General features: G+C 54.3%; 2 protein-coding genes across 8 annotated transcripts in view; one reads left to right on the forward strand and one right to left on the reverse strand.

Annotated features, from left to right (window-relative positions):
* The first annotated feature begins 4,460 nt into the window (after positions 1-4,460).
* Positions 4,461-34,739, forward strand: DHX34 (DExH-box helicase 34). Of its 3 annotated transcripts, none has more exons than XM_047789837.1 (17): positions 4,461-4,521; positions 9,149-10,143; positions 12,478-12,789; positions 14,964-15,218; positions 17,818-17,920; positions 19,380-19,597; positions 23,035-23,209; positions 24,470-24,657; positions 25,349-25,450; positions 26,730-26,969; positions 27,149-27,322; positions 27,614-27,722; positions 28,562-28,668; positions 31,509-31,784; positions 32,487-32,663; positions 32,835-32,973; positions 33,563-34,739. In XM_047789837.1, exons 2-17 carry the CDS (start codon positions 9,439-9,441, stop codon positions 33,694-33,696), a joined length of 3,414 nt encoding a protein of 1,137 aa, XP_047645793.1. In that variant the 5' UTR covers positions 4,461-4,521; positions 9,149-9,438; the 3' UTR covers positions 33,697-34,739. The 3 variants fall into 3 exon arrangements, with proteins under 3 accessions (XP_047645793.1, XP_047645794.1, XP_047645792.1); XM_047789836.1 differs by lacking the exon at positions 4,461-4,521 and adding an exon at positions 5,115-5,137; XM_047789838.1 differs by lacking the exons at positions 4,461-4,521; positions 31,509-31,784; positions 32,487-32,663; positions 32,835-32,973; positions 33,563-34,739 and adding exons at positions 4,950-5,137; positions 30,052-31,081.
* A 13,577-nt stretch (positions 34,740-48,316) lies between these two features.
* MEIS3 (Meis homeobox 3) overlaps positions 48,317-61,090 on the reverse strand; it is a 13,022-nt gene continuing 248 nt past the window's right edge. The window contains exons 1-13 of one of the 5 annotated variants that reach the window (XM_047792118.1): positions 60,769-61,090; positions 58,847-59,028; positions 58,450-58,609; positions 58,303-58,353; positions 56,984-57,034; positions 56,656-56,754; positions 54,055-54,166; positions 53,718-53,866; positions 52,453-52,529; positions 52,167-52,225; positions 51,977-52,060; positions 51,341-51,410; positions 48,317-48,781 (exon numbers count right to left, since the gene is read on the reverse strand). The exon at positions 60,769-61,090 is cut by the window's right edge and continues 246 nt beyond it. In XM_047792118.1, the coding sequence (XP_047648074.1) occupies positions 51,361-51,410; positions 51,977-52,060; positions 52,167-52,225; positions 52,453-52,529; positions 53,718-53,866; positions 54,055-54,166; positions 56,656-56,754; positions 56,984-57,034; positions 58,303-58,353; positions 58,450-58,609; positions 58,847-59,028; positions 60,769-60,780 (1,086 nt within the window). In that variant the 5' untranslated portion in view covers positions 60,781-61,090 and the 3' untranslated portion in view covers positions 48,317-48,781; positions 51,341-51,360. Of the gene's footprint in view, positions 48,782-51,340; positions 51,411-51,976; positions 52,064-52,166; positions 52,226-52,452; positions 52,530-53,245; positions 53,402-53,717; positions 53,867-54,054; positions 54,167-56,655; positions 56,806-56,983; positions 57,035-58,302; positions 58,354-58,449; positions 58,610-58,846; positions 59,029-60,768 lie in introns of those variants that run through there. The other 4 variants (XM_047792117.1, XM_047792115.1, XM_047792114.1 and 1 more) reach the window with 4 other exon arrangements.

A 61,090-nucleotide genomic window follows, 5' to 3' on the forward strand; every position in this document is an offset into this window, starting at 1 on the left:
GGTTCAATCCCTTGCCTTGATCAGTGGGTTAAGGATCTGGCGTTGCCATGAGCTGTGGTGCAGGTCACAGATGCAGCTTGGCTCCGCAGTTGCTGTGGCTGTGGTGTAGGCTGGCAGCTGTAGCTTCGATTAGACCCCTAGCCTGAGCACCTCCATATGCCACAGGTGCGGCCCTAAAAAGACAAAAAATAAATAAAAGCCAACTAAATTTGAGTTTCAGATAAACAACAAGAATATATATATATATTTGCTTTTTAGGGCTGCACCCGCGGCATATGGAGGTGCCCAAGCTAGGGGTCGAACTGGAGCTACAGGTGCTGGCCTACACCACAGCCACAGCCATGCCAGATCCAAGCCACATCTGCGACCTACACCACAGTTCATGGCAACGCCAGACTCCTGACCCACTGCACAAGGACAGGGATCAAACCTGCATCCTTATGGTTCCTTGTCAGATTCGTTTCCACTGCACCATAATGGGAACTAAACATTTGAACAGAATATGTCCCGTGCAATATTTGAAACATACCTATACTAAAAATTATTTGTCTAAAATTCAAATTTAACCAAGCATTTGGTAATTTTGCGCCTCCACCCCACCCCAAATCAGGCAATCCTGTTCTGAACAGAGCCTTGATTTGACTTGGGTTTTGACTGGATCGCCTCGGTTGCTGGTGGAAACTAGTCAATGAGGGAGGAGAACGGAACCCATGAGCTACTGTGATAGAAGAGGCCCTTACGACTCGGATCAGGAGTCACAGCAGAGGAGGAGAGGAGAGGAGAGGATGACAAACGTGACTCTGTTTTGCAGGAAATGTTATATCCAGCCTCCTTTGTTTGATATCTGAGGCTTCTTTCCACCCCCTGGGCACTCTTGGATGCTAGCCACTCAGACCCTCTAGCAGACAGACTAATGACCCCCACGGAGGTCTGCATCCCAGTCCTCGGAAGCTGTGAATATGTGATCTTAGGTGGCAGAAGAACCTCGCAGATGTGTCTGAATTAAGGATCTTGAGGTGGGGAGTTTCCAGAACAGGACTTCCCAGCTCAACTGTAAATTCCCCAAGGGCAACATCCGGGCCACTTTAATTTCTGTCTCTCCTCCACCCATCCCGAGCCTTAGAAAGAGCCAAACTGTATTTGTCTATATCCTGTTTTCTTCTGTCCAGATTCTGAGCTCCCCAACGGTGATGGGGGGATAGGGGTGTCTCTCTCTCTCTCTCTCTATTTACTTTTTTCTTTATCTGATACAGGGACATATAGTAGGTTCTTGACTATATATATATATATATATATATATATATATATATATATATAAACTATATATATATATATGTTGTTTGATATTTTATTCAGAATTTTCATGCAGGAGTTATTAAGACCCAGACTGCCTTGTAAAAAGAATTATGTCCTGGTACCATTTACACAGCTTCATGAAAAGGTGGGAGACATCCTGCCGTGACTCCAATGGGGCTAGCTGCCATTTAGGAGACTTCTTTGCAGATATGTTTAGAAAAGCCTTTTGTGTGCTTTGAAATTTATTTTCCTCTCTTATTATGTCAGCCTTCATTTTTCTTAAGATGAATCAATTTCATGAAAGTTTTTGAATGTGTTTCTGGGGAATTCTCCATAAAAGTCCCTTGATTATTAAAAATAATCTTGCTGGCGTTCCCATTGTGCTGCAGCGGAAATGAATCCAACTAGGAACCATAAGGTTTTGGATTCGATCCCTGGCCTGGCTTAGTGGGTTAAGGATCCGGTGTTGTCATGAGCTGTGGTGTAGGTCGAAGACTCGGCTCAGATCTGGTGTTGCTGTGGCTGCAGTGTAGGCCAGCAACTACAGCTCTGATTAGACCCCCTAGTCTGGGAACTTCCATATGCCGTGGGTGCAGCCCTCAAAAGACAAAGATAAATACATACATACATACATACCCTAAGTAAAATAACTATCTAAAATGAATAATCTTGCTTTTTGTTTATTGTAACGTCCCCTTTTCGTTCTAAGGTTGCTCTTTCGTTTTTGCTTATTTTTAGCCTGGATATGTCATTTTCCTCAAGTTTGCAAAGATCTAGGTCTTACGGTTTTTCCAAGAACTAGTTTCAAGTTTGTTACTCAATCTTAATGTGGGTAGTTTGTTATTTTCTTCCTGATTTCGTATTAGTTGTTTACTTCCTCCAATTTTCCTTTTTAAAAAAGTTGTATTTCTCTTTTGTAAATTTTAACCGAGGTTAGTCAGTTTCTTCTCTTTCTTTGGATTACAACACTTGGATTGGCCTATGTTCAAAGAGTTTCTCAAAGGTTTGAAAATTACATGCAATTCACATGCAACCTCCCAATTCAATGTATGAAAAGGTAACTCAACAGTGCTGAAGACAGGACTCTGGACTCTCTCTTAGCCCTCCTCCTGCATCTTCGCCATCTGAACTGATGGCAACTCCCTATTTCCAGGCACTCCTGCCAAGATCTTTGGGGTCATCCTTGCCACCTCTTTCTCTCATATGCCACACCCAATGTGTCAGCCAATCCCTGCAGGTTCTGCCTTAAAACATCCATCTTCTCTGCCATCATCCTGGCCCAGCTGCCTATTGCAGCTCTCACCTATTGCAGCAGCCTCCTCCCCGGTCCCCTTTTTCTCATCTCGAATCCCATATTCGTTCCCTACTTGGGAGCCAGAGGACTCTGTTAAAATCTAAAGTTCATGGAACTCCGCCCATGGGGTCCCAGTTCACTCAGAGTAGAAACCAAAGCTCTTGCTTTGGTGTGTATGATTTCTGCCCCTCCTTTTCCCCACCTCTTTCCCCACTACTCGTCCATCCTTCATCCAGACGCACAAGCCAGCAGGCCCTTGAACCCTTGAAGGTTTTTTATGTGGGGGGGACTGGGTGCTGTGTGTGAGCAGCATTTGGAAGTTCCCCGGCCAGGGAATGAACCCGAGCCACAGCAGGGACAAGGCAAAATCCTTAATCACTATACCACCAGGGAACTCCCTGAACCCCCCAAGTTTGTAGTCATTTTGGTGGGAGAGACAGATTAAAAGAAATAGGATGTCAAGCAGAACTGCATTCTTTATGGAGAAAAACAAAGCAGGAAAGGGCTAAGGAGTGATTCTATTTAAAGTAGTGTAGTCAGAAGTTCCCATAGTGGCTCAGCAGAAATGAATCCGGACTAGGAACCATGAGGTTTTGGGTTCGATCCCTGGCTTCGCTCAGTGGGTTAAGGATCCTACATTACCATGAGGTCGCAGACTTGGATCCCGCATTGCTGTGGCTGTGGTATAGGCGGGTAGCTGCAGCTCCCACTAGACCCCTAGCCTGGGAACCTCCATATGCCACAGGTGCAACCCTAAAAAGCAAAGAACCCCCCCCCCCAAAAAAAGTAGCATAGTCAGAGAAGACATCTCCCAGAAAATAACATTTGAGCAGAGAGCTGAAAACTGTGGGGCTGCAAGCCATGATAGTCCCTGGGGAGAACATTCTCTGTAGAGGAACCGGTAAACGCAAAGATGACCTCAAGCTAGTGAGGGAGAATATTAACTCAGGTTGTCAGTGTAGGAGCATGGGCTTCCATGCATTCTTTGATATGGCCTTTGATTAACATTTGTGGCCTAAGGGCTCCAAGGAGTAACATCCCACAGGCCTTGTTTACTACAGGGAGTGTACCTATGCCCAGGTGGATTTTAATCCCTAATCCCCTGTGACTCGGGTTACGGGAAGAAAAGGGCAAAGAAACAATGAGATTTATGGGACATTTCCACCCCTAAGGCCCTATTGGACAAGGACTGATATAGGTAATTGAACAAGGCCACTGGGAGAAAGCCACATCTTTCCAGACCCCAGGTTGGTACCCCCCCATCTTCAAGGGATAAAAACCCCTATAGGACAACAGAGAAAGGGGGCTCTTCCCCCCCACTCCCAGCAGCCTGGGAGCTATCTGCTTTCCTTTAATAAACACTTTGCTTGCTTGCTGCGTGTGTGTTCGCGGAGTTCATTCTTCAACTGCACGAACAAGAAGCCAGATTCCTGTATTATCCTTCAGGTATCACTAGGACCTCCAAGATGGAAAGCCGGATAGTCAGGTTGTATCACTTATTAGTGACTTCATAGGGTGAATTATACATTAACAGAATTACGCATTAATAATTACGAACTATAATAAAGAAATCAGGGGAGTGTTTCAATAGTGTTTGGGCTCCAGCCAGCTTCCCAGCTGGGCTAATACCAGGACCTCCGACTGGTCCCGGAGGGGAAGAGGCTCTTCAGGTGAAAGGCATAGCAAACCACCGTGCTGCCTTTCCCCGCCCCAAGACGCTGCAGCGTCCTCCCACGCTCCGCCGAAAGGAAGGCGGGGCCTGAGAGCGCCGGACGCAGGCGCAGACGGATCGCTGGAAGCTGCCCACTGGGTCCTCCCTCTGCGGCGGGGCGGGGCTGGGCTGTGAGGGTGGCGTGCGCAGGCGCAGAACCGGCTTCGGGCGCGTGCAGGGCAGTGGGCGGGAAGTTGAGCAGATCGCTGTGGTTAGTGAGGTGAGCGGTCGAGCGGCTGCGCTGGGTGTTGGTGGTGGCGCCGGGAGTTGGGCTGCGTCCCGGGACAGCTTGGGAACGATGGGAGGGGTAGAGAGAAATCCCGAGATGAGGACGTGTGCCCGATGAGGCCGAACGGCGGGGAGAAGTGGACCGAGATGGAGCCTGAGCGTTCCCTGGGGGTCGGGGAGGCTGAAAGGAGTAGTGTGAGCGGGGCTTAAGTCCTGGGAAAGGAGACGCTAAGGCTTTTTACTAGGAAGCAGCATTTATTCGTGCAGGCACTGGCTCGGTGGATTAGTATCCAGAGGCTGAGCCCCGAACGGCGCTGCCTTACATACCCCGCTTGTTTTTCCGCTACGTCTAAGTTTCTTTGTCCCTCTTACCAGGAATACTCTTACGTTTTAGGCGGACAACTGTAGATGCGCTTGCGCGCAGGGATATAGAAGTACGCATGCGTGTCAGATGGAGGCGGTGCAGCACGGCTCCTTCCCTTTGATCTGGGAGGGCACGGCCCCCTCCCACTACGGTAGAGGCACGAACAGAATCTTCGACACATTGAGGGAGCCAAAGACAGGAAGGTTGAGAGCTGAAAACTAGCGAGGTCCAGAGCAAGAGGCTGGTGGGTCCCAACGAGAGAGGTTCACAGGGACTGCGTGAGGAGTTCCCGTCGTGTCTCTGGTTAAGGAATACGACTAGGAACCATGACGTCGTGGGGTTCTGTCCCTGGCCTCGCTCAGTGGGTTAAGGATCTGCATTGCCGTGAGCTGTGGCGTAAGGTCGTAAACGCGGCTTGGATCTGTTGTGGCTGTGGCTAGGCCGGGGGCTACAGCTCCGATTAGACCCCTAGCCTAGGAACCTCCATATGCCGCGGGAAGCGGCCCTAGAAAAGGCAAAAAGAAAAAAAAAAGACCAAAAGAAATAGAGGGGAATTTCTGTAGTGACTCAGCGGTAACGAACCCCACTAGTGCCCATGAGGACGTGGGTGCAGTTTTTGGCCTCGTTCAGTGGGTTAAGGATCTGGAGTTGCTGTGGTTGTGGTGTAGGCCGGCAGCTGCAGCTGCGACTTGACCCCTAGCCTGGGAACTTCCATATGCCGAGGGCGTGGCTCTAAAAAGAGCAAAAAAAAAAAAAAGAAATAGACCCAAGAGGACGACAGGTTAATGAAGGAAATAGAGACGAATCAGGAGAGGACACTGGGTAATAGAAAGATGGAGCCGGTGAAATAGGGAGAACCTGGCAAGAGCTGACAGAGGGATTGAAAAGAGGCAGCTGAGGGATCTGGGAAAGAAAGCAAGAGATGAGCATGGAGGAAGATAGGTGGGAAATGGGGGATACAGCTAGACGAATGAAGAGAGTAATTCTGAGGATGCAGAGAGCAAGTAGAACCAAGAAAACAGTGTCAGATTGAAAAATGGGGAATTACACTGAAAATTGGAGATAGGAAAATGAAGCCTGAATCCTCAGATTGGAATTGGTCATCTGCCGCTTACCACTTACTGAAACGCTCTCTGGCTCAGATAATGTTAATAGCACCTTCTTTGGGTTGTGAGAAAAGTGTATAGACGTGTGTGTGTGTATATATGCATATAAATACATGAGTGGTTTAGAACAGTATCTGATAGATGGATAAGCTGTAAGTAAATGCTGGCTATTAAAGCTTCAGACAACTGGGAGACAAAATTTTAGGTGGAGAAATGAAGCGGGATGAGGAGATGGTTAGGACGGAGGAGGAGACAGTGATAGAACCCAAAACGGAGAGTCAGGATAAAAAGAAAGTCACACAGAAAGCCAGGCTTCTGGTTCCGAAGAAAACCAGAAAGTCAATTGGAGAACTCAAGCGAGATGGAGTCAAATGGAGGAAAATCAGACTGAAAAAATAGAAGCAGAGTAGGAAAGAATTAGATAAATGAAAAGAGATGGCACCAGGCAGGAAAGGGTAGAGAGAGAAGGGTGATGGGCAAGATGGACCGAAAAAGACCGGAGACCCGAAGAGCCAGACAGGCAAAAAAAGGCAATTGGAGGACACCTCTGAAAGCTGTCAGCCTAGGAAATGCAGACCAAGAGATGGCCAGATGGTCAGTGACAGAGTTACAGAGAAACTGGTAGCTGCAGAAACTCGTTAACAGGCGGCCTAAGAGAACATAGATGCACTTGAGAGCAGCAGGGATGCAGCTCTTTCTGGCCCACGTGCTTGCGCAGGCGGCAGCCTGAGAGGGATGTGCGCCTCCATTTCCTCGTCCCTGTCCTCTTCTGAGAATCTCTGGCCCACCTGCCTTTCAAGGCCTTTTCCTCTCCCTGCCCTCCGATCGGACGCTTCTGGGGCATCACCCAATCCCGGTGTTTACCAGGAAGTGCGATGCAGTCCCCACAGGCTATGCTTTCAGTGGGAAATAGCTTTGCTAGTTCACAGGTTCTTCAGCAGAAGCCCTTGCCTGGCTCTGCTAACACCCGGGGTTGGTCTGGGCCCAGCTCAGAGCTGCTGAGAGCGGGTCTGACCTCCGTTCTGGGACGGCCCTGAGAGCCTGAAGGCTGGGGAGGTGAAAACACGGCTAATCCCAAGGTGAACTGTAGCCTTTTTTTTTGCTTGCTTTCTTTCTTGGCCCCCCCGTGCCTATGGAGTTCCTGGGCTAGGGGTCCAGACCATAGTTGGGACCTATGTCACAGCTGTGGCAACGCTGGATCCTTTGACCCACTGTGCCAGGCCGGGCCAGGGTTCACACCTGCTCCCTGGCACTGCAGAGATGCCACTGATGCCGTTAGGCCACAGCAGGAATTTCACGTTGTGGCCTCTTGAGTGTAATTTTTTTCCAGGTTATATACCCAGGGATCCGCTCACTGTTTTTGCTGGGTTAGTCACCAAGGAGGGAAAGCCCTGGACTTGAGTGCTAGTGATTATGTAGCTTCTCTGTTGGGCTCGGTGATAAACTTGCAGTGTTTTGGGATGAGTATTGTCTCCGTTTTATAGACAAGGAAAAGCCTCAAAGGAGTTAATTTGCCGGTGGTCACACAGCTAGTAAAGGATAAAGCTGAGGAAGTTCCCTTGTGGTACAGCGGAAATGATCCCAACTAGGAAACCTGAGGTTGTGGATTTGATCCTTGGGTTAAGGATCCGATGTTGCCGTGAGCTGTGGTGTAGGTCGCAGATGTGGCTCATATCTGGCGTTGCTGTGGCTGTGGTGTAGGCTGGCAGCTGTAGCTCTGATTCGACCCCTAGCCTGGGAACCTCCATATGCCATGGGTGTGGCCCTAAAAAAGACAAAAAAAATAAAGTCTTTACCGTGGGAGGTTTAGAACCCTTTTAAGATCATAAACAACTTTAAAGCTGAGTGATTGGGGTTCCCTCCAGAAAGTTACACTTAGGTGGGGATGCTTGTTATCACGCAACTGAGAGTTGGAAACCGAACCTTAAGCAAAAAGTCGTTTTCTTGTGTAGCTGTGAGGTCCAGGGTTGGAAGGAAATAAGCCTCCCCCCCGACCCTCTTCCACTGCTCTCTGACCAGTTGCTCAGTGCGCACCCTCATACGTTCCTCATTTTGCCCACGTTTGGGCTTTTCTGTAGGACAGATTTCTAGAAAGACTACTTGCTTCAAGAGCTACTCCAGACAGCTTCAGGTTTATATCATCCTTGCTTAGCCACAGTAGATAAAAGAAGCTTTTTCTCTCTTAGTTACCTAGTGTGAATTCCAGAGAATGGTCCTGATTGGCCCTCTTCGAGTCACATGTCCACTCCTCAGCCCAGTCACTGGTTCAAGGGGGAGTAGGTACCATGATTGGCTGGGGCACCTCTGTCACTGCTCCAGCTTAGAGGAATTCTGTGACTTAAAGGCAGTGGGAACCATGTGGCTTCCAAGAAGGGCTGCTCCACAAAAAAGTGTGTGTTTTTCTAAGAGAAGGGAAGTGCCAGGCAGGTAAAAATAAAACATATGCAGTGCAGCACTTGCAAAATTTTGCACTTAATCTCAAAGGGTTCCCTGGGGTCCTGAAGCTTGGTAGCCCCCAATTAGGAAACTGTGCCTTACTTTTTTCTTTTTCTTTTTTTAGGGCCACACCTGCGGCATATGGAAGTTCCCAGGCTAGGGGTCGAATCTGAGCTGTAGCCACCGGCCCATGCCACAGCCACAGCCACGCCAGATCCGAGCTGCATCTTCGACCTACATCACAGCTCGTGGCAACACCGGATCCCTAACCCAGTGAACGAGGTCAGGGGTTGAACCCTCATCCTCACGGATCCTAGTCGGGTTTGTAACCTGCTGAGCCACAACGGGAGCTCTCTCACTGTTTTCATCATGTCCCACTTGTGTTACTGCCTCTCGTGAGCAGGGAGCAGTTCGTGCTGTTGACCCGCCATGCGACGTCTACTCCTTCAGCTCTCAAGTCAAACGTCCGCTCCGGGGAGCCTTCCCTGATTCCTCAGCGTGGTCAGAGAAGGCTCCCCTAGCCCCCTGGGCTTCCTTTATCACGGCCCCGTCTCTGGATCGTCAGAGTCCAGTGAAGCAGCACGACCCCCGGGGGGAGCTCCGTGTGCTCTTACTCGTTACTGCCCATCTTCCTGGCGCAGCGCTTGCTTGCAGAACAGCAGACGCTCAGCAAACGTTTCTAAAAATGAATGTCTTCTCTTCTCTCCCACAAGCATTCAGGACCTGAAAACCCAGGATGAACTTGTGTCCACCCCAGAGATCACCGCAGGAGTCATGAGATGCTCTGTGTGTCACTGGCTTGACCCGGGCCACTTCCTCCATCCTCACCTGCCCTGATGATGTCCCCCCCGAGGAGGAGGAAATTCGCTCTTTGAAGAGGAAGGGCTTCCTCGTTGCGGGCACTGACCTCTCACTGCAGGAGGCGGGGAATGACAGAGCATATTTGGTTCAGGTGATCAGAGCACAGGCCCATTTTTGGGATCGCACAGGGATCAGCCACAGCATGTCCCTTCCCAGGACAAGGGAGGGCAGGGGTCCCCGAGTCCAACCCCCGACTCCCAGTTGGGAAGAGGCCCGGGAAAGATGGAACTGGCATCATCCAGAGACACGTCGCCTCTTCGAGGATGCCTTCTTCCGGGCTGAGGGTTATATCCGCCAGGGTTCTGAGGAGTGCCAGAAGTTCTGGTCCTTCTTTGAACGCATGCAGAGATTCCAGAGCCTCAAGGCTACCGGGAAGCAGGAGGAAGAGGCGGGGCATCTCAGGCACCGCATCCCGGCGCTGGCCGACCTCCCTCCCACTTACGACCCGCGTTACCGCATCAACCTCTCCATCCTCTGCCCCGACGCCCAGGACGCTCGGGGCCTGGCCGGGAGCCTACCCCCAGAGAGAGTGTCTGAGTTCCGAGGAGCCCTGCTGCACTACCTGGACTTTGGCCAAAAGCAGGCGTTTGCGCGGCTGGCCAGACTGCAGCGTGAGCGCGCTGCACTGCCCATCTCCCAGTACAGGGACCACATCCTGCAGACGCTGAAGGAGCACCAGGTGGTGGTGGTGGCAGGGGACACGGGCTGTGGCAAGTCCACTCAGGTGCCGCAGTACCTGCTGGCCGCTGGCTTCAGTCACGTGGCGTGCACGCAGCCCCGGCGAATCGCCTGCATCTCCCTGGCCAAGCGCGTCGGCTTGGAGAGCCTCAGCCAGTACGGCTCGCAGGTGAGCGGAACCCGGCAGGGCTCCAGCTTCCCCGCGTGACCTTGTGGAGTAGGTTGGTTGCCCTGTGGCCGTGTCGATGCAGAAGGTATAAAAGCACTTACCCTTTGACCCAGCAATGATTCTTCGAGAAATTTATCTGTAGATTGGTCTTGGATGTGGGCCAAATGACAGAGACCCTAACATTACCCAGTATAGTACTGAAGCGGTAAAAAGAATGGGAAATGCTTAAATGTTTATCCATCTTTATTCTAGGCAGGCAGTGCTAATGATTTCTTTTTTCTTTCTTTTTTTTTTTTAGGGCCGATCCCACGGCATATGGAGGTTCCCAGGCTAGGGGTCGAATTGGAGCTACAGCTGCCGGCCTATACCTCAGCCACAGCAATGCGGGATCCGAGCTGCGTCTACGACCCACACCACAGCTCACGGCAACACCGGATCCTTAACCCACTGAGCAAGGCCAGGGATCGAACCCGAAACCTTATAGTTCCTAGTCGGATTCGTTAACCACTGCGCCACGACGGGAACGCCTGTTTTTCTTACTTTTTATAGGTGGAATCCAAAAGTATGTTCTCTTGCTCGCCGCTGCCAAGCGTGGCCTCCATTGCTCGGTGTCGGTTGTGTGCGTCTCGTCCGCAGCACTAGCTCGTGGGGCACCCTGTTCGCTCACAGGTGTCCACTGCAGAGGCCCCACAGGGGCTCGTTGCTTCTGCTGTTGGTGGGCCTTGCGGAGGGTTCCAGTTTGAGGCCCTTGTGGCCCGTTACCCTCCTTGCAGAGCATGCCTTTTGGTGTCCTCTGGTTAAGGGACGAGTTGGGTGTAAGCCTGAGAGTGAGCTTGCTGGGTCGGACCCGGACCAGCCGTGGTTAGTCGCTCTCATTTTAGGTTTTCCAGGGGGCGTGGCATGGTAGCAAATTCGGGTTTGCATTGTGGGCTTTAATTCGTGTTTCCTTCATGGCTAAAGATGTCCAGCCCCTCTCGTGCCTTTATTAGCCGTTTGGAGATCCTCTTTCGTGAAAGGTCTGTCCCAGTCCTTTGCCCATTTTTCTTTGGTGTTTTTGTGTTTTCCTTCCTTTTTTTAATGGCCACACCCTCGGCCTGTGGAAGTTCCTGGGTCAGGGATTGAATCCGAGCCTCATCTGCAAACTACCCAGCAGCTATGGCAACACGGGATCCTTTAACCTACTGCCCTGGGCTGAGGATTGAACCTGTACCTCCACAGCGACCTGAGCTGCTGCACTTGGATTCCTAACCCATTGTGCCACGGAGGGGACTCCTTTGTGTTTTTGCCCTTTTTTTGTGTTTTTTTTTTTTTGCCTTTTCTAGGGCCGCTCCCACAGCATATGGAGGTTCCCAGGCTAGGCGTCCAATCGGAGCTGTAGCTGCCAGCCTACCCAAGAGCCACAGCAACTCGGAATCCGAGCCGCGTCTGCGACCCATACCACAGCTCACAGCAACGCCGGATCCTTAACCTGCTGAGCGAGGCCAGGGATCGAATCCGCAACCTCATGGTTCCTAGTCAGATTCGTTAATCACTGCGCCACGACGGGAACTCCTGTTTTTGCTCTTGATCGCTATGTCTTTATAGAATCTGGATGGGAGTCCTTTGTAGGATTTATGTGTTGCAGGTCTTCTGCTCTGAGTTGCCTTTCGTTTTCTGAATGGTGTCTTTTGCTGATGGTATCTTTTCATTTATATTTAACCCAGTCTGTCATTTTCCTTTCAAGGTTTGTCCTCTTTGGGGTCTGTTTGAGAAATTGTTGCCTGCTTTAAGGTCCTGAAGGTGTGGTTTTTTTCCTAACAGCTTTGGCGTTTAGAGTAATTCATCTAAGTTAGTGTGTGTGTGTGTGGGGGGGGGGGTGAGGTGGGGGTAAAGATGCTTTTTCTGTCACTGGTACTCTTGGGCTATGTCGCCTTGGCTGAGTGACTCCAGTTCCTCGCATGGTCGGGTGAGGATAGTGGTAGTTTTTACACCGTGCGTGTGCTTGTTGTGAAGATGAGATGGTTTGACACCCACACAGCACTTCCGCTAGCGCTTTGCAACAGTGAGGACGCAAAGAAAGGTGAGTCAGTGCTGTTTTAAGTGGTTGGCACCTGGTTCTGTATCTGCCTCGACACGGGTAATTCTCACAGCACCTAGAAGGGAAGAGACATCGAGGAGATGGACTTGCCCAAAGTCCATGGCCCCAGGAGGCAGCAGGGGCATTCGAAGCCAAGCCTGCTGGACGCCAGTCTGATGAGGGCTTTTCGCTCCGATTCTCCGTTTGGGGCGGGCGAGGGGCTGTGGCCCGGCCCAGGGTCCCCTCCTGACCGCGCCCTCCCCTCGCCACCCCCGCAGGTCGGCTACCAGATCCGGTTTGAGAGCACCCGATCGGCGGCCACCAAGATCGTGTTCCTGACGGTGGGGCTGCTGCTGAGGCACGTCCAGCGGGAGCCCACCCTGCCTCAGTACCGGGTCCTCATCGTGGACGAAGTGCACGAGCGGCACCTGCACAACGACTTCCTGCTGGGGGTCCTGCAGCGCCTGCTGCCCCAGCGGCCCGACCTCAAGGTCGTCCTCATGTCCGCCACCGTCAACACCTCGCTCTTCTCCGCCTACTTCAGCCAGGCCCCTGTGGTCCAGGTGCCCGGGAGGCTCTTCCCCATCACGGTCAGTGCCCTACCGCCCCCGGCCCTCCCGCTTGACTCCGGCCGGCCTGGCCTTGTCCCTTCTCTGCTGCTCTGTGTCCCACCCCACCCCCCCTTTTTTTTTGTCTTTTGTCCTTTTAGGGCCACACCTGCGGCATATGGAGGTTCCCAGGCTAGGGTCGAATCGGAGCTGTAGCCACTGGCCTACATCATAGCCACAGCAACGCCAGATCCGAGCCGCATCTGCGACCCACACCACAGCTCACGGCAACGCCGGATCCTTGACCCACTGAGCGAGGCCAGGGATCGAACCCGCTTCCTCACGGAGACAGCATCAGCTCCTTAACCCACTGACCCGCAATGGGAACTCCCTCTTTTTTTAAAGCTTGCCATTTTCTGAGCATTTACAGTGTGCTAGGTAGAGTATTAAGTGCTTGTGAAAGGTGACCCCAAAATGTAAAGGTTAAAAAAACATAGAAATTCATTTTTTCTTACGTGACAGTCTGGTCGGTCCAGGCTGCTGGGCATCTCTGTGCCCCGTGGTCATTCAGGAACCACCTGGGCCATTCCTTTCTCATTGCTCTGCCCTCTCATGGCAGGGCTTCTCGTCCTCAGCACTGTTGACATCTGGGCTGGCTAATTCTGATAACTCCTGGTCACGGGGGCTGCCCTGTGCATTACAGGGTGTTTAAGCAGCATCCCTTGGAAGTGGCAGAGCCTGGGCTTAAGTCCCACCCACAGACACGGCCCTGGCCAGATGGCTTCTGTGTGCCCTTCCAGATCGCCTCTTCCCTTCTTTGCCTTCCTGTCACCCTGGGAGGCGCTCCCGGGCCCCTCCCTTCTGGCCAGTGGGCAAAGGAGAGGCAGTCCTCTCCTTCAGGGTCTCCAGTGGGCTGTGACCCTCGCCCGAAGTCACAGTTGCTTTTGAGACGTCTCTGCACACAGCTTCTCTCCTTTCTGGTTTTGATAACCTCTCCTTCCCCTTGAATTTTGATAACAGCTCTGAAGTTGCCAGCGCCCGGAAGTGCACTGGCCCTTGTGGTTTCTGGGTCTAAATGCTCATCAGTCTATCTTCTAAGTAGATATTTAAAAAAAAAAAGAAAGTGAGGATGCTTTCAGAGAAGTGATTTCTAGGGTTTTAATCCTGGGTCCACGCCTAACAATGTTGCTGTTGTTGTTACACTCCAAACACACAAGAGTGTGCTGCGGCTTCCTGCCGTGGTGCAGAGGGTTAAGAATCCAACAGCAGTGGCTCCGGTTGCTCTGGAGGCATGGGTTCGATCCCTGGCCTGGGAACTTCCATATGCCTCGGGTGCGGCCATTAACAACAACAACAAAAAAGCAAGGGAGTTCCCACTGTGGCTCAGCAGTGATGAACCCGACTAGTTTCCATGAGGACACCGGGAGTTCCCGTTGTGGTGCAGTGGTTAATGAATCCGACTAGGAACCATGAGGTTGCCGGTTCGATCCCTGCCCTTGCTCAGTGGATTAACAATCCAGCATTGCCGTGAGTTGTGGTGTAGGTCACAGACGCGGCTGGGATCCTGAGTGGCTGTGGCTGTGGCGTAGGCTGGCAGCTGTAGCTCCAATTCTACCCATAGCCTGGGAACCTCTATATGCCGCGGGTGCAGCCCTAAAAAGACAATAAATAAATAAATAAATCATAAAAGGAGACCATGTCTCACATCTATTAAAAACAAACCAACAAACAAAAAAAATACATCGCTAGTGTACGGATCAATTTCCACAAATTAAAAACCTTTGTGGAGCCAGCATCAGCTTTAAAAACGTGGAACATTACCGGCACCCCACAAACCTCCCATTTACCTTGATACTTTATTTTATTGTCTTTTTAGGGCTGCACCCAGGGCACATGGAGGTTCCCAGGCCAGGGGTCTCGAATCAGAGCTACAACTGCCCGTCTACACCACAGCTCACGGCAACGCCAGGTCCTTAACCCACTGAGCGAGGCCGGGGATCGAACCTGTGTCCTCATGGGTACTAGTCAGATTCGTTTCCCGCTGAGCCCCCATGGGAACTCTGATGCTTTGTGCTTTTACTCCGTCCTCCTCGAATGTCCCATTAGAGGGGGCCGTCTGCTGCCCGACCGACCTGTGTCTTCTGGGGCCTCCGGCCCCGCTGCTCGGAGCTGGAGTGACAGGGTCTCTGCCCCCACCGGGGGCTGTCTCCTTGCAGGTCGTGTACCAGCCGCAGGAGGCCGAGCCGACGGCATCCACGTCGGAGAAGCTGGACCCACGGCCCTTCATCCGGGTGCTGGAGGCCATCGACAGCAAGTACCCGCCCGAGGAGCGGGGCGACCTCCTGGTCTTCCTCAGCGGCCTGGCGGAGATCAGCGCCGTGCTCGAGGCCGCCCAGGCCCACGCCCGCCGCTCCGGGCGCTGGGTGGTGCTGCCACTGCACAGCACCCTCTCTGTGGCCGCCCAGGACAAGGTGCAGCCCCTGGACGGGGCGGGCGGGGGTCCGGCTGCACCGGCTGGAGGAGGGGACGGGGCTGCCTGGGGGCTGCTCACCTTTGGGGGCTGGGGGGCGACCTTCCTGACGAGGTGGGCAGCATTGAGCTGAGCTTTGCAGGACGAGGAGGATTTTGAGTTGGAGGAGGAGAGGGCGGAAGGCAGTGCAGGTAGGGGGCCAGCCTGAGCAAAGGCCTGGAGGTGGGAAGCTGAGTTCGTGGGGGGAAGGGTGAGGACGTGGCCTGGTTGGAACGGAAGGCCGCTGGGAGAGAGGCCTTTGGGTCAGGGTCTTTTTCTTTTCATTTCTTTTTTGTCTTTTTGGGGACCTGCGGCATATGGAGGTTCCCAGGCTAGGGTTCGAATCGGAGCTACAGCTGCCGGCCTACACCACAGCCACAGCCACACTGGATCTTCAACCCACTGAGTGAGGCCAGGGGTCGAACCTGGGTCCTCATGGATTCATTTCCGCTGAGCCACGATGCGAACTGTCGTATTAACAGACCTCCCCCAAACCTAGCAGCATGTTTGCGTGACGTTCGCTTTCTCGCTTTCTCGCGTCGTGTCTGTTGATCGGGAGCAGCTTAGCCGGCTGGTCCTGGCTCAGGGTCTCTCACGAGGCTGCAGGCAGCTGTCAGCTGTCATCTGAAGGCCTGGCTGGGACCAGAGGGTCCCCCTCTGAGCTGGCGCGCTCACCCGGCTGCCTGTCAGCGGGGGGCCTCTCGGGGTGGGGGGGGTGCTGCATGAGTGTCCTCACAGCATGGTGGAGGGCTCTTCCCAAGACACCAAAGCAGAAGCCACCACGGCTTTTAGGACCTAGCTTTTGGAAAACACAAGCCACTGTTTCATTTTTGCCCTGTTCAGTGAGATGGTGCCAGATAAGGGTGTGAATCCCAGAAGGCCAGACCCCCCCGGGGCCATCCTTGGGGGGCTGACTCCCATCGTCCCCTCGGGCAGAATCCTCTCCGGCCACGCTGGGCTGGCAGTGACTCAAGAAGGAACCTTCGAGCTCCTGCTCCGTGTCTCCCTTGTGCCGTGGGGCCTCGCTGGGACACGGAGCGGAGACGTGTCCTTCCCCCAAACTGCCGGTCTGCGGGCGGAGACAGGCAGATGACGGATGCGTCTGCAGTGGTCAAGGAAAGCCCTGGATGCTCTGAGAGCAGAGGCTTGGTGGGTCAGGAAAGGCTTCCCAGAGGGGACCTGAGGAAGGCCCAGCCTAGGAAGGGGTGGGACGCGTGTCCCCGCTGGAGTGGAGCCCTGGTTTTGTGCTGCGCAGAGTTCTGAGCTCTGTACACACCTTGTCTGTAATCCTCACTGCTGCTTCGCCGCCAGGTGTTGGGCAGCTGCTGTCCCCATTTAACAGATGCAGAAACTGAGTCCTAGGTGCTTGTACCAACTCACATAAGTGGCAGAGCCAGGCTATCGGACCTGATAATTTGGCACCAGAGGTTGGCAGGCTTTGCGTGAAGAAGGCATATTTTCAGTTTTGTGGGCTGCGTGGTCTTTGTCACAGTGGTACTATTACAGTTAGAAAGCAGCCATAGGCTGACCGGGTGAGGTGGTGTTCCATTAAAAAGTGATGTACTGGGAGTTCCCGTTGTGGCTCAGCAGGTTAAGAACCTGAGTCGTATCTGTGAGGATGCGGGTTCGATCCCTGGCCTCTCTCAGTGAGTTAAGGATCTAGCTTTGTTGCAAGCTGCAGCGTAGATCACAGATGTGGCTCTGATCGGGCAATGTGGCCGTGGTGTAGGCCGGCAGCAGCGCTGATTCAGCCCCTAGCCTGGGAACTTCCACATGCCGCAGGTGGGACCCTTAAAAGCAAAAAGAAAAAAACAGACAAAAAAAATTGATTTATAGAAACACCTGGCAGGGTGGATGTGGCCCACGGGCTGTAGTCGCAGATCGCCACTCTTGACCGCTGTGCTTGACTGTCCACTGAGTCTGTGAAAAGGGTGTGTGCAAAGGGCCTGGGGTGCGACAAAGACAGGGCAGCCGGAAGCTACAGTCAGAGTGGCTGTGGGGAGATTGTAAAGGGGAGGTCAGGGGAGATGGCCCTGGAGCAGGGGTGGGTGAGACCAGAGGGGCCTTGAAGACCCAGCAGTGTCTGGGCTTTGTCCTGAGGACACGGGCGGAGGGGGTGGGTCATGGGTGGGTTCTGAGCAAGGTGGGGGCGGTGCCAGTTTGTGCTTTTGCACATCCCTCTGCTGCAGGAGAGGGAGGCCTGGGGGGGATGAGACTAGAGGCCAGAATCCGAGGAGGAAGCTGGAGCAGGATGTGGGTGGGGAAGGAGGGCCTGGAGCAGGGCAGGGCTGTGGGTTCGGGGAGGAGGGAGCGCACTCAGGGCCTGTTGAAGATGATCAGGTGCCAATGGAGGGGCGGGGAGGGAAGACCCAGGACAGGGCAGGCATCTGGGTTGAGGAGGGGACGGGGTGGGGGGCGGGGGGGGTATGGACAAGTTCGGGGGAAGGTGCTGAGGCTGTTTTAGGCATGTGGCTGTGCGGTGCCCGTGGGACATCCAGGAGGCCACTGGGCATAGGAGTCAGGAAGGGCTGTGTCAGTGCCCCCTCTTCACTTTCCCCCAGGTGTTCGACGTGGCCCCCCCTGGAGTCCGGAAATGCATCCTCTCCACCAACATTGCTGAGACCTCGGTCACCATTGACGGGATCCGCTTTGTGGTAGATTCCGGTAAGGGCTGCCCCAGCCCCCAGCCCAGCCATCCCAAGGGCCTAGAGGGAAGCGTGGGCTTTGGAGCTGGGCATCTGCCGTGAGGGAACTCCAGCCCGAACAGGGAGTAGGTCGTGTTTCAGGCTGAGGAGCGATAAATTAAACCTTAATTTCTAATTAAGATGGAAACCCATCTTAATCTTGCTTGGGCTTTTCCACGCTTGCTCCTGCCTCAGGGCCTTTGCACTTGCTGTTGTCAGTGCTGAGAGCGTTTTCCCCAGATACCCACCCGGCTCGCCCCCTCCCCTCAAGTCAGGACCCACGCAGACATCTCCCCACTGGAGGGGCCCACTTGGCCACTTTCAGTCCTCTCCTCTTCCTCCTCCTCCTGCCGCTTCCCTTGTGAAGCTTTATTTTTCCTGCTAGCGTGAGCATTATATTTTATATCTGTTGATCTGTTGTCAGTTAGATTGCGGTCTTTCCAACTAGATTGTTCTCTGGAAAGGCAGCATCCTGTTGTGGTTGGGAGCCACTGGAGCCGCTGGCTGTGTGACCAGGGTCAAGGACACTCCGTACATCAGTCTGCTCATTTGTAAAATGACAGCAACAGCAGCGCCCCCCTCAGGTTGTGAGGATTAAAGGAGTTAATACATGTGGGGGCTGAGGCCGGTACCTGGCACAGGGTGAATGCTCGGTAAATGTTGGCAGTTACTATAATGTACTGAATCAGGTGCCATCAATGAGCAAAGGTGCCGTAATTTTGTTTTTGTCGTTTTTATGGCCTCACCCATGGCATATGGCCGCTCCCAGCCTAGGGGTCACATGGGTGCTACAGCTGCCGGCCGACGCCACAGCCACAGCCATGGCAACACTAGACCTGAGCCGCGTCTGCGACCTGTACCACAGCCCTGGGCAACACCAGATCCTTAACCCACCGAGTGAGGCCAGGGATCAAACCTGCATCCTCGTAGATAGCAGTCGGGTTCGTTACTGCTGAGCTGCAACGGGAACTCCAGATCCCACAATCTTATGCCCCCTTAAGAAAATTGAAAAATACCGTCCTTTAATCGGTGAAATGCCATTGCGTTTAAAGTGCATTTCATTTTCAGAGACAATAAAATGTGACAAAAGTTTGGCTGCGGAACTGGATGGATTCTGGTGGTCCGTTCAGCCCCACGAGCACAGGGGCTTTGGTCACAGTCTGTCCCTAGTGCTTCGTCCCTGCACCGAGCAGGCGCTTCATGATTTTGGTTGGGTGGCCGAACCTCTGAATAAGCAAAGGCTTAAGGAATCAGACGAGCAGCTGTGTGCACGCGGAAACGGGGAGACACGGCCGCGGGAGGGGGGCCTCGGCTGAGCTCTCCATCGCCCCCCAGCGCACAGCGCTAGGTGGAGGTGCCGGCAAAGGGACAGCTGGGGGGAGGGCCAGGTGTGTGCACACACATCCCCTTCTCTCCCTGACCCCTTCTGCCCGCCCCAGGGAAGGTGAAGGAGATGAGCTACGACCCCCAGGCCAAACTGCAGCGGCTGCAGGAGTTCTGGATCAGCCAGGCCAGTGCCGAGCAGCGCAAGGGCCGGGCGGGCCGCACGGGCCCTGGCGTCTGCTTCCGCCTCTACGCTGAATCGGACTATGATGCCTTCGCCCCCTACCCTGTCCCGGAGATTCGGAGGGTGGCCCTGGATTCGTTGGTGCTGCAGGTGAGCAGGGGCAGGGAGGGGACTGTGTCCCTGAGTGCTGCTCTGGGGGGTCCCGGGAGGCGTTGAGCAGGACGCGTCCAGGGTTTCGGGGTCAGGAAGGGCGGGGCTGGCCAGGCCACTGGGGGGAACACGGCCCTTCCACAAGTCCCATCCCATGTCAAGGGGGACACCATTCCCTAAAATCCACAGCCTCACAGAAAGAACCTTGTGACTCAGAAAACCCATCAAGAAGCGGCTTTTCAGGAGTTCCCGTCGTGGCGCAGTGGTTAACGAATCCGACTAGGAACCATGAGGTTGCGGGTTCGGTCCCTGCCCTTGCTCAGTGGGTTAACGAGCCGGCGTTGCCGTGAGCTGTGGTGTAGGTTGCAGACGCAGCTCGGATCCTGCGTTGCTGTGGCTCTGGCGGAGGCCGGTGGCTACAGCTCCGATTCAGCCCCTAGCCTGGGAACCTCCATATGCCGTGGGAGCAGCCCAAGAAATAGCAACAACAACAACAACAAAAGACAAAAAAAAAAAAGAAGCGGCTTTTCAAACCAGAGTTTCTCAGTGCCTCCTAGGTCAGGGGTCCTATCTCGTGGTTAGTTTTGCTGAGAGTAGCTGCTGCGACAGGCAGACCCACTCGTGACAGCCAGCATCAGTGCTGGGGTTGGTGGGCAGTTTCTTTTATTCAGGGACCCGGGCCTTTTCCCTCTGGTTCCATCCTCTCCCAGGTCCACAGGCCTGCTTCCCGTCCTCTCGCCCTGGCGGGGCTCGGTCCGCGGCCGCACCTCCCTGCCGGGGAGGCCAGGAAACCTGGTCTCCGCGCTCAGGAAGGAGTGGAAGAGGAAAGTGGGAACAGCGGGGGGCGTCCGCTGCAGGAGCACAGATGCCCAGGTGTGGGCGTGGCTCAAACCAGCCCCTTTCCCATGGGGGATGCACGCTGGTCGTTTCTGTTCATTTGATTTCCTTTTTAAAAAATGCCATTGACCTGCGTCAAAGTTTCCTGACTCCCATAACCTGCTGTTTGAGAAAATTCCAGCCTGAACAATACAGACAATGTGACATTTCACTGCCGCCCTTGAGATGGGGAGCTTCCAGGTTTGGCTGGTTAAGTCAGTTGGCGATGCCATACAGGATCGGGGCGGGGGGTGGGGTGTAGCTTTCCAACCTCAGTTTAGCAGCAGATCTGCTAACATTGGTGATGATGATGGTAAAAAATACTTACCTGGTACCTCCTATGATCCGGGCTCTATTCTAAGTGCCTAAGTTATGAATATACCCGGTTTGGTCCTCGCCACACCTCTGTGTAATAGGTAACCTTATTCCAAATTATGGATGAGCAAAAGGATGCACAGAGAGGTACAGTAGCCTGATCCATGGGGCACAGGTGGCAAGTGGCAGAGCCCGGATTCCCTCTGAGGCTGCCAGGCTCCGTGCCTGCCTCGTGGATGCCTCCTGGTACCAGAAGCCATGGGCGGCACTGCCTCCTCCTTTGCTGTCTGGCGGCAGAGGCGCTGAATTGCCCCTCTCTGTGGGTCTCATTTTTAAGGCCATGGGAACCTTTTCCAGAAGCCCCTTGGCCGATCTACCATCTTGTTGGCAAAACTGGGTCATGTGTCCACCCTGTGGCCTGTAGCTGTCTGGGGGGCGGGGGGCGGGTGGCATTGTCTGACTGGATTAGAGCAGTGATTGACAACCTCAGCTATGATTTGAATCACTGGAGTGCTTAAAAAAAAGAAAAATACATGCCGTACCCCCCCCCCCCCACACACACACACGCTGCCCCTGCCAGAGCTTCTGATTTAAAGGTCTTTTTTTTTTAGGGCCATGGCATATGGAGGTACCCATGGCATATGGAGGTTCCAGGCTAGGGGTCAAATGGGAGCTGCAGCTGCTGGCCGACACCACAGCTACAGCAACATGGGATCTAAGCCACATCTGCAACCTACACCACAGCTCACGGCAACACCGGATCCTTAACCCACAGACCAAGGCCAGGGATCGAACCTGCAACCTCATGGTTCCTAGTCAGATTCATTTCCGCTGCGCCGCAATGGGGACTTTTTATTTAAAGGTCTTTTAATGAGTGTTCTCATCTCCCAGACAACATGGAGGCTTGATAAGCAGGGAGGAAGTTGGAACGGCTGGTTGCTGGGTGGACACCAGAAACTCTGGTGCCCTCCAGATCAGGGCCAGGGGCAAAGGTCACCTCGCCCAGAGACTTGAGCCGCGCCCCAGACTCTGAGCTTTGTTCTCTGTCTTGTGGTCATGCGAGCCGTCATGCCAGCCTTTCCTTTGTCCACTCGCCAGAGAGGTGCCAGGCCCCGTGATGGGTGTGTTTCACTTCTCTTTCCGCCCCCCCCACCCCCGGCCTGCTGCCCCTCTGCGCCTCGGAATGGATCAGGATGCTTTGGTTGAAAGTGAGAGAAACCCAGGAGTTCCTCTTGAGGCTCAGTGGGCTAAGAACCCGACATAGTGTCCGTGAGGATGCAGGTTTGATCCCTGGCTTCCCTCAGTGGGTTAAGGATCCGGTGTCGCCACAAGCTGCAGTGTAGGTCGCAGATAACGGCTTGGATCCGGTGTGGCTGTGGCTGTGGCGTAGGCTGGCAGCTGCAGCTCCGATTTGACCGTTGGCCTGGGAACCTCCGTATGCCACATGTGCAGCTGTTCAAAAAAAAAAAAAAAAAAAAAATTGAGAGAAACCCAACTCAAACTATTGTAAGCAGAAAAGGGGATTTTATGGATTAGTGTGTCCATATCGGGGCAGGTCTAGGTCTAGCTTAGGAAGAACGAAGGAATTCTCCAGCTGCTGTGGATGGGCTCGCTTCCAGGCAGTGGGAAAAATAACCGCAGCAGCTCTAGGCTTCCGTCCCGACCCCTCCCTGCAGAGAGGGGGCTAAGTGCTTCTCTCCCAGCTCCAGTTCGCGGAGTCCCAGGGAAGGAATCTGATTAGCCCCGCTCCAGCCACGGGCTGGTTCTTCAGTTGCCACACCGGGAGCTGAGGAACCTCAGTCAGCTCAGCTTAGATCATGTGCTGGCCGCGTGGCCAGTCCCTAGGAAGAGTTGCTGGCCGGGCAGACAGACGATGGCTCTCCCCCCGCTCCTGAACACGGGGCCTTGACATTGGGAGTGTTAAAGTATCCCAGGTTGGGGTTCCTGTCGTGGCTCAGCAGATACACATCTGACCAGCATCCGTGAGGGTGCCGGATGCTCAGTGGGTTAAGGATCCGGCATTGCTGTGAGCTGTGCTGTGGGTTGCAGATGCGGCTCGGACCTGGCGTTGCTGTGGCCGTGGTGTGGGCCGGCGGCTGCAGCTCCGATTCGACCCCTGGCCTGGGAAGCTCCCTATGCTGGGGCGGCGGCCCTGAAAAGACAAAGTGTCTGTGAAGTTTATGGCCCCAGTGCTCAGCGCGGCTCACATGTTCCCCATTCCTGACGGGGTGCGGTTCTCATTCCAGATGAAGAGCATGAGTGTGGGGGACCCCCGGACCTTCCCCTTCATCGAGCCGCCACCAGCAGCCAGCTTGGAAACGGCCATCCTCTACCTCCGGGACCAGGGGGCCCTGGACGGCTCCGAGGCCCTCACTCCCATTGGGTCTCTGCTGGCCCAGCTGCCTGTGGACGTCGTGATTGGTGAGGACCCACCTTGGGGTGACCGTGTAGGGTCCTGGGAGTACGTGTGGGACCCCGCTCACTCGCTGGGTGCCTGGGAAGCAAGCCCGTGCTTTGTGTGGGCCCTGTCTCCTCCCTCCCGAGGCCTCTGTGCCAGGCACCGTTCTAGCACCAAGGATACAGCGGTAAACAAAGCAGACACTTCCCTTTTGTGCCCAGCCCCGCCCCGGTGCCCCATCTCTTGCGGTCGTGAGGATGTCAAAACCGCTTTCCTCTTCCTCTTGCTCATGCCCGGGTCATCCGCATCCGTCCCGCAGAGCTTGCTGGCCGAGGCTTGTGCGTCTTGCCCGCTTCTCCTGACTCCAGACCTTGCGGAGCCGAGTTCTACCACCAGGCACCATTTCCCAAGTGGGGGCTCAAGGGAGCCTGGTGCCCGGGTCAATGTCGTCAGAGTCCCTGTCGTTGCAACACACTGGACGGCAGTGTGGGCAGGCAGCTGGATGCTACGGCCCCGAGGGCCGCCCGTGGCTGGGAAAGCGGTTACTTTTGTTTGGGAAGGAAACCGGGCCAGTGCCGGAAGACTCAGACGGGAGGAGAGAGAGAACGTTCTGCGGGCATTTGCTCTGTGTCAGCGGGAGACTCTCTGGCCCTTTTTTCAAAAGTGGCCCGGGAGGTCGGGGCCTCTGGGCACCCCAGTTGTACCAATGAGGAACGTCAAAGGCTGTCGCTCGCTCTCCTGGGGAAGGTACACCCCAGCCAGGCTGGCACGCGGGTCCCCAGGCTCTGCGGCGCAGGAGGCTGGGGTGACGTCGAGCTGGCTGGTTCCCGGCCTGGCCGGCCCAGTCCCCGGTCTTGCTCTGTGCCGGGTCGGGCTCCTCGTGCTTCACAGCTACGGCCCCGTCATCCTCAGAGCAGCGCCCGCCTGCGGCTGGCCCACTTCCCAGCCGGGAAATCAGAGGCACAGAGAGGGGGAGGGACTTGCCCGAGGGGACAGAGCCAGAGGGTTCTGGGACAGCCTTGTCTTCACTGCCACCTTTTCATACAAGGCTAGACGTATAGCAGGAACATTCTGGAAAGGTCAGCAAAGGGAACAGGGAGGCTGAGCTGGACATGTGCCATGCAGGCCGCTGACCTTGGGGCAGGCAGAAGCCATCTTTGTCCCGGTGGGATAGGTCCTGGGTTTGAGTCTGTCCCCCCGGGAGCGAGGCGGGGGGGCGGGACAGGACCCGGGGCTGGGGTGCCGTCAGGCTCCGGGAGGCTCAGCGCGGCGTCCGCCCGCAGGGAAGATGCTAGTCCTGGGCTCCGTGTTGCACCTGGCGGAGCCCGTGCTCACCATCGCGGCCGCCCTCAGCGTCCAGTCGCCCTTCATCCGCAGCACCCGGAGCAACCCCAAGTGTGCCTGGCGGGCCCTGGAGAGTGACCACGGCGACCCCTTCACGCTCTTCAACGTCTTCAATAACTGGGTGCAGGTAGGTTGGCGGCAGCCCCCCTCCCGAGTCTGGCTGTGGTTCCGAGGCTGCGGCTCCTCCCTGTGCCACGACCCCAGGGAGCACCACCGAGCACTCCGCAGAGCCCACCTGTGTGGGGGGACCCCGACTCTACCACTCACGGGGGCAGCCCAGGGTTTCTAAAGCACCGATTAGAACAGGTGCCATGAGTGCCATCGGTGGAACGTTCGGGTACCTGAGGGCAGTGTCTGTGTATTGAACATGTGTTCCCGAACCAGGCCTGGTCCTGTTCTGGGCGGTGCTGGGGACCCAGTGGGGACTGAACCCACCTGGCCTTGCCATTCTGGGACTCCCAGCCCAGCCTAGGGCGGGGAGGTAGACCTGTCTGTCGCTGGACAGTGACCCCCCCCCCAGCACGTGCTGTGATGGGGCCTCCAAGGGGGCTGGGGGAGCCCAGAGGCGGATGTCTGACCCAGTGTGATCAGGGAGGGCTTCCTGTAGGAGGCGGCAGGGGGCCTGAGCCCCAGGAGGAGGAGGAGAGCAGGAGTCGCCGAGGGAGGGCTGACAGGTCTCCCACGGGCCTTGCTTCCTCCAGTGGCTGGTGCGGCTGGGCTCTGGGCTCCCACTGTGCTCATCCAGGTGGTGGGTCGGCACCCCCATCCCTCCCCCCAGCCGGCCAGGCCCTGACTCTTCTCTCCGGACCTCCGCCCAGGTGAAGTCTGATCGGAGCACAAAGTCCCGCAGGTGGTGCCGCCGCGAGGGCATCGAGGAGCACCGGCTGTACGAGATGGCCAACCTGCGGCGCCAGTTCAAGGTGCGGTGCAGGAGGCGGGGTGGGGGCCGGGGCAGGCCTGGGAGCAGGCGTGATCACCCTCCAGAGCACAGCCTCTGTCCTCCGCTGACAGTTGCGGGAGTCCTGCCCCACGTGCGCCTCCTCCACCGTCGCAGGGGCTGGGCAGGGCGAAGCAGGAGAAATCCACGGGGGCTCCCCGGGGGTGGGGGGACCGGGTCCCTGGTCACGTGCCGCAACCTCATGAAGAGCCTTGCCGTCTGGAGGCGAGGTGCCGAGCTGGCTGCCCGGGCTGAGTGCTGGCAGCACGAGGCCCCAACGTGGGGCCCGGACAGCCCGGGGGGAATCTGAGCGCGGCCACTGGCTAGCAGTTCAGCCCCAGGCGAGTTCCTGTGCTTCTGGGGACTCTGCTTCTTCCTCTGACAACGGGGAAGCTGAAAAACAGCCCTGAGACCCCAGCGTGATTGGCGCTAAGACACCCAGAACCCTGAGACCGGGGCTTGACACTCAGGGGTCCCATGCAGATGTTTGCAGCTTTTATTTATGTATTGTCTTTTTAAGGCTGCACCTGCGGCATATGGAGGTTCCCAGGCTCGGGGTCGAATCGGAGCTGTAGATGCCGGCCTACACCACAGCCACGCCAGAGCCTTAACCCACTGAGCGAGGCCAGGGATCAAACCTACATCCTCATGGATACTAGTTGGGTTCGTTCACCACTGAGCCACGATGGGAATGCCTGCACTTTTATTCTTGTCACTGTTGTGTGGTGCTGCACTTGCTCGTGTCATTAATATTCCTCAAGCATCTTTCCATTTGAGCACAGAGAATCGGCTCGGCGTGCTTCTCCGTGGTCGTGTAAATAACATCAGGGCGTCGCTGGTGTCACCATTGCCCTTGGCTACAGCAGGGAAGGTTGCGACCCAGCCTGGGCGGTCACCACCAAGGCCTCCCAGGGAATAACAGGTCCCCACATTGGGGACCACCCACCTGCCAGCCACTCTCAACATCGCTGACTACAGAGCAGAGGCTCGGCCTTTGTGGGACCCCAGGCACCGAGGAACCGCTCAGCGGCGTGGCCCCCTCTGCCCTTGTGCCCCTGCTCCGTGTCACATGCTAGCCTGTCTCCTCACTGGCCGGGGCTCAGCGGGAAACAGTGTCCAATCCAGTAGGGCCCCCGGGAGGCTGTTAACAGGACGCGGCAGGAGGGCTCTGTAATGTCATTGGAACCCCCGGGACCATCTGGGTCCAGAGCCCGCCTGGCCAGCTGCGTGTCCCTCACTCGGGCCCCCACTCCTACCTGCAGGAGCTGTTGGAGGACCACGGGCTGCTGGCCGGGACCCAGGCCCTGAAGCTGGGGGACAGCTACAGTCGGCTGCGGCAGCGCCGGGAGCGCCAGGAGCTCTACCAGCTGAAGCGCCAGCACGAGGAGGGGGCCGGGCGCCGGCGCAAGGTCCTGCGGCTCCAGGAGGACCAGGATGGTGGCTCCAGCGACGAGGACCGGGGTGGTGATGCCTCCCGGGGGGCCGGCGACGTGGACATCCAGGTGGGGCACCGTGGGGGTGTCTGTTGCCTGGGGAGGACGTGGACGGGCCCAGGGTCCGAGGGGGCACAGGAGGCAGGGTTCCAGGGACAGGAGGCTGCAGGACCCCTCGGGTCCATGTATCCCAGTACAAGGCCTTGGGGTTATGGGGAGAAACCCACCTTCCTCCGTGTTGCCACCAGGATGTGAAGTTTAAGCTCCGGCACGACCTGGAGCAGTTGCAGGAGGCCGCCAGCTCAGCCCAGGTCCGGACTCGGGACCAGATGACCCTGCTGAAGCTGGTGCTGGCCCGGGGCCTCTACCCCCAGTTTGCCATCCCCGACCCGTTCAACAGCAGCCGCAAGGACTCGGACCAGGTGGGTTTCCTTCCTGCCCCTTGTCACCTGCTCCCAGCGCCTGCTCTGTGCTGGAAACGCACAGTGACTGAAATGGCCCAGACCTGGCCTGCGTGGGGCTTCAGTTCCGTGGAAGTAACAGTCCAGGTGGATGACCCGGAGTGGTTGGGACTGGGCTGGGGACCCAGGGGCTGAGGGAGCAGAGATGGGGACCTGACCAGCCTGGGAGGGCTTCCTGGAGGCGGGAACCTGGCAGCGGGAAGGGCAGGTCCGAGGGCCTCCGGCAGCAGGCATTCCCTTCGGCTCCTCCAGATCTTCCACACTCAGGCCAAGCAGGGCGCTGTGCTGCACCCCACCTGTGTCTTTGCCAACAGCCCCGAGGTGCTGCACCCGCAGGAGCCGGAGGGCAAAGGGAGCCAAGGTACCGAGAGTCTGGGCGAGATGGGGGTGAGGGATGGGGGTAGGATGAGGTCCCTCCACCCCAGGGGAGACAGTGACCTCAGGGAGCTCCCGCCATCTGGGGTTACTCCCTTGCTCCTCCCCACACTCTGCCTTCGCTGGGGCCGTGGACGTGGGACCTGCTGGTCTTAGGAGCCAGACCTGGCTGGGTGGCCCTGGCGAGTCCGCCCCACACTGAGCCTCCCCCCACCTCCACGCGGTGCTGGCGTGTGGTGAACACGGCTCGCTGGCCTCCTGTTTGTAAAACAAGGAGCGTGCGTAGTGAAATGGTCAGTGGTAACCCCCCAGGGTTGTGGTTTTACACCCCCAAGATGGAACTGGAAGCTCGCTCTCTAACCTTTTAACGGCGGCAAAGGCTGCTCAGTTCACTCGCCTCCTGGTGCATTTCTTCCTTTCTGAAAACTTGAAATTTCCAGGCGTCTTGCACGCAGAGCGTGATGAGCTCCCTCTGTCCCCAGCCAGGACTTGTGTGACCATTTCGCCATCCTGGTGGCATTTTCTCCCTTTTTCCTGGCACACGTGAAAGCAGGTCCCAGATCTCTCATCAGTCGTCGTCGGCATCCCCATAGGGGCTTTTTTCTTCCCGTCACCACAGTGCCGTCACCCTGCCTCCCAGAACCAGCAGTCCTGACCAGCAGTGGGGAACGGCCACAGTCACAGTCACTTGGCACAGTGTTTAAACATCAGTGACAGGCGTTGATGGTTACACGCCTGAGGCTGCTCTTTGGCTGTGTGGATGCCTGGGGGTGGGGGTGGCGGTGGGGGGCGCGGGATGCTGAGCTGTCCTCTTGACGCTTTCAGACAACAGGGACCCGATGAGCAGCAAGCACCAGCTCCTCGCCTTCGTCTCCCTGCTGGAGACCAGCAAGCCCTACCTGGTGAACTGTGTCCGCGTCCCCGCTCTTCAGGTGGGTCCCCATCCCCAACTCCTGTCGCCGTGACTGTGTCCCCCAGGCCGCAGACTCACCTGGCCCTGGAGGGGCCGCCTTCCCCCAGGCTGGCTGCTGGGTCCTGTCTTCCTGTTCATCCGGTACCCGCCCAGCACCTGCCTGCCGGGCACAGGACCAGCGAAGGCAGAGGGAGCTCACGTCCAGCAGGGAGGGCGGACGTTAGCGGGAAACACAGCAGAGCACCTGGTGATGTGCTAGAGAGGGACACGTGTTTGGGGGCAGCAAAAAGAACAGGCTGGAGTTCCCAGGGTGGCTCAGCAGTAACGAACCTGACTGGTATCCACGAGGACTCAGGTTGGAGCCCTGGCCTCACTCAGTGAGTTAAGGATCCAGCATTGCCGTGCGCTGTGGTGTAGGTCACAGACCTGGTTTGGATCCCAATTTGCTGTGGCTGTGGTGCAGGCCAATGGTTACAGCTCCGATTCAACTTGTACCTCCGTGTGCCTCGGGTATGTCCCTAAAAGGACCAAAAAAACAAACAAAAGGAACGTGGTGGGGGGATTGGGGAGGGGACACGTTCTAGTGTGAAATTAGGCCATTGGTCTGGGTCTCATTGAGGGTGTGCAATCGAGCAAAGACCCGAGGGAGGGAGGGAGCCCTAGGCATCTCGGGGCGAAGAGCATCCTAGGTAGAGCAAAGAGCGAGTGCAAAGGCCCTGGGGCACCACATGCCTGGTGTGCACAGACTGGAACCCCGCCTCCCCCCTCCCCACGGTTCTCAGCAGAGCTGGGACAGGGCCTGACTTGGGGCAGTGGCCAGGAGCCCAGCAAGCAGATGACTGCAGTCACAGGGCAGGAGAGGCTGGTGGTGGAAGCCGAGGACAAGCTCAGATTGCACATATGTGTGTGTGTCTGCAGCCAGGAAGCGAGGCTCCTGACCCATGGCCACCACGCCTTGCGTGCTCCCTGCAGCCACCCTGCCGCTCCAGTCCTGGCCCCACTTCTCACTTCATGGGAGAAGATGAGGCTGGGGCGATGGTGGCAAGGAGGGTGTGTCGCTTGCCTCAGCCACAGAGCAAGTGAGTGGCCGAGCCAGAGATCAGGGCCGCGTGCCATGCCTAAGGGCTCTCCCCCGTCAGGTGGGTGTCCTGGGGAATTCCCCTTAGGGCGCAGTGGAAACGAATCCAACTAGTAACCCACGAGGCTATGGGTTCACTTCCTGGCCTCGCTCAGTGGGTTAAGGACCTGGCAGCGTTGCCGTGGCTGTGGTGTAGGCCAGCAGTTACGGCTCTGATTCAGCCTCGAGCCTGGGAGCCTCCCTATGCTGTGGGTACAGCCCTACAAAGACAAAAAAAGAGAAGGGTGTCCTGTTACCCCTTCAACACCTTGCTTCCATTCCAAGGAACAGAGAGGGGCTGCCGGAGCCTCGGGAGGTGCTGTCGACACGGTGACTTCCACTGACCCCGCTCCGCTGTGTCTTCAACACGAACCGAGTGGCCAGGCGCCGAGCCCTCCCCGGGGACCGGGGCTGGGGTCCTGATCAGAACAGACGGGGTCCCCTGCGGGGATGGGGCTCCCCTCTGAGTGGGGAGGAAGCACAGACGAATATGAAAGACCTGGCCAGACCTCCTGTCACCGCCGGACGGAGGAATGCTGGCCTTCAGCAGGACCGCAGGAGGGAGACGAGGGCTCGCCTGCTGAGATGCTGCCGCCTCTGTGATGGGCGATTTTAAACACACGTGAGAAGTAGATCACATGGCACGTTCCACTCGTATTCCGTCGACAGCCCCACAAAACCTCCACCTGTGGTCAGGCCTCTTCCATCTGCCTCCCCCTCCCTGTCGCATACAATTTTCCCCGACATAATTAGCGTGACATGCTTCAGAGAAAAGTTGCAAAAGTTGCAAGAAGTGTGCAGTGACCACTCTGCCATCCTGCAGGTGACATACAGTCTCTGCTTTATTCCCTGTCCACTCACCAACCTGTTGTAACAGGAGAGCTTACCCTCTGACTTCACGTTTCAAACTAAGTCGCAAAGAGTTCCTGGTGTGGCTCAGTGGAAGCGAATCTGCCAAGTATCCACGAGGACCCGGGTTCCATCCCTGGCCTCGCTCAGTGGGTTAAGGATCTGGTGTTGTTGTGAGCTGTGACATAGGTTGCACGCGAGGCTTGGATCCCGCGTGGCTGTGGCGGGGGTGTAGGCCGGCAGCCTCAGCTCTGATTGGACCGCTAGCCTGGGAACTTGCACACGCCACAGGTACGGTGCTAAGAGAAGACAATCAACTAAGTTGCTGAGAGAGTTCTCTGATGGCCTAGTGGGTTAAGGATCAGGTATTGCCACTGCTGTGGTGCGGGTTCCATCCCTGGCCTGGGAACTTCCGCCTGCCATGAGTGCAGCCAAAAAATAAAGTTGCTGCCACCAGTGCCCTTCACCTGGCCACACTGCAGCGTCGCCTCGGGTTAACCAGTGCTCGGTGCCTGCATGTTCTGAGAATAAGGTGCAGAGAGTGCCACGTGTTAGGCGCACGACCTGAGGGTGACAGGCATGTGCGGCCCCAACCCTAAGACGACGGAGAGGGCGCCCCTTAGCCACTGGCCTCCCCGCTTTCATAGGACCTGCTCTGTTTCGTGCTTTCGTTTGCACTGGGCTCGGAGTAGAGCACCAGCCCCGTGGGACAAGGGCTGAGGCTGCCTCATTCACGCTTGAATCCCCGGCAGCCGCGAGCATGTCTGGCACAGAGCGGGCGTGGGGTATTTGTCACGGGGCTGGCAGGTGGGCGGGCGGCTGGGAGCGCAGCCAGGTGGGGCCTCCCTGCAGAGGCGTCCTGCCCCTCACGTCCCCTGCCTACCCCCTTCCAGTCCCTTCTGCTGTTCAGCCAGTCCCTGGACACCAATGGTGACTGCTCCCGCCTGGTGGCCGACGGCTGGCTGGAGCTCCAGCTTGCGGATGGCGAGAGTGCTGTCCGCCTCCTGGCAGCTACCCTGCGACTCCGGGCCCAGTGGGAAAGCGCCGTGGACAGGCAGCTGGCTCAGGCCCGGCGGCGGCTGGACGACGATGACGAGGAGGCCACCCCAGGGCAGCGCGAGGAGGTGGTGGCCCTGAGCAAGGAGTTGCTGCAGTTTATGGCATCCAAGGTACCTGCCTCCTGGGTGCCTGCAGCCCCTTGGCCGGAGGGCCGGGCTTGTCAATATGTGTGCACATGGGGGTTTCAGACCAGAGAGAGTGATGAAAAACCCAAGGTCACACAGCTGATAAGGGGGGAAGATCTGACCCCATCAGCTTGGCTCCAGAGCCTGTGCTCTTAAACCCTACTGCTCTTACTCGAGACATGTAGTAACACCTGCTACTTGTACAGGTGACCCCTCACGAGCAGTTAGGGGCGTGCAGGGCATGAGAGAAGCTGAAAGTATCTCACTTCATGGAGGACAGGCGGGGAGAACTGCACAGAGGAGGTTAGAGGTGATCCCCCATGTCTTTAAGCGAGGGGGGCAGCCTGAGAATTGTTGTTGGGACCCAGGGGACCCAGGAAAGGGCAATAGGCTGATGAGGTGGAAGAAGCGGGGCATGGTGGCCAGATTTCCAGGCCAGACGGAAGGTCTGAGTGTCCCCACAAGTGATGGGAGAGAAGGGGAAGTGGGGTGAGGTGGGGGGTGAGGTGTCAGGGTCTGTTCGAGAGTATCTGAGAGCACATTGTAATTGGCTTAAGCAATCGCCTTAAGTAGATGGCCTCCATAACGGAAAAGTGCAGGTGTGGCCTTCAGGCACAGCTGGATCCAGGTGCTCTAGGAATGTCTGCCTGAGTCCATCTCCCCCATTTCCTGTCTGTCTCTGCTCAGGTTTCCTACAGCCTACGGCGGCTCACAGGACTGGAAGTCCAGAACCTCTATGTGGGCCCCCAGACTGTTACAGCTGCCCCCAGTCTCCCTGGCCTCTTTGGCAGCTCTGCCACATCCCCCCACCCCACCAAAGGGGGCTACGCAGTCACTGACTTCCTCACATACAACTGCCTCATGGTGAGCTCAGAACCCCCCGACCCCCATCCTCCTGCCTCTGAAAATGGCATTTGTGGGTTCTCCCCCCACCCCCAGTGGCATTCCAGCCTTGCCCAAGAATGCAGGTGATGTCCAGGCTGGCGATGGGGGGCAGAGTAGGAGCCCAGCCCTGACACAGCCCTCCTGGTTCAGAGCGACGCGGACTTGTACAGCGACTGCCTGCGCACCTTTTGGACCTGCCCCCACTGTGAGCTGCACATGCCTCTGACACCCTTGGAGCGCATCGCACACGAGAACACCTGCCCCCAGGCCCCGCGGGACGCTCCCCCAGGTGAGGCCCTGGCACCGGTGTCCGTCCTGCCTGCATGTTTCCTGTGTTTCTGGGCACTCTTGCAACACTCTGGGGACTCGTGACTTCAGTCCTCTGTCTGGCTGGGGTCACAAATGGGCTTTGTCACAAAGAACCAGAGCCTAGGACAGCAAGGGCCAGGAGCCACCTCGTTCTCTTGTGTCTATGTTGCTTTGTCTCTGTGTTGCTACTCTTTGGTCTGGTTCCGTGTCTCTGCTTCTGTCTCTCTCCCACTGTGTCTCTTGGTCTTTCCTGTCCCTGCTGCCACCTCTGCCTCCTGTCACCCAGTGGATAGACCCCAGCACAGGGTCTGGTGCCGTGGACCATGAGCTGGCACTTGTTGGGGAGATGGCAGCGGGTCCCAGGGCCCCCACCCCAGGGCTCTGTCTCTCAGCCCCTGTCTCTCTCGCTCCCTGGAACACACAGTAAAGACTTGCCTCTGTGTCGTGTTAATCAAGGAAGGCTTCTCGGAGGAGGCAGAGCTGGAGCCCCACAGGTTCCCGGGACTTGGGTGGGGGTGAGAGCACGCAGTGGAGCGCCCCCTCACGGCCTGTCTTGTCCCCTCCCTTAGGGGCTGAGGAGGCCGCCCCCGAGCCCCTCCGGAAGGTGTCTGCCCTGCAGAGGCCCTACCACTGCGAGGCCTGCCAGAAGGACTTTCTGTTCACGCCCACGGACGTGCTGCGCCACCAGAGGCAGCACGTGTGAGCCCGGGCAGCCCTGGACCAGGACCAGGGCTGGGACTCCCGAATGAGCCCCAGGCTCGCCCCGCAGGAAGGGGTGCCAGTTTGGGAATCAAGTCTCCTGCCACGCCCGCTCCTGCCCACCCGGGGAGTGGCAGCTGCCCCCTGTCAGTCCTGCTCACAGTCCTACCCTCCCCAGGAGGACACGGGGAGGAGAGGCTGAACAGGGACCTTGGGTTCCAGGAACGGAAGCCCCTGGCAACTGCTCTGTCCTGAGACTGTGCCTGTGGCCTCTGCTTTCTTTCACTTGAACTCGGGAGCCCCGGCACTGGCCCATCAACCTGTGTCATTTTGAGAGCTGGGCGGGGCGGTGTTCTTGTGGCCCCCAGGCTGTGGGGTCTGTGCATGGGCAGCTCTTAGCTGTCCCCTCTCCTCTCCGGACACAAAAAGCATAGAGAACATTGCAAACGACGTCGTGCCCATAAAACCTACCAACCAGCTGAAGCGGACAAATGTTTTTACAGACACAAATGACCACAGTTCACTCAAGAAACACACTGGGCCCTCCTGTCTCTATGAAGGAAACTGGATGCCTAGTCACAAACAGAGGACCGGCTGGGTGGGTTCCCGGGTGACGGCCTGACAGCGGCCCCTGTGCCTTTGGAAGAGGCACTGCTGGGCTCATCTTAGGGGCCAGCATTGCCCTGGTGCCCGATCAGACAGGGCAGTGCCCACATCAGACTCCTTCCTCGAGGTTTGGCGGCTCATGGTCAGCAATACGTAAACCAGTTGTTCTCCAGGGCCGCGGGGCGTTTACTCGAGGAATGTGGAGTTTAGCTTTTGAACATCAGCCAGCATAATTGGAAAGAGAAATTGCATTTGACAAAGTTTAACACCCTCTGGCCTTAGGGAAACCCCTGGGTCCTTTCTGGCCAACAGTTTTTTTCCTCTGACAACTGAACGCAGCTGAACCATTTTTCCCAGAGGTTTCATTTTGATACGGAAGTCTTGTCTTTGGTTTTGTTGCATAATAATAAATAAATGTAAATAAATAAAATATAAAGTCAAGTTAAAATAGATAAAATCATTAATAAGATCATAAAAATTTAAAAGTGCAAGTGTGAAATGGTAACTTTGAACTTCCTCAAAGGTAAAGGCGTGCTTTGTAAAAGACACTATTAAGAAAATGAAAAGGCGGAGTTCCTGTCCTGGCGCAGCGGAAACAAATCCGACTAGGAACCATGAGGTTGCAGGTTCCATCCCTGGCCTCGCTCAGTGGGTTAAGGATCCAGCGTTGCCGTGAGCTGTGGTGTAGGTCACAGATGCAGCTCAGATCCGACGTTGTTGTGGCTGTGGTGAGGCCAGCAGCTGTAGGTCTGATTTGACCCTAAGAGCCTGGGAATGTCCATATGCGACGGGTATGGGCCTAAAAAAAACACAAAAGAATGAAAATGAAAAGGCAAAGCCAAGTGGAGTCTTGGAAGAAATACTCATATGTTTGCCAACAAATTCATCAAATTGGCAGAATATAAGATTAACTTTCAGGAGACAGGATTAAGGCAGGCGGACTAGAAGGACTGGAGCTCAACTTCTCTCCTAAGAACAACAAAATTCACAACTAAAGACTGAGCACACTTCACCAAAATGGACCGGAAACCTTAAAAAAGATACCCTACTCTAGAAGAAAAAGAGGCCACATCAAGAGGTAGGAGAGGCCATTTCGTGATATAAACAATCCCGTACCTCCCAGGTGGGAAGCTCCACAGACTGGAAACTAACTGGTTCACAGAGACTCCCCTACAGGAGTGAGAGTTCTGAGCCGCACATCAAATCCTCACGTGCGGGGAGCTGGCACTGGGAGAAAGAGCCCTGGAGCATCTGGCATTGAAGGCCAGTGGGGCTCGTGTGCAGGAGCTCCTCGGGACTGGGGGAAATGGAGACCCCATTCTTAAAAGGCGCACACAGACTTTCACGTGCACTGGGTCCCAGGGCAGAGCAAGGTCTCCATAGGAATCGGGGTCAAACCTGACTGCAGTTCTTGGAGGACATCCTAGGAAAACAGGGGTGAATGTGGCTTGTGGTGAAGGAAGGACATTGAAAGCAAAGCTCTCGGGAATATTCAGCAGCAGTGCCTTTCTCTGGAGGTGGCCATTTGGGGAAAACCCGGCCCCACCCGTCAGTCAGCTGCTGAGAAGCCCCAGGGCAAACAACAACCCAGGTGGGATCACAGCCCCACCCCTCAGTAAACAGGCTCCCTAAAGACTCCTCAGGCACACAGCTGCCTCTAATCCCATCCAGAGACTAAGCCCCACCAGAGGGATTAGAATCGGCTCCTCCTACCAGGGGGCAGGCATCAGCCCCTCTCATCAGGAAGCCTACAGCAAGCCCCCATACTGACTGCAGCCACAAGGGGGGCAGACACCAGAAGGAAGAGAGGCTACAACTCTATTATCTGTAAGAAGGTCACCACACCAAAAACCTATAAAAATGAAAAGACAGAGGACTATAACTCAGATGAGAGAGAAAGAAAAAAACCCAGAAAAACAGCTAAGCCATGAGGAGATTCTCAGCCTCCAGGAAAAAGACTTTAGACTGTTGATGCTGAAGATGATGCAAGACGGAAATAAACTGGAGGCAAAGAAGGATAACTTACAGGAAACACTGAGCAAAGAGATACAAGATATAAAACTTAAGAAGAGATGCAAAATACAATCACTGAAATAAAAAATTCACTAGAAGCAGCTAACAGCAGAATACAGGAGGCAGAAGAACGAATAAGTAAGGTGGAGGAGAGATTAGTGGAAATTGCGGATGCAGAACAGAAAAGAGAAAAAAGATTGAAAACAAATGAAGAGAGTCTCAGGGAACTCTGGGACAATGTTAAATGCACCAACATCCGTATTATAGGGGTGCCAGAAGGAGAAGAGAGAGAGAAGGAGACAGAAAAAATATTCCAAGAGATAATAGCTGAAAACTTCCCTCACATGGGGAAGGAACCACTCACTCAAATCCAGGAAGCACTACAAGTACCATATAAAATAAACCCAAGGAGGAACACCCCGAGACACATACTAATCAAACTGACCAAAATTAAAGACAAAGAAAATCTTGGAGTTCCCACTAGGAACCATAAAGTTGCGGGTTTGGTCCCTGCCCTTGCTCAGTGGGTTAACCATCTGGCATTGCCATGAGCTGTGGTGTAGGTTGCAGACCTGGCTCGGATCCTGCATTGCTGTGGCTCTGGCATAGGCCAGGGGCTACAGCTCCGATTCAACCCCTAGCCTGGGAACCTCCATATGGCGCTGAAGCGGCCCAAGAAATAGCAAAAAGAAAAAAAAAAAAAAATCTTGAAAGCAGCTAGGGGAAAGAAACAAATAACATACAAGGGAACCCCAATAAGGTTATCGGCAGATTTTTCAAAAGAAACTCTGCAGGCCAGAAGGGAGTGGCATGATATACTCAATGTGATGAAAGGAAAAATCCTCCAACCAAGATTACTCTACCCAGCAAAGCTCTCGTTCAGATTTGAAGGAGAAATCAAAACCTTCACAGATAAGCAAAAGCTGAGAGAATTCAGCAACACTAAACCAGCCTTCCAACAAATACCAAAGGAACTTCTATAGGCAGAAAAGAATAAGAGAAGAAGGAAAGGAAAAAGAGCAGCAAAAACAAATCCAAAGTAATTAATAAAATGGCAATAAGAACATACATATCAATAATTACCTTAAATGTGAATGGACTAAACGCCCCAACCAAAAGACATAGACTGGCTGAGTGGATACAAAATCAAGACCCATATATATGCTGTCTTTAAGAGACCCACTTCACTTCTAGGGACACATACAAATTGAAAGTGAGAGGATGGAAGAAAATATTTCATGCAAACAGGGATCAAAAGAAAGCTGGAGTAGCAATACTCATATCAGACAAAATAGACTTAAAAATGAATATTTTCAGGGACAAAGAAGGACATTACATAATGATCAAAGGATCAATCCAAGAAGATGATATAACAATTTTTTTTTGTCTTTTTGCCATTTCTAGGGCTGCACCCGTGGCATATGGAGGGTCCCAGGCTAGGGGTTGAATCAGAGCTGTAGCCGCCAGCCTACACCACAGCCACAGCCAGATCCGAGCCATGTCTGCAACCCACACCACAGCTCACGACAATGCTGGATCCTTAACCAACTGAGCAAGGCCAGGGATTGAACCTGCAACCTCGTGGTTCCTAGTCAGATTTGTTAACCACTGTGCCACAACGGGAACTCCATAACAATTTTAAATATCTACGCACCCAACACAGGTTCACTACAATATATAAGGCAACTGCTAACAACCTTAAAAGGACAAATCGACAATAACACAATCATAGTGCGGGACTTTAACACCCCACTTACAGCAATGGACAGATCAACCAGACAGAAAATCAATAAGGAAACACAGGCCCTGAATGAAGCATTAAACCAGATGGACTTAATAGATATTTATAGGACATTTCATCCAAAAGCAACAGAATACACATTCTTCTCAAGTGCATATGGAACATTCTCTAAGATTGATCATATCCTGGGCTACAAACCCAACCTCAGTAACTTTAAGAAAATTGAAATCATATCAAGCATCTTTTCCGACCACAACGCTGTATGACTGGAAATCAACAAAAAAGCTGCAAAAAACACAAACACGTGGAGACTCAACAGCATGCTACTAAACAACCAATGGATCACTGAAGAAATCAAAGAGGAAATTAAAAAATACCCAGCAGCAAATGACAACGAAGATATGACACTCCAAAACCTATGGGATGCAGCAAAAGCCGTTCTAAGAGGAAAGTTTATAGCAATACAAGCCCACCTCAGGAAACAAGAAAAAGCCCAAATAAACAAACTAACTTTACATCTAAAGCAGCTTGAGAGAGAAGAACAGACAAGACCTAAAGTTAGTAGAAGGAAAGAAATCATAAAGATCAGAGCAGAAATCAATGAAATAGAAACAAAGAAAACCATAGAAAAGATCAATGAAACGAAAAGCTGGTTTTTTGAAAAGATCAACAAAATTGATAAACCCCTAGCCAGACTTATCAAGCAAAACAGAGAGAGGACTCAAATCAATAAAATTAGAAATGAAAAAGGAGAAGTAACAATGGACACCACAGAAATACAAAGGATCATAAAAGACTACTATATGCAACTATATGCCAATAAAATGGAAAACCTAGAAGAAATGGACAAATTCTTAGAAAAGTACAATCTTCCAAGACTAAACCAAGATGAAATAGAAAAGGCGAATGGACCCATCACAAGAACTGAAATTGAAACCGTGATTAAAAAACTTCCAACAAACAAAAGTCCAGGACCAGATGGCTTCACAGGCGAATTCTATCAAACATTTAGAGAAGAGCTAACACCTCTCCTTCTGAAACTATTTCAAAAAATTGCGAAGAAGGGATACTCCCAAACTCATTCTATGAGGCCACCATCACCCTGGTACCAAAACCAGACAAAGACTCCACAAAAAAGAAAACTATAGGCCAATTTCACTGATGAACATCGATGCAAAAATCCTCAACAAAATAATAGCAAACTGCATCCAACAATATATTAAAAAGATTGTACATCATGATCAAGTGGGATTTATCCCAGGGATGCAAGGGTTCTTCAATATCCGCAAATCCATCAGTGTGATACACCACATTAACAAACTGAAGAATAAAAACCATATGATCCTCTCAATAGACATGGAAAAAGCCTTTGACAAAATCCAACACCCATTTTTGATAAAAACCCTTCAGAAAGTGGGCATAACGGGAACCTACCTCAACATGATAAAGGCCATATATGACAAACCCACAGCAAACATCATTCTCAATGGTGAAAAGCTGAAAGAATTCCTGCTGAGATCAGGAACAAGACAAGGATGTCCACTCTCACCACTACTCTTCAACATAGTTCTGGAAGCCCTAGCCACAGCAATCAGAGAAGTAAAAGAGATAAAAGGAATCCAAATTGGAAAGGAAGAAATAAAACTATTTCTATTTGCAGATGACATGATACTATACCTAGAGAATCCTAAAGACTCTACCAGAAAACTGTTAGAGCTTATCCACCAATTTGGCAAAGGTGCAGGATACAAAATCAATACACAGAAATCGATAGTGTTTCTATATACTAACAATGAAAAAGCAGAAAAGGAAATTAGGGAAGCAATCCTGTTTACCATCTCATCCAAAAGAATAAAATACCTAGGAGTAAACCTACCTAAAGAAACAAAAGACCTGTACTCTGAAAACTACAAGCCACTGATGAAAGAAATCAAAGATGACACAATAGATGGAAAGATATACCATGCTCGTGGATTGGAAGAGTTAATATGATCAAAATGACTATACTACCCAAGGCAATCTGCAGATTCAATGCAATCCCTATCAAATTACCAAGGACATTTTTCACAGAACTTGAACAAAATATTTTAAAGTCTGTTTGGAAGCACAAAAGACCCAGAATAGCCAAAGACATACTGAAAAAGAAAAATGGAGCTGGAGGAATCAGGCTCCCGGACTTCAGACTATACTACAAAGCAACAGTCGTCAAAACTGCATGGTACTGGCACAAAGACAGAAATATAGATCAGTGGAACAGGATAGAAAGCCCAGAATTAAACCCATGCACCTACAGCCAACTAATCTATGACAAAGGAGGCAAGACTATACAATGGAAAAAGGACAGCTTGTTCAATAAGTGGTGCTGGGAAAACTGGACAGCCACATGGAAAAGAATGACATTAGAACATTCCCTAACACCATACACAAAAATAAACTCCAAATGGATGAAAGACCTAGGTATAAGACCAGACACTATCAAACTCCTAGAGGAAAACATAGGCCAAACACTCTCTGACAAAAATGACAGCAACATCTTCTCAGATCCATCTATCAGAGTATTGACAATAAAAAGAAAAATAGGGAGTTCCTGTCATGGCGCAGTGGTTAACGAATCCAACTAGGAACCATAAAGTTGCGGGTTCAGTCCCTGCCCTTGCTCAGTGGGTTAACGATCCGGTGTTGCCGTGAGCTGTGGTGTAGGTTGCAGACGCAGCTCGGATCTGGCATTGCTGTGGCTCTGGCGTAGGCTTGGCAGCTACAGCTCCAATTCGACCCCTAGCCTGGGAACCTCACATATGCCGCTGAAGCGGCCCAAGAAATGGCAAAAAGACAAAAAAAAAGAAAGAAAAAGAAAAGAAAAAAGAAAAATAAACAAATGGGACCTAATCAAACTTCAAAGTTTCTGCACAGCAAAGGAAACCCTAAACAACACAAAAAGACAACACACAGAATGGGAGAAAATCTTTGCAAGTGAATCCACTGACAAAGGATTAATCTCCAAAATTTATAAACAACTTCTGCAGCTCCATACCAAAAAAACAAACAAGCCTATCCAAAAATGGGCAGAAGATCTAAACAGACAATTCTCCAAAGAAGACATACAGATGGCCGAGAAACACATGAAAAGATGTTCAACGTCACTCATTATTAGAGAGATGCAAATCAAAACCACGATGAGGTACCACCTTACACCAGCCAGAATGGCCATCATCCAAAAGTCTATAAACAAGAAGTGCTGGAGTGGGTGTGGAGAAAAAGGAACCCTAGTACACTGTTGGTGGGATTGTAAATTGGTGCAACCACTGTGGAAAGCAGTATGGAGGGTCCTCAGAAAACTAAACTAAACATAGAACTACCATTTGATCCAGCAGTCCCACTCCTGGGCATCTATCCAGAGAAAACCACGACTCGCAAAGACACATGTACTTCAATGTTTATTGCAGCACTATTTACAATAGCCAAAACATGGAAACAACCTAAATGTCCATCGACAGAGGAGTGGATCCAGAAGATGTGGTACCTATACACAATGGAATATTACTCAGCCATTAAAAAGAATGAAATACCAGCACTTTTAGCAACATGGATGGACCTAGAAACTATCATGCTAAGTGAAGTCAGCCATACAATGAGACACCAACATCAAATGCTTTCACTGACATTTGGAATCTGAAAAAAGGACAGACAGAACTTCTTTGCAGAACAGATGCTGACTCACAGACATTGAAAAACTTATGGTCTCCGGAGGAGACAGTTTGGGGGGTGGGGGGATGTGCCTGGGCTGTGGGATGGAAATCCTGTGAAATCAGATTGTTATGATCATTATACGACTACAGATGTGATAAATTCATTTGAGTAATTAAAAAAAATGAAAAAAAAAGATTAACCTTCAGCAATCAGTCACATTTCTGTATACTAATAATGAAATACTAGAAAAGAAATACAAAAATACAATACCTTTTAAAACTGCACCCCAAAAAATCAAATACCTGGGAATAAACCTGACCAAGGAAGTGAAAGACTTATATGCTGAGAACTATAAAACATTCATCAAGGAAATTAAAGAATGTGCAAAGAAATGCAAAAATATTCCACACTTATGGGTTGGAAAAATTAATACTGTAAAAATGGCCATACTACCCAAAGCAATCTACAGATTCCAGGCACTCCCTATCAAGTTACCCATGACATTTTGCACAGAACTAGAACAAACCATCCAAAAATGTCTATGGAACCCCAAAAGACCCAGAATTGCCAAAGCAATCCTGAGGAACAAAAACCAGGCAGGAGGCACAACTCTCCCAGACTTGAGGCAGTATCAAAGAGCCACAGACATCAAGACGGTGTAGAACTAGTACCAAAACAGACACACAGGAGTTCCCGTCGTGGTACAGTGGTTAATGAATCCGACTAGGAACCATGAGGTTGCAGGTTCGATCCCTGCCCTTGCTCAGTGGATTAAGGACCCGGCGTTGCCATGAGCTGTGCTGTAGGTTGTAGACGCGGTTCGGATGCCACGTTGCTGTGGCTCTGGTGTAGGCTGGCAGCTACAGCTCCGATTCGACCCCTAGCCTGGGAACCTCCATATGCCACACGGAGGGGCCCTAGAAAAGGCAAAAAGACAAAAAAAAAAAAAAAAAAAAAACAAAAGACAACCTACAGAATGGGAGAAAATAGTCTCACATGATGCAACTGACAAGGGCTTAATCTCTAAAATATACAAACAACGCATACAACTCAACAGCAAAAAAGCCAACAACCCAGTGGAAAAATGGGCAAAACACCTGAACAGACATGTCTCCAAAGAAGAAACACAGATGGCCAACAAGCACATGACAAAATGCTCAACATCCCTGATTATCAGAGAAATGCAAATCAAAACTGATACACCACCTCACACCAGTCAGAATGGCCATCATTAGTAAGGCCACAAAGAACAAATGCTGGAAGGGGTATGGAGAAAAGGGAACCCTCCTGCACTGTGGGTGGGATGTAAGCTTGTACAACCACTGTGGAAAACGGTATGGGGGTACCTTCAAAATCTGTACATAGAACTGCCCTATGACCCAACAATGCCACTCTTGGGCATCTATCTGGACAAAACTTTCCTTGAAAGAGACTCATGTCCACTGCAGCGCTGTTCGCAATAGTCGAGACATGGAAATAACCCAAATGTCCATGGACAGATGAATGGATTAGGAAGATGTGGTGTATTACACAATGGAATCCTACTCAGCCATGAAAAAGACCAACATAAGGCCATTTGCAGCAGCACGGATGGAACTAGAGACGCTCATCCCTAGTGAGCCCGTCAGAACGAGAAAGACGAATACCGCATGGTAGCACTTATATCCGGAATCTGATATAGGGCACAAATGAAACTTTCCACAGAAAAGGAACCCATGGACTTGGGGAATAGACCTGTGGTTGCCAAGGGGGAGGGAGTGGGATGGACTGGGAGCTTGGGGATAATAGATGCAGACTCTTGCCTTTGGAATGGATAAGCAATGAGGCCCTGGGAACTCTGCCTGGTCACTTAGGATGGAGCAGGATAATTTGAGAAAAAAGAATGCATACATGTATATGTGACTGGGTCACCAGGCTTGCAGCAGAAAATTGATGGAACACTGAAAACCAGGTATAATGGAAACAAAAAAAATTACATAAAGTAAAAAATTATACATTTGCCAAATATACCTAAAGAACTATACATATTACATAAATACATAAAATACATCAAAAACTCTTTCAAGTCAAATAATCCCTTTGTAAGAGGCAAAATACTGAACCTAAACTACAAACAGTAGATAAACAAATGGTTAATAAGCCCATGAAAAGATCCTCGATGTTATTAGTCATCACGGTCCTGCAGTTAAAACCACAAGAGATATCACTAGAGGGGCCAACATAAAAAGCACTGACAGTCGCAGGAGCGGCCCTAGAAAAGGCAAAAAGAAAAAAAAAAGCACTGCCAACACCAAGACACTGTGTGGCACAATCAGAGCAGATGTGGCTCGGATCCAGCGTGGCTGTGGCTGTGGCCTAAGCCGGCCACTGCAGCTCCAATTGAACCCCTAGCCTGGGAACCTCCAGATGCCACAGGTACGGCCATTAAAAAACAAACAAACAAACAAACAAAAAAACCTTCTGAGAAAATGGAATATTATTAGCCCCAAGAAGCAATGAAGCATTGCCAGGACATGGATGAACCTTGAAAACACCATGCTGAAGGAAGGAGGCAGACACAAAAAAGCCCAAATAATTCCATTTGGAAAAAAATGTCCAGAACAGGCACATTCATCAAGCCAGGAAGTGGACTGGAGGTTGCTGGGGATGGGGAATTGGGGGGACCCCTAAGGGCTAGAGGGTTCATTTGGGGGGTAATGGAAATGTTCTAGAACTGACTGTGGTGATGGATCCACAACTCTGAATATATGTAAGTCATTCGGCTGTACACTTTATTTTATTTATTAATTATTATTATTTTTTTGGTCTTTTTACCTTTTCTAGGGCCGCTCCTGCAGCATATGGAGGTTCCCAGGCTAGGGGTCGAATCGGAGATGTAGCCCCCAGCCTACACCAGAGCCACAGCAATGCCAGATCCGAGCCACGTCTGCAACCTACACCACAGCTCATGGCAACGTCGGATCCTTAACCCACTGAGCAAGGCCAGGGATCGAACCCGCAACCTCGTGGTTCCTAGTCAGATTCGTTAACCACTGTGCCACAACGGGAACTCCCGGCCATACATTTTAGATGGTTGAATTTTATGGTCTGAATTCTATCCCAATACGACTTTTTTTTTTTTTTTTGCTTCTTAGGTCCACACCCATGGCATATGGAGGTTCCCAGGCTAGGGGTCGAATTGGAGCTACAGCTGCCCACCTACACCACAGCCACAGCAACGCCAGATCGAGGCCTTGTCTGCGACCTACACCACAGCTCATGGCATCGCCGGATCCTTAACCTACTGAGTGAGGCCAGGAATGGAAACCGCAACCTCATGGTTCCTAGTTGGATGTGTTTCCACTGCGCCACGTCGGGAACTCCCCAGTAAAACTGTTGTCACAGTTCCTGTCGTGGCTCAGGGGTTAGCGAACCCATAAGCATCCATGAGGATGCGGGTTCCATCCCTGTCCTTGCTCAGTGGGTTAAGGATCCAGTGTGGCCGTGAACTGCGGTGTAGGTCGAAGACGAGGCTCGGATCCCACGTGGCTCTGGAGTAGGCCGGTGGGTGCGGCCCTAAAAGACAAAAACAAGAGCAAAAACCACACACACACACACACACACACACACACACACACACTCGTGCCAACCCCCCCACACAAAGAACTTATCAAACACCTTCCCTGGCTCCTCTGCGCCCTCTGGAGGGAGCCCAGGCTCATTGCCGGCCCCATACTCTGATGCATCTGTGCTGGACCACCCAGTTACAGGGCTGTGGATCCGTGTAATTCACAAATGGCTACAAAGCCACACAGAGACACTGCCAAGGACACATACAAGGAAGGCCCCCAGTTATAAAGACTCACTTGGCCACACAATCCCATCTGTTCACACCCCCAGAACAAAGCTATGGACCATACCAGGTGGGCCCGTGGTCTCTACCTTGACTCACCCTCCCAGCCAGACACCAAGGAGGGGATTCCACCGCCTACTGAGTAGGTGTATCTCAATGTCTCAGTTCCCCAGAATTGGGGAAGCTACCGAAGAATGGATTCGGGGAGGTGGTGGGGGGCACAGAGTGAGGCGGCCTTGAGCTAAAACGCTTTGGCACTTGACCTCCACGAGCCCCCCTCCCCCATGCTGGTGGGCCACAGCGACTTTTGGGGTCTCCCAGCATCGGCATCCGTTCAAAGTCCGTGTCCGGCAGACCCGGCCGAAAGGTCTGATTAGTTCCTTGGCCCCAGGGCACAGTGACTCTGATCAAAGGCCAGTGATCCCTTTGGGGGAGACCGGGAGCAAGATGAACAGGACGAAGTTGGGGCCTTGTACTGGAGTCCTTCCTGCAGGGGACCTGCCTCGCCTCATTCAAGGGGTCCCGGGTCTGTACACTGGCTCTGGGCGGCCCAGCGCACCTGCCCCAGATCCTCTGGCCCCTGCAGCGTGGGCATCGCAGTTTCCCCATTAACGGGAGGGGGCACCTCCCAACGTGAGGTCCCGTCTTCAGCCAGGCTATGGAACCAGTGATAAAGACCCACCGTGCCACCCCGTCCCACCCAGAGTCACGTAGTCACAGACACACGTGCACACGGAGACAGTTGGCCTATATCAAGGCACAGCGGGACAGCCAGAGCAACGACACAGCCCTTCCTCCTCTGCGACATGCCCCACTCGGAAACAGGCTCAGCGGCGGACACACTCCAGGTGGCATAGACTGTACCCATGGCCCTCCCCGCGATGGCACACGGACTCCAGCAACTTAAGCCCCTGGCCTCAGCAGCCAGCCCCCCCCCCCCCCACACACACACACACTCCGACCCCGAGACCACCCAGCCCCACCTGGGCCACCCTAGGGACCCATCGGTGTCCCCACCTCCCTCGACCCACCGCCCCCAGCAAGACCCTCTCACCCTCTCGCCGCGCAGGCAGGCCGCCCCAGAACTCCTCCGGGTGCAGCTGGTGCCTCACGCCACGAAGGGGGGAGGTATTTTTAGATACAATTAACCTCCCGCCCACTTTCCCTCCTCTCCCTGCAAGGCACATCCAATTGGCTTCATGAGAGAGGGTTAAGTGAGAGGCATTTCCAGTGGCCACCAGCAGAAGGGGGAGAGGGGGGCAGGAGGGATTCCCCCCTCCCCCACTTACCAGGGTCCCAAGCGCCCCCCTCACCAGCCAGGGAGGGGTTGCAAAAATTGGAGGGCGGAGAGTTCCCACTGGGGCTCAGTGGGTTAAAGATGCGGCCTTTGCTGTGGCTGTGGAGTTGGTTGCAGCTGTGGCTCGGATTCCCTCTCTGGCCCCAGAATCTTCCATAGGCCGTGGGTACAGCCAACAACCACCACCACAAAAGGAAGAGAGGGTCTTCCCTTGAAGAGCAGGCCTCAGCCCAGGCCCAGCCCTGCCCCAGCCCCCATTACCCATCCCCCACCTGCCTTGAATAAAAGGGGAGGGTTGTTGGAAGTCCTTCCTGTTATCTAACCCTCGCCCATCCCACTTCAGTCCCCTGAAGTGTGGGGAGAGACCAACTCTATTCATAATCACTAAAACACTATCTAACGCAGATAATGGTTTGTGGTGGATCTTTCAAAATTCATAGAAATTTAAACATCTTTTAAAAATGAAGCTGGGAGTTCCCATTATCACTCAGCAGTAATGAACCCGACTAGTACCCATGAGCACACAGGTTCGATCCCTGGCCTCATTCAGTGGGTTAAGGAGCTGGTGTTGCTGTGAGCTCTGGTGTAGGTCAGAGATGAAGCTCAGATCTGGCGTTACTGTGCCTGTAGCTTAGGCTGGCAGCTGGAGCTCTGATCCGACCCCTAGCCTGGGAACTTCCATATGCCACAGGTGTGGCCCTAAAGAGAGAAAAAAAAAAGGATGAGATCTCAAGAGGCTGTGGGCCCTTCTGTTCTCTGTTCTCTCTTGGAGTCCAACCAAGCCTCTCTTCTATGTGAGCAAACCAGACAGCCCGCTGACAGCCTTCTGCTCAATGTCCCATGTGGCCCAGTCATTCCTGTTGATCCTACTGCCAGCCAGCAGAGCCCCCTCGCTGCCCCGTGGCTGGCCACAGACAAGCAAGAGAGTCGTGTCGAAGCCACAAGAACTGGCCAGCTGAACCTAGTACACCAATCCACAGTATAATGAGCTGAAAATTCAATAGCACTTTAGGAGGTTCCCATTGTGGCTCAGCGGGTTATGAACCCAACTAGCATCCCTGAGGATGCAGGTTTGATCTCTGGTCTCACTCAGTGGGTTAAGTATCCAGCGTTGCCACCAGCTGTGGTGTAGGTCACAGATGCTGCTCAGATCCTGTGTGGCTTTGGCTGTGGTGTAGGCTGGCACCTGCAGCTCCAATGTGACCCCTGGCCTGAGAACTTCCATGGGCCACAGGTGTGGCCCTAAAAAGCAAAGAGAAAGAAAGAAAAAAGAAAAAGGAAAATTAATTAGCATTTTGAACCATGAGGCTTTGGTGTGTTTGTTACACAGCAAGAGCTGATACATAAAGAAGGCAAAGGCGAGAGGACGGTAAAGAGCATCAGTTATTCGTGTAATTAGTGACTTGTGAGCTGATGGGTGTGAATCTTGGAAGAGACACACACTCATGTTGGTGGTGTTTTTAAGACTTTATCATTAAAAAAAGGTAGAAGACAAGAAAGAAGGGAAGTGGGGGAGGGGAGGGGGTGGCCTGGGAGGATGAAGGGAACCTCCCCCAGTGTCGGATCCGGATAACCCTCCTTCCCTGATGGCCCCAGCCCACCCCCAACCCCTTCTCTGCCCTGGGGGGCTGGGGAGCCCCAGCCCCCATCTTCTGAAGACCCAGTCTGGGTGTCAGCTTGGGTTCTGGGCAGAGCTTAGAGCAAAAGGGGGGGGGGGTGCAGGGCCTGGAGGCCTTGTCTTTGTCCTTGAGAGACCCTCCAGGGGGCACTCAGGCCCCTCACGTCCAGGCAGGGCCCCAGGGAGGTAGGCGTTGAGTTGGGGGGGGTGCGTAGGAGGTGGGGTCCTGAATCCAGAGGGCCAGGCGTCGAGGGAGCAGGTATGAGCCTGCTGGTCACAGTCCAGAGCTTGGGGTCTGCAGAGAGGGCAGGAGACACCAAGTCAGGAGGCGGGGGGCACGCCGTACCCGCGCCAAGCCCTTCATGCTGTTCCCGCCAGCCCCACAGTGAGCGGGACACACGGACAGAGATAGACAGAGACAGAGAATCAGAACAGACACGAGAGAGAAACAGATGAAAAAAAAAAAAAAAAACAGAAAACAAAAACAAAGAAGGAGACAGTGGAGAGAAAGAGAAACTAGGAGAGAGACAGAGCCGGACAGAGAAAGAGACATTGAGCCGGTCGGAGGCAGAGACGCGGCAGCAGGAAGAAAGAGCGAGACCTAATGAAAGGGAGCCAGAAAGAAGCCGGGGTCTGGGACAGAGCAGGGCAGAGAGAGCGCGGGGGACGAAAGGCAGCCCGCTGCAGAGCAGGAGCAGCCGCTCCCTCCGTGGCTCCTGGCACCCAAGGTCCCCTGATGCCAGACCAGGCTCAGCTGTCTGTGGTCGGTCGGGCAGAGCCGAGACCCCCACGCACCTGCCGGGACTTCAGCAAGCCCATCCACTGCTCCTTCCAGGCTCAGGCCCCTGGGGCCCTCCCAGGTGTCCACTCTCATCTCCCAGCCTTTCTCTGGACTCTGAGTTCTATTCTCAGCCATCTGACTCCCAGCCTCAGCCCAGCCCAGTTCTTCCTCCCCTTTGGGGGAACCTGCATGTGTGGCCTTTGTCTATACTGTTCTGTCCTCTCCTATCTCATGCCTTTTGGTCTCCTGCTCTCAAAGTCCCCTCAAAAAAAAAAAAAAGTTCCAGTTGTGGCACTGTGCAAATGAATCTGACCAGTCAGTATCCATCAGTATCCATGAGGACTCAGGTTCGATCCCTGGCCTTGCTCAGTGGGTTGGAGATCTAGTGTTGCCATGAGCTGTGGTGTAGGTCAAAGATGCAGCTTGGATCCCGCGTGGCTGTGGTGTGGGCCAGTGGCTGCAGCTCTGATTTGACCCCTAGCCTGGGGAACCTCCAAATGCCTGGGGTGTAGCCCTAAAAAGAAAAAAAAAAAGTCCCCTCCTCCGGGAAGTCCTTCCTGGACCTCCTAGCTGGGGTCTCATGCCCCCTCTGGGCTCCTCTAGTTCCTGGGTTCCCTCATCCCGGGTGTGCCCACAGTGGGTTGTCACGTCGGGAGATGAGTCTCTCTTCCCTCACTGGATTGTGAGCTCCGTAAGGGCAGGACTGGGTTGTCATGGTCACTATTGTGTCCCCAGAGCACCCAGCATGGGGCTAGGCACAGCAGTGTTCAGGGAATACGTACTGAATGAGCGGATGAATGAATGGATACCAAACTAAGTGTGGACTTCATCCAGAGGGCGCTAGGGAGCCACAGAAGGCTTTTAATCCAAGGGGAGTCAAGATCTGATCTGTGCTTGAGAAACTCCAGGCAGCCTCTCAACTCTGAGCCTTTGCACATGCTGTTCCCTCTGCTTTTCTGAACTGGGTAAACCTACACACATGAACTCCTCTCCCTCCCGGCCTCAGTTTTCTCATCTGTAAAATGAAAATAATAATAGATTCTCTTTCTTGGGGTTTTTGTAAAGGCTAAATGAGGAGTTCCTGCTGTGGCACAACAGGATCAGCAGCACCTCTGGAGTGCTCTGACACAGGTTCAATCCCTGGCTGGCACAGAGGGTTAAAGATCCAGCTCTGCCACAGCTACAGTGCAGGCTGCAACTGCGGCTTGGATCTGATCCCTGGCCCAGGAACTCCATATACCACAGGGTGGCCAAAAAAAAAAAAAAACCATAAATGAGAACATGCTGTAGACTTCAGACCTAGGAGAGTAAAAGAATCCGCCCCCACTACCTTGCCCCTTCCACTTCTACCCAGTGGACTCCTACTCATCCGTCAATGCCCTACCCAGAAGCCACTTCCTTGATATCTCAGGGACAGCTGATGATAGCTGTGCTTTGGTTTCTGATGTCTACTTCCTCAGGAGCCCAGAATTTTCTCAAGAGTTAGACACTACCTGAGGCTCGTCAATATATATATTTGGAGATGTATGGGATGTATGAATGGGCCGATGAATAGATGGGTGGGTAGGTGGCTGAATGGATGGTAAGGTGACAAATGGGTGGACACGTGGGTGGGTGGATCAGTGTGGAGGTGGGTGCATGGGCGAGGAGACGTACCTTCTGATGGATGACGGGTGGTGGATGCATTTATCCACCATGATCCATGGGTGGGCAGGCAGGCAGGGAGGGAGGTGGGTGCATGCATGAATAAGTGAGTAGATGCATGGGCGGATCAGCAGGAAGGTGATGCTGAGTGGGGACGCAGCGTGGACAGATGAATGACTGACTGAGCGGGTGACTATACGGTTGGATGGACAGCGAGTAGATGTGCGTTTGGCTGGACGGTGGGTGGGTGGATGATTAGATGGATAAAAACATGGACAGGTGCATCGATGGATGGATGGATGGATGAACTGAAGACCCTCGGTTCAGGGACACTGGCTGACCCTGCTCTGGGTGGGCTGCCTCTTGGAGTCTGAGAGGCTGAGAATAGCACAACCCCCAACCCGGTGCCCCCAGACCTAAGACACTTACGCTTCTCCTGAATCCGGCCTCTACGGATAATGCCACTCTCCGTCTAAGTTCAAACTCATGCCCATTGATCCTGGAAGACGAAAGAGGAGTATGAGGGGGTCTTCACCAGACCCTCCCATGGGCTCCACCAGCCCTTCCTTCCCCAGGGGACAACTAACAGGACGGAGTCATGGCTTAAGAGGGTTCTGGTCCTTTAAGGAAAAGTAGGAGCCTTTCAATGGCTGGGCAAAGCTTGGAAGAAGCAAACTCTGGGAGGAAAGGTGGGGACCAGGATATCTGCATTTGCCTCTCTGGCTCCCTTCTTATGCAAATGAAGCACAGTATTTTTCAAGAACCTAATCCCAGGAGTTCCCGTCCTGGCTCGGTGGTTAACAAATCTGACTAGCATCCATGAGGACGCAGGTTCAATCCCTGGCCTCGCTCAGCGGGTTAAGGATCCGGCGTGGCTGTGAGCTGTGGCTATAGCGCCAGTTCGACCCCTCGCCTGGGAACCTCCATATGCTGCAGGTGCAGCCCTAGAAAAGACAAAAGACAAAAAAAAAAAAAAAGAACCTAATCCCAGAAGGTGGGGTATCTTCCTTTAGAGGAGGGGCCTGTGTTCTGGGGGCATAGTTTAGTTAAGGGAGCAGCCCTTACCTGGAGGCCTGACAGTCCCATGTGGTAGAGTCTCCGTGTAGCCCCCCATGGGCTGGCTCTCTGGACTGAAGGCTGCACTCTGGCCTGCTAGGGAAGTCGAGGGGTGCAGGCTGAGCCCCAGGATGCCTGGTCCAGGCTTTGACATTCCCCCAGGAACACCACGCCCTCTCTCCCCACCTTCTCCCTGTACCTGTGCGGTTGGATTGATCGATCATGGGCTGCACGATGCGTCTCCGGGCGTTAATGAACCTGGAGGGGGTCGTGGAAATGGGGGGTGGTGAAAAGAGGGAAGAGAAGAAGGAAAAAATGAACACATAGATGGAGAGAGCTGGCAGGAGAGGATGGATGTGGGGGCAGCCAAGCAGACACAGGAGGAGAGGCTCCAGGGGCTTCGGGGCCTCCTTCAGCACCGCGGACAGCGCCCGGCCTCCCACCCGGGGCTGGCCCCAGACGCCCCAGCCTCCCGTGTCACTCACCAGTTGTTGACTTGCAGGATAGTGAGCCCTGTGTCCTGGGCGAGCTGTTTCTTCTGCTCCTCCGAGGGGTACGGGTGCTATGGCCATCAGCAAGAGTCACCCTGCTGCCTGGCTGCCCTCTGATCCCCAGGCCTGGCCCGCCCAGGTCCCCAGGGAGGGGTGGGATGGGTTGGTGAGCCCAGGCTGGGCCAGAGCCGGGAGAGTCAGCAATGTCTGAGCTTCTCCATGCTCCCGGGGGCCCAATGGAGGGAAGTAGAGCCAAGCTTCGGGCAATTAGGCCGTGGGCACCCCCGCCTCTTCCAGCAATTAGAGGCTAATTGGCCAGCCCTCATTAGGGAGGTGGAGCTGGGGCTGGGGGCCGGGCGACTGCACAGATGCCAGGAAAAGAGGCAAAGCCCAGCCAGGGGCCCTGAGCCCATCAGGTCCTTGCGTCTGTCTCTCCTCATCCCACTCTCCACCTGTCTCTCTGTCTCCCTCCCTCTGCGACTCAGTGTCCCCAGAGTCCATCTTGCTCTGATTCAGTCTTCCCCGTATCTCTCCATCCCTATCTTCATTTCAGTCTCTCCCTGTCTTCCTGTTTCTCTCTCTCTTTTTTTTTTCTATTGTCTTTTTAGGGCATATGGAAGTTCCCAGGTTACGGGTCAAATCAGAGCTGCAGCTGCCAGGCTACACCGCAGCCACAGCCACGCCAGATCTGAGGCGCATTTGCAAACTACACCACAGCTCACGGTAACGCTGGATCTTTAACCCATGGAGAGAGGCCGGGGATCGAATACGTGTCCTCATGGATACTAGCCGGGTTCGTTACCGCTGAGCCACAGCAGGAACTCCTTCCTGTCTCTTTTTACCATCCCTCTTCTTGAGGCCGTGTGCTGTAGTGGGGAAGGCCAAACTGCCTGCCCTTGAACCCACTTCTGGCTGTGAGACCTCCGGGCCTCAGTCTCCTCATCTGCAAAATGGAGCTAATAACATCGCCCACCCTCACAGGGTATGTTTGGCTGGGGGGAGGGGATGACTGACAGGTGGGTGAGGGCTTGGGGGGTTGGGGGAGGACTGAATGAGTCAAGAGCCCTTGGTGGCTCCTGGCACACGGGTAACTCGGATGGATGTTTGCTTGGGTCTGTTCCCACCTGCTTGAACTTCTTCAACACCCACTCCCTATGCCCCACCTCAGTCTCCCCTCTCCGTGTCTCTCTGCAGACCCGGCCCTCAGCAGCCACCCTTCTCCATCTCCCTCTCTGCCCCCTGCAGCCCAGGGCCCTCACCGAGAGGTGCTGGAACAACCACGCCCTCATGATGTTGGTGGCCACCTTGGGGAAGATCCCTCTCTTCTTGTTCCGCCGCCGCTCCTGGTCCAGCTCCTCGTCTTCTCCCCCAGAACTGGGAGAGGCCACGCTTGTGTCTAGTCCGTCCCCTGAGGGCAGAGAGAGGCAGGCTGCGCTTGTGGACAGGGGAGGCAGGGAACCAGAGGGACCCAGAACCCGCCCCCAAGCCAGCCCCTGCCCCCCAGTCATCCTCGCCCCTCTGGAAGTCCTACCTGCTGTCTAACTTCCATCCTCAGACTGACTCCCACCTTCCCCCTCCGCCTCTCAAGCAGCTCACCTTGGTCGCTGGCGTTGTCCCCACTCTGGGAGGCCAGGCCCCCGCTGGATGGACCTGGGGTCCCCAAATGTACAGACCCGCTGTCTTCGTGGTCTCTAATCCAAGTATTATTCTGGAAAAAATAGGAGTGGGGAGTCAGTGCTAAGGCTTGGGGTGCAGAATAGCATGGTGGCTCAGACCACGGGCTCGGGAGGTAGGACTCCTGAATGCGAAGCCTCTCTCTGCCTCTTTCTTGGCTGTGTGACCTTGGGCAAGTCGCTTCACCTCTCTGGGCCTCAGTCTCCTCAACTGGAAACATGGAGAACAAGCATAGCTCCCACCTCACAGAGTGAGGATCCACTGGCTAAATGCACATAAAGGAACACAGCAATCACTCAGTAAAGATGAGCCTGCACCTTATCTGAAATCCTTGGGAGCCAGTGCTGTTTCAAAATTCAAACCTTTTGCGTTAATAGACAGTAAACCAGTGCGCTCGCGGGGTGTATTTCCTACCACCATCAGCGCGGTCTAGGCCGTAATCTCGTCATCAAGCTCGTTAACTTTTCTGCAGCCAATTGGATGAATATTTAACTAACTGGAATAAAGAAAGGCTATAAATAGCCCCTCATTAGTTTAGGTCAGATTTCACTGCCAAATGCGCTTGCCCTAAACCTATGGGGAAAAAAGCCACAACTTTCCGTTTTTCAGCGATTCGGAGGTCTCCTCAGCTCGGGGAGTGCGGGGCTGGGTTTTCTTTATCGGAACCCCAGCAGACGCTGAGGGAGCTGAAGATGTGTTGCACTCAGCCCCGCCCCAGCTCGGGGTGCCAGGAGGCTGACCCGTCCCTGCAGACACAGCAAGACTTCTTTGTTATTTGGTCTAAGGTTCTTCCAATTGTCGGAAGGCAGATGGGATAGAGGTGGGGGTGGAAACAGCCGCCTACTGCTGCTGAAAGCCGGGGGACACCTCCCCCATCCCCCACCCCCACCCCCAGCCCCTGCTGAATGTTCTAGACCCTGCCCGCTGCTTTGGAACCAGTCCCCGCCCCCACCGCCTGGAAATGACCCAGTGTGGATGTGTCATCTGTGTCCTGCTGGGGCTCAGCCTGGGACAAGGCAGCCAGGAAAAGTTTCCTCCAGGCTCGGTACTTCTGTGTGGAATTTCAAGTTCAAGTGCATGGAGGGTGAGTCGGGTGCCAACCGCAAGCATCACTAGGTCTGAAGGCTTTTGTCTTTTTGTCTTTTCCCAGGGCCACACCCATGGCATATGGAGGTTCCCAGGCTAGGGGTCAAATCCGAGCTGCAGCTGCCGGCCTACACCACAGCCACAGCAATGCTGGATCCCAGTTGAGCCTGCAACCTACATCCGCAGCTCACGGCAGCTCTGGATCCTTAACCCACTGAGCAAGGCCAGGGATCGAACCTGCATCCTCACGGATACTAGTCAGATTTGTTTCCATTAAGCCACGATGGGAACTCCAACATTTATTTTTCTAAGTTTGTGTCTGTAGTTCTAGGGGTTGGCATCCCATTTGTGGTTTTCCTGATTCCTGCATGAGTTGGGGGGTGGCTCTGTGACTCTCTCGAGGTGGGCGATGGCCATGGAGTGTGTCGGCATCTGTGTGAAGATGTGGAATATGGCGGTGCCTCCGAGGGAGTTGTAACTGATCAGCACACGCACAAGGGTGTGCCGCTGAGCGGACGCCGACTGCCGGCTGTGGGGCAGAGAGTCCTCGGGGCTCCTCTGTCACTGCTGTGTGTGTGTGCTCACAGCTGTGTACTGTGGGACAGCTGTGCGCCTACATGGCACCCACCTAGTATGTGGGTGCAGGTGCCGTGTTGCGTAACTGCTGAGTACGGTGACTGTGTGACCTCCTGGTGGGTGTGAGTCTCGCTGGGATCTGCACGGCTGTTGGGTGATTGTTGTCTGGTTGTTTAAATCTACAAAACTGTAGTCCAGCAGCATCTGAGACTGAATGAATCTGGGGCCACGTCGCAGCTGAGTGGCACAGTATGTGCCCACACCTGCTGTAGTCCAACTGTTAACAGGTTAGTGTAGAGTGTGTGTGTGTGGGTGTGTGGGTGTGTGTGTGTGTGTGCAGGCATGGTGGTTGCTCTGGGTCTAAGTGTGGCTGTATCTGAGTCTGTGTGGCAGGATCTTGGGCCGCATGGCTCCAGGTCCAGCTGTGTGGCTGTCGTGTGGTCAGGGTGTGTGTACTGCACGCATACGCATACTCTGGAACAGCACCGTCTCGATCAGGCGACGTGATGCTGCTATGTCCCTGGGCTGTGTGCGTTTACTTGTGCAGTGTATGCAGTTGCCTGGCCGTGAATGTAATGGTTTGTGTAGCTGTGTGGGAAGCTGCGCGGGTGTATCGGAGTCTATGGGTGGTATGTGCAGCTGTTGGGGGGGGGGGCGCGTGTGCTGTCATCCAGCGGTACTACAGTCTGTGTAGCTGCTGCAGAGCTGGTGCCTGTCCTGGGGTCAGGCTGTGTCTGACGGTGGCTGCCTGTGGCTGCCTGAGGCTGGGTCGTGTGGTGTGTGTGCCCTCGGGCTGCAGCCCAGCTCTCTGGGTGTGCCTTTGGTTGCAGGGCAACGCCAGGTGCCCCATCCCAAGCCCACCTGGTCTGGGAGGCTGGGGCAGGAGGCCGGGTAGTCGTCGAGATCCTCCCTGCAGCCGCCATCCCGGTCCTCAATGACCAGGTCGATGGGCATCTTTCCCTTGAGGCAGGTGATGTAGCGGTGACAGAAGTTGTCGCACAGGTCGTGGACCTGAGGGGGCACCGGGGTACTGGGGGGGCCACCCAGGGGCCAGCGCTGGGGTGTACAGGGATGGGGGGGCCTTCTGCTCCAACTCTGGTGGGGAGAGAGCCTGAAGGAGGGGTGGAGGGGGCGGGAAGTGGGGGGACGGGGGCAAGCGAGGGCGTGAGGGGAAGTGAGAAGCACTCACCTTCTCCAGCTCCAGCAGGTGGAAGCGGAGCACTTGAATGGCCTGTATCATCTGAAAACAGACAGAGGGGGAGAGAGGGAGGGAGGCAGGGAGAGAGAGAGAGAAGGAAGGGCAGAGGTGAAAAGAGAAGGAGGAAGAGGGGGAAGAGGGGGAGAGGAGGGGAGGAGGAGAGAAGCAGAGAAACAGAGAAAATGAGATAAAATGACCAAGAGAAAGCAAAGAGAAACAAAGACAAAATGACAGGGGCAGAGAGAAACAGGGCACAGAGATGGAGAATTAAGGAACCAGGGAGTGTGAGATTGAGATCAGAGACAAAGAGAAGCAAGACGTGCAAGAGACAGAAGAGGATCCATGACAAGAGTCAGCTGAGGTATGCTATGGTAACAGCACCCCATCTTTTGCGAGCTTGCCCTCTGATCCATTTCCCACCGTTCACCTGAAAACTACATTTCCCAGAGCCCTTTGCCAGAAGGGCTTGGCCAATAGGAAGCCCCGGTGGGAGCTGACCCGCCAGAGGAAGGGGCAAGTCTGGGCTATCTCTCCCTCCCTCTCCCTCCCCACACCCCACCCCCTTCTCTTTCTCCCTCCTCTCCTCTCTCCTTTGCACCTAAGCGTTTTCATTCATTTTGGTATGGGCTCATTCTCCCGACTGGTAGAACAGCTAACGCTTAACCAGTCCCCACTCTGTGCCGGGCACAGTTCTACATGTCTGACCCCCTTTTAACTCATTATATACTCACAACAGCCCTACGACACAGGAATTAGTACAGGCTACACTTTACAGGCGAGGAAAATGGGGCACAGGGAGAGGGAGCTACTTTTTTTTTTAGGGCCGCACCCACGGCATGTGGAGGTTCCCAGGCTAGGGGTCCAACCAGAGCTGTAGCCGCCAGCCTACACGACATCCACAGCAACATGGTCTCTGAGCTGCATCTGCAACCTACACCACAGCTCACGGCAACGCCGGATCCTTCACCCACTGAGCAAAGCCAGGGATCGAACCCATGTCCTCATGGGTACTAGTCGGGTTCTGGGCTCCTTTCTGCTGCGCCATGATTGATGGGAACTCCGAGAAGGAGCTACTACTTGCCCTGGTTCACAGAACTAGTAAGCATAGAGCTGGGATTCAAACTCCAGCCAGCGCGTCCCAGGTCTCAAACTCTAGGCTATGCTGTATCGCAAATGGGCAACGGTGATCACCGTTGGAGGAGGTGGGTCAGGTGTGCTCCTCTCTGTTCCCACACTGAACCCGAGCCTGTGGAGGGAGGACCAGGAGACCTCCTTGGAAGAGGGGGTGTTGGGAAGGGGCCAGGTCTCACCAGATTGTCCAGCTCTGGATTGGAGGAGAAGAGGGGTCTCTCGGAGCGGACCTGGGAGAAAGAGAGAGGCCAGGGCGGGCGCATGCTGTCTGCCGCCCACCCCGCCTCACCGGCTCTCCTGGCGCACAGCCGAGGATGGGTGCCCACCTGTTTGGCAAAGGCTGCAATGTCCTCATTGAAGGAGTCAGAGGAGCATACGTCACCGCCCGGGGGTGTGCCCAGCCCAGTCCCAGCCCCATCCCGGGGCGAGCACGTGGCCAGTTCACATTTCTCAAAGACCAGGGCCAGCAGCGGGAAGAGCGGGTGTCTGGGAACCAAGGGAAGAGAGAGGTCATGAGGGCAGAGCCAGGGGTAGGGGGCATGGGGGCGCTCAGAAGGATGGCCCAACTGGGAGGTGGACGGGAGCTAGAGGGACAGAGACAGAATGAGACAGAGTCAGAGGGAGAGATACATATCCAGAGAGACCAAGAGATAGGATGGTGCGGGGTGGGGTGGGAGGCCCATCCCGAGACCCCACAGAACCCTCAGCCTTGTCCCCACTCACCCATAGATCTCATCCTTCTCTCTCCTCAGGCCATCACTGTCCAAGCCCGAGGGCGGAGGCTGGGGGGGCCGGTGGGGGCCATAGGGCCCCGGGGCTCTTGGTGCTGAGGGTACTGCCTCCGAGAAGCCCGCCAGGGCTGCGGTGCTGTCCACGATGCTGGCGTAGTGGGGCAGCTCATCGTACTGGGGGGAGGTGACAGCAGGGGAGAGCCCCAGCAAGGTGTCACACCAGCCAGAAACCTCCCTACCCTGGCACTCTGGAGATGCCCTTCTTGCTCCAGCTGCCTGCCTGCCCTCCTGGCCCCAAGCATCCCCACCCTGCTCCCTTGGGCCCCCAACAACGTCCCATGGAGCTGTCTGGGCGGGACTGAAGGCCCTGGCCCCAAGCCTTCGCTTGGACCCGTGGACTGTGAAAAATGTCCCATCAGAGATTCCCCATGTGTGGGCAGGAGGCTCTGGAGGAGAAAGATTGATTGACTCAGGTCTCAGATGTGAGGGGCAGGGTGGGAGGGTCTGGGATTGGCTGGTGGTAAGTGCCAGCTTCTCACAGAGTGAGGAGGGGAGAGAGATACTGAGCGAGGGGGAGACACGTGGGAGACGCGAGAGATGAGAGAAAGAGAGAGAGGGAAGGCAGGATTAAGAGGGAGAAAAAGAGAGAAATGAAAAAAGGCAAAGGGAGAAAGAAAAGCTAAAGAGAGATGCTGAGATAGAGAGGAGAGAGGGAGAGACACACAGAGAAGGTACAGGAGGAAAAGGCAGAGCAAGATGGGGGCAGACAGGGAGAGACGAGACAAACAGAGGGACAGAAGGGGAGAGAGAAGACGGAGGGAGAGGAGGTGAGTTTCACGCACGGACACTGCCCATGGACGCGGTGCACGCACCGTCTCCCCCGCTTCAGTTTCATCTCCCAGACAAATATGCACATCGGAGTGTGGCTTCACCACCCGTCCCACGCCACACACCATGTGAAGCCACCACGCACGCACACAGATACACAGACAGAGCCAGATGCCAGGCACAGGAATGAATGAATGAGTGAGTGAGTGAGTGAATGAATGCCTGGATCGAATGAATGAAACATCTAGCAGGTGCGTGCAAGCATGAATGAGGCAGTTAGCACAGGGCCTGGCATGCTTTCAATAAACATGCGTCGAACCAAAGTATAACTGGGCACCACCACACAAACCCACTTGTGCCAACCAGAGAGAAACCGAGAGTGAGCTTTTTGCATCCTGTCAGCAGGGAAGCACACACGCCCGCGCCAGAGAAGTTAGGGGACCTTTAAAGTCACCCAGGTCCAACCTTTTCCGTGGAGATGAAGAAACTGAGGTTCAAAGAGGCAAAGGGACTGGGGGGTGGGGGTGGAGAGCAAGTGTTCCCACCGTAGCTGGTCCTCCACCCCTGGCGGGTATACACCCAGGGCTCCCAGTGTCTCTTTCCTTCTCTCTGCCTTTCACTCACTTCCTCTTCTTCTAAGTTCTCCTGAGCACTGAAGTTGAATCCAACTGCCCCCCAGAGTTCATTCCACATCTCGGAGGTCCTGGCATCCCCGCCACCCCCAGAGGCTCATGCTCGCCTCTTCGCCTGTCTCTCCATCCCCAGGACCGCGACAGAGAATCCCTTGGCCCTGCCTGCTGATACCCATCTCTCCCAGCACTGTCCCCACCCCTTAACCCTCTGGGCGACTTGGAACAAAAGTAGACCAGGGAGAAGGCTTGGGGAGGGCAGGGAAGGAAGAGGGGGTAGGTAGGAGAAAGGGCTGAGATGGAGGGGGAGACCAGGGCAGGGAGAGAGGGAGGCAGAGAAAGCGCTGGTGAAGAGGGCGGGATGGCTGATGGGGGCGGAAGGTCCCCAAGGAGGAGACGGAAGGATGGGGGCTGCGACCGCGGGCTGGGGCGCAGGACCGCCCGCCCTCAGACCTACCCTCCGGGCCATGGGCTGATGCCGGCGGCAGCTCCCGGGTCCCTCCAGGGCCTGGCCGGCGGGGAGGGCGCAGCCAGGGGCAGCGGCCCCAGATGGCCCGCGGTGCCGACGCCAGGGGGTGGGGCAGGAGGCTGGGTGCCCGGCCCCCCCACCCCCACCGCCGTCAGCGGCAGGCGCCGGGCAGCGCCGAGGCTCCGAGCATGGACCCCCAGCCTCCCGCCCCCGCGGGGGTCACCGCGAGGGGCTCTTGCCAGCGAGGGAAGGGGCGAGGAGGCGGGGGCGGGCCGCTCAAGGCCCCCTCTCCGGGGTCCCCCGGTCCCTC

Source organism: Phacochoerus africanus, chromosome 8 (genome assembly GCF_016906955.1).
Source record: "Phacochoerus africanus isolate WHEZ1 chromosome 8, ROS_Pafr_v1, whole genome shotgun sequence".
NCBI classification, from domain to species: domain Eukaryota; kingdom Metazoa; phylum Chordata; class Mammalia; order Artiodactyla; family Suidae; genus Phacochoerus; species Phacochoerus africanus.

Bases quoted from the DNA above. Each gene is read 5' to 3' on its own strand.
- DHX34 (XM_047789837.1), top strand. From the start codon at position 9,439: ATGTCCCTTCCCAGGACAAGGGAGGGCAGGGGTCCCCGAGTCCAACCC. The intron at 23,210-24,469 runs GTGAGGACCCAC...GTCCGCCCGCAG, and splicing joins GCCTGTGGACGTCGTGATTG to GGAAGATGCTAGTCCTGGGC. The intron at 24,658-25,348 runs GTAGGTTGGCGG...ACCTCCGCCCAG, and splicing joins TCTTCAATAACTGGGTGCAG to GTGAAGTCTGATCGGAGCAC.